The 72,089-nt window shown below is 33.1% G+C and overlaps 1 long non-coding RNA gene across 1 annotated transcript; it reads right to left on the minus strand.

The window, feature by feature from the left end:
* Positions 1–23,181: 23,181 nt before the first annotated feature.
* LOC309615499 lies at positions 23,182–43,512 on the minus strand. Its single transcript, XR_014236880.1, has 2 exons — positions 37,585–43,512; positions 23,182–37,246 (listed from the first exon to the last, which is right to left on the minus strand). It is a non-coding gene; the product is annotated as an uncharacterized lncRNA (long non-coding RNA).
* Between the last annotated feature and the right edge of the window lie 28,577 nt (positions 43,513–72,089).

The following is a 72,089-nucleotide window of genomic DNA, read 5'->3' on the forward strand; positions in this document are numbered from 1 at the left end:
TCTTCCAGGTCACTTCTCCATTCTTCTATCTCAGTTATTCTGCTATTGGTTCCTTCTAGTGTAGTTTTCATTTCAGTTATTGTATTGTTCATTTCTGTTTGTTTATTCTCTAATTCTTCTAGGTCTTTGTTAAACATTTCTTGCATCTTCTCGATCTTTGCCTGCATTGTTTTCCTGAGGTCCTGGATCATCTTCACTATCATTATTCTGAATTCTTTTTCTGGAAGGTTGCCTATCTCCACTTCATTTAGTTGTTTTTCTGGGGTTTTATCTTGTTCCTTCATCTGGTGTATAGCCCTCTGCCTTTTCATCTTGTCTATCTTTCTGTGAATGTGTTTTTTTTCCACAGGCTGCAGGATTGTATTTCTTCTTGCTTCTGCTGTCTGCCCTCTGGTGGGTGAGGCTATCTAAGAAACTTGTGCAAGTTTCCTGACAGGAGGGACTGGTGGTGGGTAGAGCTGGGTGTTGCTCTGGTGGGCAGAGCTCAGTAAAACTTTAATCCACTTGACTGCTGATGGGTGGGGCTGGGTTCCCTCCTTGTTGGTTGTTTGGCCTGAGGCTTCCCAACACTGGAGCCTACCCAGGCTCTTTGTGGGGCTAATGGCTGACTCTGGGAGGGCTCATGCCAAGGAGTACTTCCCAGAACTTCTGTTGCCAGTGTCCTTGTACTCACAGTGAGACACAGCCACCCCCCGCCTCTGCAGGAGACCCTCCAACACTAGCAGGTAGGTCTGGTTCAGTCTCCTATGGGATCACTGCTCCTTCCCCTGGGTCCCAATTCACACACTACTTTGTGTGTGCCCTCCAAGAGTGGAATCTCTGTTTCCCCCAGTCCTGTCGAAGTCCTGCAATCAAATCCTGCTAGCTTTCAAAGTCTGATTCTCTAGGAATTCCTCCTCCCGTTGCCGGACCCCCAGGTTGGGAAGCCTTACGTGGGGCTCAGAAACTTCACTCCAGTGGGTGGACTTCTGTGGTATAAATGTTCTCCAGTTTGTAAGTCACCCACCCAGCAGTTACGGGATTTGATTTTATTGTGATTCCCCCTCCTACCATCTCATTGTGGCTTCTCCTTTGTCTTTGGATGTGGGGTATCTTTTTTGGTGAATTCCAGTGTCTTCCTTTTGATGATTGTTCAGCAGTTAGTTGTGATTCCGGTGTTCTTGCAGGAGGGATTGAGAGCATGTCCTTCTACTCTGCCATCTTGAACCAATCTCTAAAAGGGCCTATCATAGTTTTAAAATAGAAATGAAAACAGAAGTTTAAAACAAGCTATTCCTAGCCCAAAATAAAATAGAACAACTGTAAAGACAGAAAGACAAAAATAATTTTTCAGAATCTCTCTACTTTTATCTTCTTTTATAAAAACTGTTACTCTTGTGATATTAATCAATTCAAATAAAAAGAAATGCATAAATATATTAAAAAATTTTTCCATTTCAATTTAACACTCAAGGGTTAAACAGGGATTCAGTAATTTTTCAGAAAATAGAACCTGTCACAACAAATGTACTTCAGTGAAGGTCTCCCCAGAGGAAGAGAGGCAAAGTAGTGGTGGAACTTTTCTCTTTCATTTTGGTGACAGTCCCATAGCTGATGTTCTGAGGGTTTGTTGTGTTTTTGTACAGTGTGGGCTTGCCAGATTTAGCAACTAAAAAAGCACAATGCCCAGTTAAATTTGGGTTTAAGATAAGCTGTGAGTTCATATTTAGGATAAGTATGTACCATGCAATATGGGGACATACTTATACTAAAAACATACTCATTTATCTGAAATTCAAATTTAACTATTTTTTTAGTTTATTTGGCAACATGAGTCCAGTCATTCTACATTCTGTCTGTTAAGATCTTTTCTAGTTTTCAGGGGATGCTTTTAAAATTTTTACTGACTTTCCAAGGTAGATAAGCCAAAGCCTTTAAAAGCAAATAAACAAAAATACTGGAGTATGTTTAGATGGCAGTAAATACAATTAAGTCACTTGGCCCGTGTTTTGGTTCTTGCTCTACTTTTCTCATTATATCACATCATATTTAGGGCACATAATATTCTACACTGACTTACAGTGTTTATCATTTAAGCTTGATGTTTTTCCTTAGAGAGAAGAAAGTCTGAAGTTGGAAAACAATTTCTTTCATATTTACCTTAACTTCTAATTTTATGTTTTGTCTTTTATTAGTGTAGAAATAGAAATATATAAATAAAAGGAACAATAAAATATAGTGTTAGGCTTTAAGGCATGTGTAAATTGCATAGTACTTTTCTGTTTGTTTTTTATCATTCCGCCTTTTTACCTATTTTATTTAATCAGGAGCCTAAGAACACAATATTTTTTTTACTGGGCAAAACGAGTAAATAATGGATATTTATTGCTTTTTGTTTAATTTCTGATGCAAGAAGAAAAAATTTTTCTTCAGTGTTTTCATTGACATTACGGTGCTTCATTCACCTTTGCTGAAGTTCGTAAAAGACCAAATTGCTAGTTAGGAGGGAGGAACTCCTGAAAGTGAGTCATGACATCTGTCACGTTCTCTTTTTTCTTCCTCAAAAAGAGGATACCTTCACTTATTCTACAAATATTTGTTGTCTATTGTGTGCAAAGTGTTATGTTTTTATATATTGCTGAAAGAGGTGATTCTGTAAGACATTATTTTTATTGCAAGAGGAAATTGTCTGAGAATTAGGCTGGAAACTTACCATAAATTGCCAGGGCAAAGAGCCCTAAGCCTTCTTTTAGTAGGAGAAAATAAAACCAGATCTATTTTATACAAGGTTCATAGCTTTCTCCCTCCACCCAGGAGTCTGTAACATCCCATATACTTAAGAACCCCAGCTACGAAATATCTCCAGATTCGAGGACTACCATTCCCACATAATTTTAGAAGTGCTGACATCCGTATCCTGACTGCCAGGCACCAAATAGCCTGTGTATTTATGCATTGACAATGCCATTTTCTCCTGTTGCCTCATTGGAGGAAGAAGCATAGAAAGGAGGGTTCCCTCTACCACTAAACTCACCCGTACCCTGATCTGAAACACATTTCCGTGGGGTGATGGGGAGCATGGGAACTCAATGGATTTCTACACTGATAAGCTTCATTTTTCCCTTTCTCCAATAAAACCTATTTCTTTATCTATTTTGATTTTGTGAAATCTATTTAAATTAATATGTGCCAGTGTCAGCCCTGAAAGCATCTACCTGTCATGAGAGGCTTTTGATGAAATATTCTTATTTCACTTATATAAATATTCAGTATATAATTAAACTACCTTTAGATTGTAGATATGCTACTTAAAACAACTTGCTTTTGATTTGATCTTTTATATTGATCTTTTTATTAAGGCTAATAAAATCTAAATCTTTCTAAAATAATAAAAGGCAAGATAATGTGAACATAAATATTGACAGAAACTAAGTTTATTGAATCACAATTGAACATATTTCATTATTCTACATATAGTTTTTAAACTTTTTATTGAAGTACAGTGCACATATATAAAAGTGTACAAATATAAATTTACAGGTCAAACTTTCATAACCTATTAGTTTATTAATAAATAGTGTGCTAAAATTTTAAAAAATGAATGGATACTGAATATTTCAAATGTTTTATGTTTATAAATATAAACATGATGTTTCTTCTTTATACTGTTAATGTCATGAATGAAATTGATTGAGACTTGAGTTTAAACTGTGATCACATTCCTTTTCGATGGATTCTGCTTACTTAAATTATAAAAGATTATATAACATTGGTGTCATTTCTTAATCAAATATTTGGTAGGATTCACTAGTGAAGTCGTTTGATCTTGGAATTTTCTTTGTGGAACGAAAGCATTGTTGAGTTTTAAGATTTCTTTTCATATTCTGGATGCATGGCTATAATTAATGGAAGTTATAAAAGAGGTCCTGATCTTATACTACTTAATAGAAAATGGGAGAAAAATAAATTTACTACCACAAAAGTAAATTAACTAAGTATTTTTTAGAATTATAAATCTTCTAAAGATCAAAAGCCTAGGTAAAATTTAGTTCAAGGTAGATTTTCTGAAAACAATTTGATATCAATAATTAATATAATTGATGGAATATAATGAGACATACTATAACAAGTTATAATTTCCAGCTGTGTATCATTAACACTGAGTGTAACATCTGTTTCCACTCATAACTAAAAATAAACCTCATTCATAAAGAGCAAAAGAAAATAATGTAGAAGTGAAAAACTATGTACTTTCTAAAAGAGATATAAAATACTTGCCAGCATTTATATTTAAGACTTAGTAATAAAATGGTGGTTACACTTTAAAAATGGGCCAACAAATTTATTCTATGCATTTATTAAAAACAGTACAATGCATTTTACGCTCTTTGACATAAAACTGCTGTCTCCAAGAAGTGTGCACTATGCCGGAGCAAAACAAAATTCATAATAGCATCCAATTATTAAGTCTCATCTATGCCAGTGAACTGAAAATATATAGGTATCTATGCTAATATTTGATCCTGAAATTTTATTCTTTATCCCCATTTTATAGTTGAAGACAGTTATTCAGAGAAAATTTTAAGCACACCTGGCTATTCATTGGCTGAACCATCATCACTGCATTGTATTAGTGTATCTGACCCTAAATTTAATGCTTTTCATTTAATTGTCTACCGTGAAATAATGTGATGAGAACTTAAGAAAATCCAGCTTATTAGTTTACTTTGAAGTTTTACGTAAGAGAAAGAGCTTCAGAGTCAAGCTGACCTAGGAAACCTGGATGATGTGAATCTTTTAGTGCTATTATAACCAAAAAAAAAGAGAAAAATTGGCCATAAAATAAGTATTCAAAAAAATTCTGGTCTCCATTACCCCTGTCTCAACCCCAAGTAAATACTAAGGAAAATTACCATTATATTTATATAAATGCATTGTGTCTGTAGTGGTTTTTCTCTGATGTATTTTAAAGAGCACTATAAAGATTCTTTACATTTCAAAAATCTTGACAAAAGTTTTTTGCTCTTTAAAGCTTCTTAATATAATAATGTATCCTAGAATATTGATTTATCTGATTATCTATTTGACAAGACACCCATTTTTTCTTATGTTTCTTTTATTTTACAAATTAAATTAACTTGTATGTATTGACTTTAATATTCATGTATCTGTATCAAAACTATTAGATTAACTCTTTTAGCAAGGAGCATATACTGCATTGTGTTTCTTCTCCTAACTGGATAGCTGTTTCAGAAACAGCACCTCCAAGAATTACTTTTGTTTTATTCCTCCTGGTAGAGTGGAATATTTACTTTTTCTTTTCACCAAAATATTAAACAAAAACATTAAGAATTTAGACAACGATATAACATATAAAATTGTGTTGTCTGCAGACTTTCATCTGAGAGGAAAATGTTATTTTATAGATTAATTTTCTTCATTTATTGCAGAGTTAGTTCCATATTCAACTGAATATATATGACCAAGAAATGAGCAACTATACTTGAGAATACAGAAATAAAAGTTTTAAGATCCACAGAAAAATGAGTAAACACCAGAAAATGTAGCACTATCTCTGCGTCTCAGAACTTCTATTCTCAATATCATTTAAAAATTTTTGAAACAATATAAATATCAATTTTCATTTCATGGCAATTATGCTAACTTTTTTCTTAATTATCAGGGTTTATGAACAGAAAATTTATTAAAATAAATATTCAATTTTAAAAAACATACCAAAAAGTGGAATCCAAAACAATGTGGAGAAACTATTCAAACTGAGTAAAGCCACACATATAAATATAGTTGAAATGGTAGTACCATAAAGTAGAAATTGTTTTAAAGATGATTGATAAAATCATGAATGTCATTTTCCTTGTCTTGGGATTTCAGAATTGCCTTAAACACTGAAGTCTGTATCTTCCATCAGTTATTTTCTCCTAATGAAAAGAGAAGCTTTGACCCTATTTTACCTTTGTATATTTGGTATACAAGTTTGAAGGAGAGGACAAGAAAAGTAATTTTAGTCTATATCTCTGTATACCAAAGGAAGCCCCAAGACCTGCTAAGGAAGATAGATTTTGAGCTGGATGAAGTGATAGGATGGGACTCTTTGTCTCCCTGAGGGAGCATTAAGTGTGTTCTATATTTGGGTAGGAAGATAAAATTACATTAGGTAAGGAGAAGGCAGTCTGTGACAGAGGGAACAAGGATAAAAGAAATTCATATGTTATGTAACAATTTATGAGAGTATCTTTTTTCTCAAATCCCTACCAAGAATTCAAGCTCTGAGTCACCTGACAACGCAGGTATCTGATCAAGGAAGGGCAGGGTTTCTAAAATACCAAGAACTCTGAGACTGAGACTTTTGTTGAGTAACTGATATCATGGGGACCCTAAGTAAAGAAAGATAAACCACGGCTATTATAGGAATAAGCAACATGGTATTTTTCCAAAAGAGACAGTAAAACACCACCAGCAACAGAAAATGATAGTAGGCCCCTGTATCATAATCAGTGTAGACATAAATCAAATGCAGAGGGAGTCGTCTGCAGTCAATTGCTTAGGACAAACATCAACCAAAAGAAAGAGTATAGAGTAAGACATCTGGCAAACGTTATTGATTCACATGAAGAATAGTTTACTAATTCCTCAGTAAAATGGAGAAGTGTTTGAGTACAATCCTTTCACTGTCTTGTAATTAGTCATATGTGGAAGCTAACTATCAAACAATGGGAGATAAATGATATGGTATTACATGATTATGTCATGAGAGACAAACGCTTGATATTATGAATTCAAAGGAAAGAGACATCTTTATAAGTTTTTAAGCATCAAAGAGAACTCAAGTTTAAAAAAAAAGAATCGTGGATACATGAACAAAAAGTATGTATTACAAGTATAAAATACTTTTAGGAAACAATGATTAGGTTTTTCTTAATAGCTATCAAGATTTAATATAATGACTCAGCAAAGATATTTCTTTTGACTTGTCTCTAGCACACAGAGTTTAGTATGGGACTTTTTGGTTCTCAGAATCAAAAAGACTGGATACAGACTGTTGTGAGTCTTAATAGAATTGACACTGGATACTTGGGTCTAATCAAGGGATCCTATTTCCAAAAGGATAGAATAGGGCTGGGTTGGTGTTTCAGTGTCAGCAATTTAGTAGTCTGACAGACTAACCTACGGAAAGAGTGGCTGAAGAAAGTGAATGCTTTAATGAAGTTCTTTACATGAAGACCTTTTATTTTAGCTTTCCGGGATAAACACTTTCTTGTTTTATAAGGCCTCTGTGGACTCCATCTAGAAGAGTAAAAACTAGTCATTCAGCCTTAAGCATTTAATGTCAAATTCTACCTCAAGAGCAGCATATGCTGCTGGGAATGCCCACTCAGCTAGGAACTATTGACCTAAAATTAGCCTTGACCTAAATAAAATATATGAGTCACTATTGAGAAACTGTGGGAAATTTCAATTCAGCCTTATTAAATTCATAAAATTTTCCCTATCAAGCTGCTACCCCCACTCAAAGATGGAAATAATCTACTGATTTTCTGTTTTTTCAGAGTCAATGGATATACTATGAGATTTAACATAAAACAAAATCTCAACTTGATTCAGACTTCCTCTACTCCGCTACTTTATGATATTCATTTATTTAGTACTCATTACAATAATGAATTCCTACTAGAAAAAATAATTAATTGTTTACTGAGTGTCAGCACTGTGAAGTGGGTAAGGATGCAGTGATTTCATGATCTGTTCTAGCAGTAGTTATTAAGTACCCACTCTAAACTCAGAACTGTTCAAGACCACAGTGATAATGCCATTTATTGACAAAACAGTCTTTCCTTATGTAATTTATGTTCTCTGTTCATCAAGAAATTAGTGGCATATTAAGGAAAAGTGACTGATAAAAATTAATACAAAGTAAAAATCCATAAAAGAAGTATTGCATATGTCCAAACAATAAGACATGAGACTACAAAACAGTTCTCTCTTTAACACATAAGTAAAGGCAACAAAAATGTTTTTTCTATCCTGAAAAAAAAGTAGATAAATGCATACTTTTAATACATGATTAATCCATTTATTACATGAACACACTTTAAATAGTACTATATAAAATAATATTTTACTATAAAGTTATGGTTTTTTTCTACTCATTTTATGAAGCAATTTTCTTAAACCTTTTATGTGAATCCGAGACATCACTGTCTAGTCATCATGGCAGCTGCTTTATGAGGCAACCAGCACAGTTTTCTAAAGCACATCATCTTCACTTCTGCCTATTTTCTGAAATACAGCATTTAAAAACACCTTGTATGATGCTGTCACTGGAAATTTTATCCCAAGTCATCACATTCAAAGGACCATTTTCTCTCTCATGATTTTTTTCAAATTTTCTTGCATTGTATGTTTTACCTGTATACCACTTTTATTTATGACTTTTCAAAAGTGATATTTAAATGGGTTATTTTTGTTCATATCCAACACCAGTAATAGTAAGGTCCTAAATTTATGAATAACTACTTATCTATCATAAAGTGACTTTTTTTTAATGAATGCTATTATGTGACCTATTAAAGCATCCAGAATCAGAAATGATGAAAGTTGTTTCAAAGAAATGTTTCTTCCTCAAATTTTTGTTCCCCAAAATAGCAATTGAATAAATAGTAAACTGGAAAAGTATGCTGTGGTATAATAAATTCAAATATAAGATGATTCCTTTTCTCCAAGGCATATTTTGGAGAAAAGTTTTACCATACTTTTACAGTCTGTATGGTACATGGTGATCAATCATCTCAGAAATAACTCTCAGTCTGACATGCTTTATAGAGGAGGTGATGCTTGACTTGGGTAGTGAAAAATTAATATGGAAATCCAAGCTGAGGAAAAATGAGCTTAGAGACATGATTGTGCACAATCAGACCACAAACTACAAATCGCTTTGTAAGGAGGGCGCATCAGGTTTCAGGGCAGGGGCTGCAGGGGAGAAGTGGAATGGAACAGGAGGAGGCAACTCAAAGAGGGCTTAATGTGTCCTGCAATGTAGCTTTCTCTTCATCCTCGCACAATAGGGAATCCCTGAAGGATTTTATCCTAAGAAGTAACATGACCTGACTGATGTGTGGGAAGGAGAAAGGAGATATTTAAAACTGGAGGCAGTGAATTAACTATGAGTAGTCCAAGCAAAAGATTATAAGGGGGTGAAATCAGTGTTTGACAGTAGATATAGGCAAGGGAGATGAGAGACTATGGATATTTGAAGGTATTCCATGGATATGGAGTAATATGATGCGTATCTGAGTAGGGGATATTGAAGTAAAACTCGAAGGAGTATCTTAACCTCTACTAACTTCGGGGTTTTTTGGTTGTTGTTGTTTTTGTGTTTTCCTTTGTCATCTGTAAAATGGTAATACTAAGTTTGACTTCACAATGTTTAGGGAAAATCAAATAAAACTGAGTCTGTGTATGTTGAAAATTGAACAAAAGGCCTGACACAAGGTAGTTATTCAATGAATGTTAATTTCCAAAAACATTTTACCTTTATTAAGGCCCTTTTTCTATTCTACTTTGCATCACTGTCATTTGACAAAATATTTCTCTCTATTCTGTTGTATACATGTTTAGAGGTTCACACTGACTAACTCAGTGCTTTGCAGGGTAAATATGCTAATATTGAATTGATGGATGCATTATGGGTTAATGTGCAATGAGATGTGTTGGAGCAAGAACAATTTATGTAAAGGAAATTACAACTGATGAAGTACAATAGTAATTTCCCAGTTTACCCTGATCAAACTTCAGGTTGGGGATGGGGTGTTATTAAGAAAAATGTGTAAGTGGACATAGCTTATTATGTGCTACATCTGCATGGAAGATGAAAATTGTGTTAAATATTTTTCCAAAATAGAAAAAAAGGTGTGAAAATATCTAGATACCATATTAAAATACTGTCTGTGATGTAGTTTCTCATATATATATACCCATACATGTAGATACATGGTTTAAAATATAGGTGCATGCAGTCATAATTCTAGGCCAGTGCACAATACTAAAAATTTTCTTAGTTATCGAAAATATCATTTCTACTTTCCCCTTCTAAAGTCTTTATTGTAAGTCTGACTATTACACTTTGTCATACTCTATTAGTAAACATGTTTGAACTACCAAAGTATTACCACTTTAGAAACCTGAAAGATAACAGAATTTATATTCATTATCTTACTGAAAGTGTTTCCCCTTTTATTTCTAAAACTACTACATTCATTTTTTTCTTCAGTAAACATTTATTGAACACCTATTTTATGCCAGTTGCTTTTTTTGCAAAATAATGTATGCAATAAGTACTTTATAAACATTTTCTCATCTGACTCCAAAACAGCATTATGGGATTCATGGTGTCTTTGCTAACACATGAGGAAGCTAAGAGAGAGTGATAAAAAAAAAACCATGAATAAAAGTCACAAAACTGCTATGAGGAGAAGCCCCACTAAGGCTACCTGTTGCACAGAGCCCTGCATGAGTCTAATCCATCTACCTGAATCCAAAGTCTGCATTCTTTTTTTTAACTTTTTAATTTTTTTTAATTTATTTTTTTAACATCTTTATTGGAGTATAATTGCTTTACAATGTTGTGTTAGTTGCTGCTGTATAACAAAGTGAATCAGCTATACGTATACATATATCCCCATATCCCCTCCCTCTTGCATTTCCCTCCCTCTTGCATTTCCCTCCAACCCTTCATATCCCACCCCTCTAGGTGGTCACACAGCACCGAGCTGATCTTCTTGTGCGATGCAGCTGCTTCCTCCTAGTTATCTGTTTTACGTTTGATAGTGTATATATGTCAATGCCACTCTCTCACTTCACCCCAGCTTATCCTTCCCCTTCCCCGTGTCCTCAAGTCCATTCTCTACATCTGCGTCTTTATTCCTGTCCTGCCCCCAGGTTCTTCAGACCATTTTTTTTTTAGAATCCATATATATGTGTTAGCATGCGGTATTTATTTTTCTCTTTCTGACTTACTTTGCTCTGTATGACAGACTCTAGGTCCATCCACCTCACTACAAATAACTCAATTTGTTTCTTTTTATGGCTGAGTAATATTCCATTGTATATATGTACCACATCTTCTTTATCCATTCATCTGTCGATGGACACTTAGGTTGCTTCCATGTTTTGGCTATTGTAAATAGAGCTGCAATGAACATTGTGGTACATGACTATTTTTGAATTATGGTTTTCTCAGGGTATAGGCCCAGTAGTGGGATTGCTGAGTTGTATGGTAGTTCTATTTTTAGTTTTTTAAGGAACCTCCATACTGTTCTCCATAGTGGCTGTATCAATTTACATTCCCACCAGCAGTGCTAGAGGGTTCCCTTTTCTCCACAAGCTCTCCAGCATTTATTGTTTGTAGATTTTTTGATGATGACCATTCTTACTTGTGTGAGGTGATACCTCATTGTAGTTTTGATTCACATTTCTCTAATGATTAGTGATGTTGAGCATCCTTTCATGTGTTTGTTGGCAATCTGTATATCTTCTTTGGAGAAATGTCTATTTAAGTCTTCTGCCCATTTCTGGATTGGGTTGTTTGTTTTATTGATATTGAGCTGCATGAGCTGCTTGTACATTTTGGAGATTAACCCTTTGTCAGTTGCTTCATTTGCAAATATTTTCTCCCATTCTGAGGGTTGTCTTTTGGTCTTGTTTATGGTTTCCTTTGCTGTGCAAAAGCTTTTAAATTTCATTAGGTCCCATTTGTTTATTTTTGTTTTTATTTCCATTTCTGTAGGAGGTGGGTCAAAAGGATCTTGCTGTGATTTATGTCATAGAGTGTTCTGCTTATGTTTTCCTTTAAGAGTTTTATAGTGTCTGGCTTTACATTTAGGTCTTTAATCCGTTTTGAGTTTATTTTTGTGTATGGTGTTAGGGAGTGTTCTAATTTCATTCTTTTACATGTAGCTGTCCAGTTTTCCCGTCTGCATTCTTAAAGAGCAATAAATAATATATTAATCCACACCCTCAAAAATGTAGTAGTAATTGTTGTCTATTTAACAATGATTAATATAGAATTAGCTTTTGTAATCTCTTTTATTGTAAGGAAAGTTGAAAATGAAGTACCATAGTTGTGTCAGAAAGGGGAAAAGTTTTTTCCCACTTTCCTTTCTTTGATTCTTTTGGCTGATTGAATAATTAAAATGGCATGAAACAGATTAATAGGAGAATATCAAATTTTAATTCATATGTACAAGAACCCCACATCTACGAGAGAGCCAAGGACTCCACACACATGAGAGGTTCAGACACGGAAAGGTAAAATGAGGTATATATGCATCCCTGAGCTAAGGAATGGCATAGGGGTCTGACGCTTCTAAGGACAGGAAGGTCCTTCATAGGACTATAGGCAGCCGATGTATAGCAGCTGTTTGGTAGTTAGATATTTGACCTGCCGTATAGATGGTGCTACTTAGATTAAATTTTTCTCTAGTGATAACTCTTTTTTCAGGAAAAATCTTCAATTTAAATTCTTCTAGGTAGTTAAGGGTGGGACAGTTTTTTCTCTTGAGCCCATAGGGTCTCAATTGCCTTCAGCTCAAAATAATCCACATGTCAAAGGGGCACGCACATCTTGGGGAGATGTATTCTGAATCCCTATAGTTATTTGCAAGTTAACTAATAAGTTCCCCTTTCCCATTTTTTAAATTAAACCACACTATTTCATTTGAAACCATGTGGAATTATAAATCTAAATAATTCATCATGATTTAACAATCTGTAAACTTTTAATGTCTTCTCATTTGAAATTTTAAAAGTTTATATGACTGAACTAAGGATTTTTTGTTTTGTTTTACCAATTTATGTTTTTTAACAGAGTCAGTTATTGTCTACGATCATTTGCTGACTTTAAAAAAATCCTTGTTTCAAAACTGCAGGAACACTGATTGTCACAATTAATATTTGTCCTACACTTTATCTTTGCATCTGTCCCCACTTTCTATACCACTGGAAGCAGATGTCAAAAACAAAGAAAACTGGTGGCAATCAAAGTTCTACCAATGTTCTATGCTTGACATCAAATGCCTGACATCTCTGAACATGACCTTGTCATCTATTCAACCACTTTAATTTTACCTCACCCAGAATTATAAAAGTTGTAGTAGGAGCAATGTAGCTGAACCAAGATTACTTTATCTTCTGTTAGCTGGGTCAAATTTATTATTAAATATAGCTAAATTATATTAGAATAATATTTAACTGTCTTCACCTCTCTAACTTTAAAATGAGGTTCCTTATAAGAGCCTTTATTGTAAGATAATTGAGAAACCTTTTAAAATTTATTATAAGAGTTGATGATTTTACATTATATAGTGTTCTCCAAAATGTAATGGCATTGCCAGAGAAGTGTAGTTTGTAAACTGGAGAACGGTATTAGGCATAATCTATGCATTTAGAAATATTTCTTAATTGCTTAATGTTTATCAAACTCTAGTAAATGATAAGATATAGTGCCAATCTTATTGTTATTTTTATTTATATATTTTTCTATTTATTGTCTGTATCCTCCACTCTATTATGCACTCCTTGAAGTCAGGGTCACTTTGGTTAATTAGTGTATTATCAAAGCCAAGAACTTACTATGTCTGGGGCATAATAGGTATTCAGTATTGTTAAATGTTTGATTTTTTTGAAGAATAGGGTTCAAAATGGCTGTGTCATCATGGTTTATCCTTCTTGACCACTGTATCAGAACTAAAGCTTTGTATAACTTAATATTTTGTATCACAATAAAATGACTACAATGGGTAATAAGAGTTGTTCACTAATAGGAAATGGACAATTGCTAGCCTTCAGGCTTTAAAAATACTAATTACATTTGCTATATAAGTAAGTACTGTTTCAAGTAGTTAAGTGTGAATGTTAATGTAAGGCAGAGAACTGAAAGTGTTGGGAAAAAATTAAAAGGAGTTCTCAAAATACTGATCCTAATTCCAAATTTATTAGTCAGTCTCTGAGAGTATGTAGCAAACTATGAAACCTGTGCATTCAAAATTGGGTCAATAACTATTTTGGTGTTTAATAAAGGCTGATGTTTGCTTTGAAGCATTATAACTGTAATGTGATACAATGTATAAAAATAGCAATGAGGTGTCTGAAATTTGGAAAAGAGAAATTAAAAGCAAAACAGCTTTTGAAAGCAAGAAAACAGCTATTCCATTTGTTAGGTAATAATTAAATTTGTGTATATCATTGAGTAGAGAAAGTTATTGGCATTATACTGAAATCAGCATATTTAATTTCCAACTCTAATCAAAGACATACAAAGACTGTAAATTCATAACACCCAGTAAGTGAAACTACTCTCATAGAAGTATTGGAGGGTTTTTTTTTTTGAGCCTTTTGTTCCCAAATTGAGGATTTTCCTGAATCTAATAACTAGTTACTTTCTAAATTTAAATTTCTTTAGAGAATTTTGAAAAAAGTAGAAATATGACCTATGAATAAGTAAATTTGATCATTCCCCTCATTACAAGTCTCAAAATTTCTCCATGTTCTACCAAGATATCGAGCAGCAATTCTACTACATGATTACTCATGTTTTAACATAATCTCCAAAAATATTAAGCTTGCTATTTTCATACCATACTGCTACACTATTTGCACATGTTCTTCTCCCCCACCTCCTTTTTGGGGGGAGGGAATTTCATAAACTATTTATTTGAATTTTGAATGCCTATGTAACAGTTTCACCCCGCTGCTATGCAGTAGGAAAAGCTTGCCTGAAATTCTACGTTGATGGAGCCCTCATCCTTCTCATGTGTTCACATTGCTCTTTGCAAATAGCTCTACTCTATGAGCTCATGGGACAAATGTGTGCTATGAATGCCTTTAATTGCCCCATCCTCACAGCCCCTTCTAAGAGATTGTCTACAGACAAGCCTTTTGAGGATTATGATTGTACTAGGTAATTGATCCTGGTGAATCAGTGGACTCAAGGAACCACTGACATATAATCTTACCTCTATCAGGAATATGGGTTTCAGTTACTTTATTATAGAGAAGAATATGAACATCATGTTAATGAGGCTAGATCTAACCAATTGCAATTTAAAGTAATAAGACAGCAAAGAAACCATGATAAAGGAGAGGAGACAATCTACAAAGATTTGAAAGAAAAGAGCACACCTTTGGAAAGCAAAGTTAAATGTGCTTGTAGCATGATATGTCTCCAGCTAAACTGGTAAATTCATGAAGACTATATCTTCATACATTTGCATTTTACCATTTAATATTGAGCCTGGATGAATACTAAATTCCCATTATATTTTAACATATATCTGGACTAAAAATCAAGGATGAAACTTTGATATAACTACGATCAATAATTCCCATTTACATATTGTAATAAATTAATTTTGTAAAATTCAAAATGATGTGGATCCTATTAATTTAGTCTTTATCAGATAATTTGATCATACACAAAAGATCCACTTAAAGAAATTTCAAGAAAAACAATGTAAGCTTACAATAGCTTAAATCATAGTGTCACTGCAAGGAAAAATGTTGAAGTCTGAGTGCCACTGGAAATTTCCTTTCAAGATATTCAAACTAACAGTCTTTGTTAGTATGAATTTTTGTATGCTTTGCTTTCTAATGCAAAAAAAGAAAGCTGCCAACACATTTTTTTCTCAGAAAGAAAACATCAGTGATTCTCTGAAATGTTAGGAAGCAAGCCCAAAGCTACTTGGCTTTACAATATTTTTCATATTTTTACATTTTGGTTTCAGGAAAATTGTCAGAAAGCATATTACAAGTACAGAACAAACAAACAGAAACAAAAAAAAACCCTGCATTCAAACAAGACAAACATCATAGTAGCAGAATAATTAAAATCAGAAAACCATGAAGGAAGAAAAATAGCAGTTTAAAATGTCAGCAACATATTGAAGATGAAAAGACATTCATTGAATCATAACTGACATAGCATCTACCAGTTGGGAGTTAGATGCCAATTAGAATGAACCAATTTCAATTACAGAAATCCAGAAAGATTCGGCAATTTCACACCTATTACCCTGAATTCAAAGGTATGGGACAGACTGAAAATATGTGTGTTTTTTGATAGTTTATGTAAGGAGAAAAATTTTTTTCCCTCAGGCTTTAGAATCAGATGTTTACTTTCCTTGCCTTGAAAGAACTTTGAATAGTAATTGGTATCAAGGCTGCAAAGAACAAAGAGCTGAATTTGGGGTCTTAGGATATGCAATTTGGGAGACACAGATTTGGGAAAAACTGGAAGAATGTTCTGGAGAAGAGAAAGAGTCAGGGGCTTATAAGGACAAATGCTAAAGGTTGTTAAAGTTATCTGGCAGAAACTGTGATTGACTCTGATGCAAGTCAGGAAATATTGTTCTTAAGGAATCACAAGTTATTTTAGAATAGGATGGGATAAGTATCTGGAGTTTCTGGAGCATTGGGCAGATGCTTTGAATGCCTGTGTTAAGATAATCAGTGGTCAAAAGGTCAGATTCCATTCAGGCTGAGGTATGCCTTAAGTCCCACTTCCTCAATGGCCTCTTCGGGTCCATTTTAGAGAGCTACTTAGCAATGCTGACTCCATTTTGTTTTTTCTTTCCCCGAACAAAAGCAAAACAAAAGAGGTTTTTGTTTGGCAAAACAAAACAATGGCACCAGGTAGAGATGATGATGCAAGTGAATGTCATTAACAAAAATAGTGAAAATAGGTAAATAGGGGAGGAAAAATAATTTTCCCTCTGCCTAGGTTCTTGGCTGAGACCCCTCTGTAATAAAAGACAGATTAACAGAAGGAAAACAAACAGAAGTTTAATAACACATATAACTACTGTATATGTGAGAGATACCCACGAAAACTGAGTAACTTCCCAAAATAGCCCAGGCTACCTTAAATCCCATCTCCAGTTAAAGGGAAAAGAAGATGTTGGCTGGTGCGGGGGGAAGCCAGTTATGGGAAGCTATCAGGAAAATCAGAAGGATAAGGTTGTTAGGCAGATTTAGGTCATAGCCTTCATTGATAAGAATTTCTAGAGACTTGGTCATTCTTCTCTTCTTGGTACAGGGAGAGAGATGCTCACAAATGCAGATTTCCCTTAAAAATGTGAATGTCTCTTGCAAAAGGGTAATTCATGCTCAGCTTTCAGAGCTTTTTGTCTGCTGTTTCTTAAAAATAATCAGTTTAAAATAATCATATTTTGGGGTGGCAAATTCAGTCGATAAAAATCGACATATTGAATTGCAATATCCAAAGCTGCTTTCTTCTGCACAGATCATGGATAATTACCACAATTATTATGATCTTACAATAATAGAGAAAAATTATTCTCTAAAAAGCAGCTGCCCAAGAAGTGAGAAACTGTGGGCTCATGAAAGCAGGTGACCTGACATAAGAGACAATGCTGTTTACTAGTCGAGGCTGGCTTTAAGTTTGTACAATCAATGCAGTTGCAAAAGGCCCTGAGCTCAAAGAGGTACTGTACTTGGTTACTGCACCATCTTGAAATTCTTGATAATTTTATTTTTTAACTTGTGTTTTGGAAGTGAAATCCAATGGGCCAATGCACAAGTGTACGCACAGAGGAGATAGGCCCTATATTCATATCTGATGTTCTTTCAACCTGTTTATATATAGCATTTTTGATGCTCCAAGAACACTAAATTCCAGAGGTCCCACAATGCACAATAATTCAGCAAGATATCTAGTGAGTACAAAATAGGCATGCTACATCTATGACTGAAAAAATGGACATGGGTAGCTCTCCAAGAGGTATATGTTCTGTTAAAACCAAAACTTGCTTCAGATGCAGAAAGAAAGCAATTGCATTCTAAGAAACACAAATCCACCAAGACTTTTCTTAGTCATGTTACTTCCCATGACAACCACTTAAACTGAAAATGCTTCTCACAGAAAGAGGCAAAGATAGGGCAACTCATATTCTTTTTCCTTTCAGTTCCTCTTTACTAATCAGTAAGCCAAAGTTACAGTGTTGGTAGAATGCACACATATGAATAAATTAAATAAAATGATTGAGTTAGTTTTTGCACAGTGCTTTCACTGTTTGTCTAAGAAAGAAATACATATGCGTGTACAAAGAATGAAATACAAGTTGTGTAATTTCAGTGATTCTGCAGATGAGTTAAATTCTCTTATATTTACATTTAAAATTGGCATGATATAAAGATGAACAGTAAACAAATTATTAAATTTAAAATGTTATTTTTTCTTTATTTAGAAGAAAATTAGATAGCAAATAAAAAACCCTGTGACAAGTCAAGAGAGAGACTCCAGAAGAATAGAAAAACTGTATATTATATTACTCTTACAGCATTTTAAATGCTTTACTGTCAAGGGAACCAACATTTTCATTTTTTCCTGGGAGCTGGAAATTTTGTAGCTGACACTTGCTGGAAAGTATTGTTGGGGAGGAAGAAATATTTCTTCTACACTTCTTGGTTCTTCTGGCTGGCTTAAGAATTAAATTGACATGAAATAGATTAACAGGAGAAAATCAAATTTAATTCTGTACATACAGGAATCCCATATAAATGAGAAGTTCAGAGACATAAAGGTAAAATTAGATATATAAACCATCCTGAGCTAAGGAATGGGATAGAGGCCTGGGGTTTTCAAGGACAGGAAGGTCATTCACAGTCTCTAAGAAGAAGAGCAGATGTCTGGCAATTAGATGTTTACCCTGTAATATAGATAAGGACACGTGGATAAAATTTATCTTTGGTAATAACTTTTCTGAAAAAAATTCCCCAATTTAAATTATTTTAAGTAGTTAAGGAAGGGGCAGTAGTTTCTCTTCAACCCACAGTGTCTCGATTGCCTTTAGCTCAAAATAATCTTCATTAAAAGTGGCACACTTTATTCTGAACCTCTGCAGTACAGTTGGATAAAGCAGTAGTAGAATTCTTAGTGTTTCCATTATATTCTTTGAGCCAATAGACCCTTCCTTTAGTAACTTTCCTATAATTACAAAAGTATGCATTAACTTGAAATACTAAGAAATAATAAATGAGTATCTTGTGAAAAAAGAGATGTTCAGTGTATCCTTCCTAAAACATCACCTGATGTTACCAGTATTTTATATTATTTTAGTTTTGACTTCATGGATATAGATATCTTCCTACAAATTATAAAATGTTTGCTAAAGACAAATGTATAATTCTGTTACTCAAGCATCGTGAAGATCCAGAGAAAGAGGTGCAATTTACTAAAGAACGAGGAATGCCATTGAACTCATGAAGAACTCATGAAGGTTGTTTAAAAATGTTATGAATATATGTTTAAAATGAATGTTCAAAATTAATCATTTTTAGAACTAATGCTCTTTTTCTATCCCCCTCTTCTTATCCCATGTAACCAGTCACATTCAGAAACACATGAGTAGTAAAAAAAAATTGGCCTTTATATACCAGAAATCACGTATACTTGGACACCCTTTTATTATATATGGAAAGTTACTCAGGGTTTTGCATAACTCTTTTAAAAAAAATGGGTGTTCACTCATGAGCAAGTTGTGTCTAGCATTAAATTCCTTTAGGAATGAATAAAATAAATTGGAAAAAATGGCAGCAGAAAAGAATGTGAACATGTTGCAAAAAATACAATAGGAGTGTCTCCATGAAGAAAAACAAAATAGTAAGAGGTATCTTTTTATGTATCCTTGTGATCCAGGCCAAAGGAAAGGCCAATTGATTTCATTAAAATAAAAATTCCCATTGGAAATATGTGATCCCATTAGAGAAGAAATGAATGGCTTCTATTCTCACTCTCCTGAAGGATCTTAGCAACGGCTTATGCTTCACTACTGGAACATCTTTAATTTTAAAAGGGCTTGGTTTAGAATAAAGTCATAATCTTATAACATAACTTAGATTTCTGATAATATTTAATAAAAAGAAGAAACATAAAAATATGTAAAAAGTTCCATGAAGATTATAAAGTATATGACAAAGATCTATATACTCTTCCTTAAAAAAGTTTTTTTTTTTTTCTTGCTTCCAAGTTTCCAGGATTTAATTCAAAGCTAAAGTAAAATATAGTCCAGCCTCGCTGGAACATGAAAAATGCTATTAGCCAAGAGATACAGAAAGAAATATTGCTATTAAGTTTATGCAGGATAAAACTAGTCAGGTGATTATGCTTATAACAGATAAATTGTGTCTCACTCTTTCTGCAAAATATTTAGGAAATCCAAGGAAAGAAAAAATATATATATCTGTGTGTGTGTGATAGATCTCTATTTTTTATAAAATTATGTTTAAAGTTTAAAAAAGTGATTTTTGAAATAGTTTAAAATAGAACTTGACAGTAAGCAAATTTGTTTTTGTCAAACTGATATATGAGACACGTTTCTAAGTAAAGTCAACTAAGCTAATATCAAGGTGCCATATCTAGTAAAGTTAATAAGGTTTGACTCTCCCAATGAGCTATATAAGATTTAGCAATTTCTAACTGAAAAGAAATAATCCTAATATATGTTTATAAATTCCCCCTGATAAAGTTTATCTTCTATAAATAGAAAAGAGTCACAAACTATTGACAATATACTCAGAAAATTTAGTAACAGACATGTCTCTTTATTAAATGCACAAATTCAAATACTCTTTCACAAACCCTTTTATATAATTACTCTATATATATTCTAGACATTGAATAACATTTAAACTTATTTTATTTATTTTTTACTACAATTTCACATTTTAGCTCTTTTATATCTAAACTAATAATCTTTCTAAAGCAGTGGATATGTGGATTATAAATGGCAGAAGTTTGTATATTTAAGGGTACAGCACTCTTGTTTTCATAATTCCGTTCTGAGAGGAGTTATGGTCTACATGGAGGCATCTGGAATAGGGAAAGAAAAGTGTTAAGTAGGGACATCCAGAAAGTTTTCCAACTCTGACATAGTTATTGCCTTATATTGTTATTTACTTTTAAAATAATTGGAATCTATTGACTATTAGATGTTTCAATACTAAGTGCAAAAAATAATGATTTGGTACCACTTTGAAAATCTCATACCACTTTTTTAATCAATATTCTGGGTAACTGAGAACTTGCTTTGGCTTATAGGAGTTCAGAAACTTAAGACTTGTAGGTAAATAAAAATCAATGTTCAGAACAATTTTATATGAAGAGATTTTAGTAATAAAAATGGATGTGTGTCTAATACTGTAGTATATTCAGAAAATAACCTTAGTTATAAGAATTATTTAGGAAATAACTAAATAATAAAATAATACCTCATGAACATTCTTAGGTTTACCATCAGTATTTAATTAACATTAAACTTAACATAATAATTAAATAGAGAAAATTATTTGCATCATTTACAAAAATATGCCCTATCAAAATTGCATTACTCTTTGAAAGTTGTGAGAGAAGTACAAATAACTAAATTGACTACTGTGAATTTAGAAGTTACTACAATTTTAAACATTTATTTAGTCAACGATGTGAATTCTGAAACTAATCATAACAAAGTATGCACCTTTACTGGGAAATAACCAAATGAGCTAAGAAAATTAGAAAACATTAATGAAAATATAATTTAAGTACTGGGATCTGGAAACCTGATTTTCATACCTTTCCTTCATAGTTTATGTAAAGTAACAGAACCTAATTTGTTTTTCAAAAACATCTATTATATAAGGTGAGACAGGAAAATGACATTTTCCAGGTGTCTTGCAAAAAAAAAAAAAAAAGCTTAAAATCACTAACTAGAAAAAGATTTACTAGAGGATGAATATCTAACCAGTTTTTCTGAGACAGACACACACACACACACACACACACACACACACACACACACACACACACACACAGAGACTATGATAAAATATAAGAACTTTGTAGATTGTGATAAAGCCCACATATAAGGTTGACATCATACTCCTCTATTTCATTATTTTACATGTTTTAAAGATTTGTGTGTGGGGAAGAGGCGAGGGAGTTATGTATTTGTAGGAAGCCACTCAAGCAAAATAATCAGGCTAACAAAAAGCAGGAACTTCACTTGGACCTGAACCAGAAATTTCTCTGGAACTCAAAGTTTTTTGAGCTCCTTAGCTTCCAGTGACTGTTTTGATTTCTTATCAAACAGACATAAGCCTTTCAAAATATTTTGTTCTGAATGGAGTTTGCTATGGGATTCCAAAACCTTTGTTCAATTTAGTTCATTAAAATTAATTTTTAAAACTTCCATTAATGCCTATAAAAATCATATTACTGTTGTTGCTGGTAAACTTCAACAACATACTTCAACACTAGGATAGACTGAAAACATGAGTTAAGGAAGGTTCAGAAAATGCACAGAGCAGATTAAATATCCACTTAGGTTGACTGTCCCTCAGATGCTAAATTCCTGCATGCAAATTCTCTGACACAGTTATTGGACTGTAATATTACTGACTTGACCACATATAGTAGTCCAGTCAATAATAAAATTAGTGCACATAATCTCATGTCAACTCTGTTAATTTGAATTGAAACTAAATGTACATTGGAAATGTTCTTCAACTGTAAATATATGAAATAGCTACGGTCATACAGTCACAGGAAGTGGTTTAAAAAAGCTACTGATGCCCGATTTTAGACTTGACATAATAGAAATGATGATGATGTATCATAACACACTAAATTTAATAAGATATTATGAGCACATAGTGAGTTTTAAGGGTAAGAGAGAGGGAGGAGAAGAAACAAAAACAAAAGTTCATATTTAGAAAACAACTGCTGGCTAATAAGTGTAGAAAATGTTGAATTAGAAAATCACCGTTTTGAAATCCCTTGCAATAAATTTAATTTTAGCCAGAATCATCAGTAGATGCTAAAACCTTTGGAAGAAATGTTGGAGGGAACGTTATTTACATGATTTTAAGTGTTTCACTCAAGAGATTACTTAGTAATACACAGGGGGAAAAAATGAACCTTCAGAATGAAGAGAAACCTATTATTCAACCTCTCATGATAAATTAGGTTGATGATAAATTCAACCAAATTTATCATCACCAATAATGATAAAACCTGCCATTGGTGCCTGATGAATTGTCCTTGCCACTCAAAACTCTTCAACTTGTATCTAGTCATGAGGAAACAATCTGACAAATCCTGACTATGGGATATACTTCAAGATACTTGGTCTGACTTTTGAATAAATTAGTGCTATTTAGAAATAGAAGGCTAGGGGAGTAATCTAGATCAAAAGACATTAAAGATGAATAACAGTGAATACAATGAACATATCTTATTTGGCTTATGCGTTAGAAAAGTAGGATGAGGAAGAAGTGGGGGAAGAGGAGGTGGAGAAGCAGCACTTGTTGCTATAAAAGGCATATTAAAGCTGCTTTGAATATATACTCTAAATTATTAATATATTCTAGTATCATTGTTAATTTTTTATAGAATTCCAGATAATTTTCTCAAATATGGTAATGCTACTGTACCTCTGCAGGAAGATAATCTTGTGGTTAGAAAATTCATACTGAGATATTTATGGTTTAAGTGTTATGAATTCTACAACTTCCTTTTAAATTATATATATGTACATAAATACATTATATAGGTAGTAGCTAAATTTTCAGAAAGTAACGGGTGTGTGTGTACGAAGACTATAATAAAATATTAAAATTTGGTAAATTTTGTTAAAACATATATATAAGGATGTTGTCATACTGTTCTTTTTAATTATTTGAATGTATGAAATATATTTAAAGTTGATAAAATTTAAAAATATAATTATAATAAAAATAAAATAAATTATAATAAAATATAATTATTTTATTATATGTATTTGAAATTGAGAACAAAATGTAACTGTTGTTTTTTAATCCATTCAACAGTTAGTTACATATCAGCAACTTTGCTACCAGAGTATTTAATCTCTGCTTCCTCTATATTTTGTGATATACTCACAAATATATAAAGTCCAATAATTGAGCACTTATATCCCTTTTTAAGTACATTTACTGTGTAACATTTCTGTAGACTTCTTTTAAACAAAGATTTAAAAGAGTTGAAGTAGTATATGTTAATCAGAGTTTTTGTATTTTTATAGTATTCAGTTAAACATGTAGTTATTTAATATTGTAGATAGCTGGTTCGACTTTCTTAATGACCATGTTTCTTTCTCTTCATCATTGAAAAGTAAAGAAAAAAAGTTGTTAAAATAATAGAGAAAGTAATAAAAGATGAAAATCAAAGAATATAGAAAAGAGTCTACAGACTCTTGACTATGTAGGGTAATATACACATTTTATTTATTATCATAATTGAATAGTGATATAGTCAAAGCCCCAAAAGAATGTAAAAAGCTAAGATATGAAAAGGCATTCAAGTGAATGGAATAAGTTATCAGTCAATAATGACAGATACATGTAGCTATTTCATTGTTTATATTCCATCTCTATGCCAAGGAAACAAACACATTTTGTCTTTGTGGGATTATGAGTTTCTTATCTGACACTGCTCCTAGAAAATTTCCTCTGAAGCAAGTCTATTCTTTTTAAAATTTCTGAACCTATTTGCTCTGTGACAGTCTCACAGTATATCATTATCAAGCCCATGCCTGGAAAAGCTAGTAGGCCTTCTCAGTGTTGACTTCCTATTTTAATGCACAGCATATTTTCACTCGTTAATCTTGTCTTTTCCACACCCTGTTCATGGTCCATTGTTGTAAATAACAATAGAATCTATTTTCTCAGCCATCACTGGATTAATATTTCAAAAGCTCCTCTTTGTCATGTCACAGTCCTGATTTCAACCTGCACCAACACCTTATTACCTACTGAATAAAAAACAATAGGTTTAAATTCTTAACCTGGTATTCCAAGGGCCTGCACTATTGACTTCTGTTTACAGATATACCTCATTTCTATGTGTGTTCACTAATACTAATCATTTGGCACATATGGTTTAATTTATTAATGCTGGTCTTATTCATACGCATATTATCAGGATGCTCATAATATTATATAACTATATAATATATATATATATATATAAGAATATATAACTATTCTTTAGTTTTATCAGAAAAAAAATACCCTTCAATTCTAACCTAAATTCTACCTTGCTTATGAAGTTAGGCATAATCACTCTCCTAAGCCTCTCCTTTCACTTTATAAATATCTCATTTATTGTACCAATTAAAATGTATTATACATATTCCTTCCTGACTATACATTTCCAGGAATAGTGACCATATCTTTCATTAAACATACGCTTTGTTATTTGCATGCTATTGGCACAAAATACATGCTAAAAAATGTTTTCTGGAAGACTGATCTTTTCTAATCTCCCGTTATACAGTATTTTAAAAGCAGGAAAAAATATTCATCATATGGTAATGGTATATATAGTCTAAACTCTTATACATCATTATAGTGCTTCAAATGAGTTGATTTTTGGTATAGCAACATGGCAGCTAAAATTTTTTTACTTTATAAAGCAGTATGGCTTTAATTATGTCAACTCTTACTTTTCTATTCAGGTTCAGAAGGGCTACCAACAAAAGAAATTTCCATCTGAACACTTTACTAATAACCCTGTCTATATTTATATTCAGACTGAACAATATCCTGCCTAGTAAGAATATATAAACAGCTACAATCATTCTGTAATGAAGAGAAGAATTTTCATTGTATGGTGATACAATCAAATAATCATCCATTTCTATAAATATGAAAGATGAATAATAATCCCATTTCAGGCATAGTCTAGGACTCAACTCCATCTTGGTTACATTTTTATGCAACAATGCTAGTCTCAGTATATAAATGCATGGAAAGATGTGGTTATAATCCAATCATTATTTAACTCCTATATATGTATCATAACAATACTTTTAAATTGTAACTTGTAGAGTCATGATCTAGATTATGTTAAAATCTAAGATATTTTCTAGTTCTAAATAGACTATTATTTATTAGAAAGAACAAAGGATGCTTCCTTTAGTGTGACAGTATTCAGTTAATCTGTAAGAATTAATGACCTGTCTCAAAGATGTAATTTAAGCTTTAAAATTATTTGGCTTAATTTACATCCACACATTCAATCATAGACTTTTTGCAAACTCTTTTTTTTTTTTTTAATTTATTTTTATATTTATTTTTGGCTGTGTTGGGTCTTCGTTTCTGTGCGAAGGCTTTCTCTAGTTGTGGCAAGTGGGGGCCACTCTTCATCGCAGTGCGCGGGCCTCTCACTATCGCGGCCTCTCTTGTTGCGGAGCACAGGCTCCAGACGCGCAGGCTCAGTAGTTGTGGCGCACGGGCTTAGCTGCTCCGCGGCATGTGGGATCTTCCCAGACCAGGGCTCGAACCTGTGTCCCCTGCATTGGCAGGCAGATTCTCAACCACTGCGCCACCAGGGAAGCCCTTTGCAAACTCTTATAATTGCACTGATACTTATTAGAGCATGTCTATTGCAAATTTCATCTTTCTTCTTATTACAGACAGTACTGAGTATCAAGAAAAATTTCACTTAAATGAATGAGTCAATGACTTGACTTTACATTTTAAGCTGTATAATTTTTCTGTTGTAATACTTAGTGACATCAGTGTTATAATTAGAGTAAGAATATTGATCATGAATGTACCTACACAAATGATCCTAACTGTGAAAACTGAATATTAAAACAACTTGCAATAATTATTTTTAATATAATATTTGAAAAAGTATACTTTTTCACTGTAGCTTTTCATTATGTTAATTATATATTTTTGCCTTTTTAAATTTTATTTTTTAAAGGATTTTTTTGTTAGAAAAACTTGTTCTTTCTGGCACTGGATTTATTTTAACAAAGAGCATTTAATATAGAAAATTGATTAAATAGGTGTAGAAGGACTTAGAGGATTATAAAGGAAAAAGGAGATACCAAAGCATCAGAGAAATAATAAGTGCAGGGAGTGTCTCTTACCCCTAGGCCTGGGGGAAAAAGAGATGTGTTTATCAGAATCTGAAGTTTAGAGGTAGGGCCCAAAGAAGTAGAACTCTGTAGAGGAGACATAGTCCAGCTGGAGGTGGTATCTTGGGAGCTCAGAGGAAGAGCCTGCAGAGCTGGAACTCAAGCAGTGAAGGAGAAGGGCACAGCTTGGCTGCTGCTGGTGCCTTAAAAGAAGCCAGTGAAGCTGGTTCTGTGAATATTGAAAGAATTTGGAAACTGGAACCAACCACCGCTAGAAGCAACTGCAGCTGCATGAAAGTAATGCTTACTATTCGGGTGATGTAGATAGGAGGACTAGGCACCTCTGGTGCTGTCTATTGGTAGAAACTTACCGAAAGCCGCTGGGAAGGGAAAGATGTAGTTTGTAGGGTCCCAGTCCCAGAATCATATAGTGTTGATTAGAAGGGCTATTTTGGAGCTTAGAGACAATAGTTTTACAACCATTATTTCTCAGTGTTGAGAAACATTGAATAGACAGCTAATTAGTTGCTATGTTTTCTATCATGGCAACTATCCAGACTATAGTCTCTTCATTATTTCTACTGTTATTTTAAAAAATCACTGATCACATGATGTTACTCCCTCCTAACCCTTAGTACGTGTTCCTTTAACATATGACAAATGTAAACTCCTTAGCAAGGGACTTATTAGACTGTCCCCTGCTTACTACCGTCTTTCTCTTGTACCTTTCTTACCTCAGTTACTGTGTACCAATTGTAGTATCTAAGCCTTCTTTGTTGCTTCAAATGTGAACATTTGCAAAATATTTATCAGGAAAGCTCCTATTCATATTTCCTTTTAGGTGAAATGTTACTTCTAAAGAGTGGCTTTTCCTGATCCCTCAATCCATATAAAATCCCCATTGAATTCTGTATATGAATACTCTCATACCCCTGCATATTATATATCATAATTTGTTATTATATATTGATACAGATTATTATATTATGATAAACTAAATTAAAAACTCCACAAGGGCATAAATTGCACCAGTTTTCTTCAGTACAGAATACTGACATCTAGAAGAGTGCCTGGTTTATAGTAGATGTTTCTTGTGTATTTTTCTAATAAAATTAATGAAATATTTACTTTTGTAATTGATAAAGTAAGTTCCAAAATATTTGGTGCTTTGTTTTTCTGTCACTTTTGAGATAACACTGGTCAGGTACTTTCTTCTTCCTGGCATTTTTCTTCAAAGTACATTTGAAAACTTTCTGGGGATGCAGTTCATTCAATAAAAATTTCTTGACATTTCTGTTTCAAATTCCATATTGTGAAGTCTCTCCCTCATGACTAGGGTTCTCTCTTTTAAAATCTCAATGAACTGAACATTCACAAAATGTAAAATATAAATTGTTAATGAGCATAAGAGAAAAATTAACATCATTCTTTTATAACTGTCTTATATTAAAGATTCATTACATATTCACATTGATTTTTCTCTATTTAACCTGAAATAAGTCTTTTAACAAAATAATGTTATAAAATGTTAAATATTTCTTTACAGTTTTATCTTTAAAAGAGGCATAAAACACTAAATTAATGCTTAGAGAACCAGCATTACAATTTTGACAGCTTTATTTATTAAATATGAATTTAAAATGTTAACATTTGATTGTTAAATAAGTGATATATAGAGTTATTAATACATATTGTAGAACTTTCACATACCAAAGACCAAATACATTGATCATGAAGATTTTAAAGAGTAAAGTTTCTCACTAAAAATAAGGCAGCACAGACGTATCAAAATCAGATAGAAAGTTCTAAAAAGACTTAAAGGTATCCTTCCCACAAAGAATACTCTTTTGGAATCACTGATGAAGAGTAACACAGATTGAAGGACTAACAAAGGGTATATCTATAATAGCAAACCTATCCAACAAAGTATGTAGCAAAATAATGGACTTGACTCCCTCTCTGTGTCCAGGAATATTCTGACATTGTAACCTATCTGTTTACATACAAAACAGTAGTAGTTTTATCCTGCTATTACAATAGTCGGTCAATGCAGTCAGTTGCAGAAACAAGCATTCTTTCCCCACTGCAGGGCTGACAGAAGCAAGCCCCTCATGAAATCAGTGATGCAATCTTTAGGCAGTTTTGTGGTAGCCTCAGTGAAACACAGCTTATACTTACCACTGAAACAGTCTCCAAGGTAGCTTCCTGTCATAGGCAGGTTAACACTGTGGAATGAATGTACTGCCTCAGATCCTTACCTGTTTTACAATTTTGCTAAATTGAAAGTCAAGAGTGGAGCAGTTTCTCAAAAAGTTAAACATAGAATTACCATATTGTCCAGCAATTCCCTTCTCAGGTATTTACCCAAGAGAATAGAAAACCTATGTCCACAAACAAATTAACTTGTTCACTAATATTTGTAGTTGCATTATTCATAATAGCCAAAAAGAGAAAACAACCTAAATGTTCATCAAATGATGAATGAACACAATGGGATATCCCCTTGAAATGGATTATTATTCAACAATCAAAAGGGTTGAAGTACTGGTACACAATACAACATGAACTGACCTCAAAACAAGCCAGACATGAAAAGCCACATATTGTACAATTCCATTTACATGAAATATTCTAATAGGCCAATTTGTAGAGACGGAAAGCAAATTATCTTGCCAGAAACTGAAGGGAAGGAGAGCTAGAGAATGCCTGCTAACGGATATAGGTTTTCATTTTGGGGTGATGACAACGTTCTGAAATTAGAAAGTGTTGATAGTTGGCCAACTTTGTGAGTTTTCTACAACTCACTGAATTTTGCATTGTAAAAGGGTGAATTGTATGGTGTGTGACATATTTCAATAATAAAAATTGTATGAGAGGAAGAAGAGCGGAGGCAAGGCTTCAAATTAGAAGGAAATTAAAATTGTTTCTGTGAAAGATGAGAAGGGCCTGAACTACTATGGGGTGGAGGGGCTGGGTTAGATAGATGTTGAAAGGATTGAGATGTATTTTAAAACAAATATTTCTAGTTGATGTATTGCTATTAATTAGGAATTCCAATTCTTACTATTTATACTTTCAGATTGTTTTCAAGCTTACTATACCATTTTTCCTTCCAGTAGACTATACATTCCACTACGAATTAGTCACCAATTGTTTCCTTTGCTGTTTCTTCTGACTGTAATACCTTCAAACCTATCTCTTAGTATTTTAAGACATAAATTAAATTCAAACTTCTTGAAATATTCCTTTAATATAGACCTCCTCTTCTTCCATCTAGAGGAGACCTCTTCTTTCTCTGCCCTCTCAGATTTTCTCAGGTACCTATTATCTGGGAGGAAGAAATTTTCCTCTACCTTTTTAAGTTCTTCTGGCTGGTCTAAGAATTAAAATTGACATGAGACAGATGTCAATATGTCAGGAAAAAAAAAACAGGAAAAAAAATCAGACAACAGTTTAACAACATGTAGACATGGGAGAGACCCAGAAAAATGGTAAACCAAAATGGCCAAAACCCTCACCTTAAATACTATCTTCAGCTAAAGACAAAACAGGATATTAGGGGTAGTGATCTGGGACTTCAAAAGGGAAGAAAGCAATTCCCATGGAGATGGAAAACCAAATGTTTGGTAAATAACTGTTTGCTGGGTCATGCAGAGACAATGGGACAGTGTGGACTCAGATCTCTAGACCCTGCAGAATTTCCCCCACCACCAGGCTAGAATAAAAACTAACCTATATTCTTTGCCAATATCTCTGGTGATAATTCTGATCTGGGAACAGGCCCTCTATCTAAATTGTTTTGGGCAGTTAGAAGGAAGGTCAAAGTTTCTTCTTGAAACTTTCGGGCCTTGATTGTTACAGTTCGAATAATCCACATGGCAGAGAGACATTTTGGGGTGACAAGTTTTGCTTCTCTACACTATGTCATGTCACTACCTCCCTTGAATTTAAGAATGTATGCACTTGGCTTAACCCAACCACATATTATAAACATGTTGGAGCAGAGACTACACATTTTTAAACACCTTCATTCTTAACTCAACAGGACATTCTGGATACATATTTTGAAATTTTATATTGATAAGTAAAGCTGGAGGCGATGAAGAATATTTTCTTCTCTTTATAGTCTATGTTCTTAATATACTGCAACAGCATACCACCGATCCTCATTTTTTTGTGGGTTCTGCATTTAAACCACTTGCTTGCTAAAGTTCATTTGTAACCTCTAGCATACTCAGGGTGATTCAGTGGTTACCTGAGGTCAAGTGTAGTTTCAAAACACTGGAGCCACCCAGTGGCCACCTTCCCAGCAGAGGCCAAATAAGGAGGAGCTCCCCCTTCTTGTTGTAGCTGGGATGCTGTAAACAACTGTACTTTTCACGGTCTATTTAGTATACCACGTTTTTCTCATTTTGTGGGTTTTGTTGGTGATTCGCTGCTTAAAATGACCCCCAAGCATAGTGTGAAGAGCTGGTGTTCTTAAGAAGGCTGTTATGGATCATATGGAAACATATGTTAGACAAACTTCATTCATGCGTGAGTTATAGTGCTGTTGGTTGTGAGTTCAGGTTATATGAATTGACATTATATATTATATAAGCCATCATTAAACAGAAATACACATTTTAAAAGGTTATATAACAGACAGGAAAAAAAAAAAAAGTTGTATATTTATTGGTCTATGAAAATGTGACCAGAAGCTGGGAGGAGCCTAACTTTATTTCTCCTGTGAGCAATGGTTCAATATTTGCTAATTCAGTATTAGTGGTGACTTTATAAATATACTACAGTGAATAACAATAATTGTCAGTATAAATAATAGATTTGGGGAGACAGTTATCTCTGTGGGTCTCTTATGTTTTTGTACATCTTCTATGCAGAGGTACTGACTTCCTTTTATTCCAGACTTTCTCTTCAAGGATGTTTGTATAACAAACAGCCTTGGAAGACAGAAATAAGGTCTCTTATCTGACCAAAGGGTATGTGTACTTACTGCCAGATGTGGGTTGTCTAAACTCAATTTTCCTTTCTTTAACATAACTACTATTTCTGCAGTCATCCATCTGGACCCATCTGTGTCACCCCATGAGACTTGGGGGCATTTTTGATGCAGATTCTGTTAGCTATGTCTTGTGAGTAAAGTTTATTGGGTCTGGCCCAAGAGGTGCACGTCTTCTGCCAGCGTCCATAAAACTGTGACAGATCAGTTTTTTTGCTTGAAAATTGGGTAGAATCTCAAACTTTTCCTAGTTCTTGACAAAAGTGGCAAACATTATTATACACACACACACAAACACACACAGACACTACATCTCCTTTTAGCTAAAAATCAGAATATGACACAGTGTCTAATGCTTGAATATAAATCATACATTACGTCTTCCTTATATATTTCTTCCATTTTAATTTAAATATCACTTAATCACCTCTCTTTGTTTGAATTCAGTTTACTTTTTAAAAAAAAAATTAATCAGCTCTTTTGAATTATGCTCTGGAGCAGCCTCTTCCAGTTTTGGAGAGCCAATTGGGCATATCTCTAGCCACCTCTGCATTTAGTGACATCACACTGGTAGCTTGAAATCAGCCATGGTGGTAGTAGTTACTGGAAGCACTGCAAATCAGAGAGGTTTTGTTTTGTTCGTTTTGTTTTTTGTCTTTCCAGAGAGCTGTTTTAAGGGCATACCATTGTTACTTTTCCTTGAAATATACTACAAATTTAGAAGAAAAACAAAACTTCAAACTTTAATTAGGTAAATTTTATTTACATGTATTTAGTTTTATGAATTTTGGATAATAAATTATGCATTTTTAAAATTTCAGTCCTCTTTGAAGACGGCAACTGTTATTTGGAAAAAAAACCCATTTCATTCAAAATTCACATAATCAAATAAATGTGACATTTAAATAATTGAAATTCCTTATGAATTTTTATGTTTGTAGCATTTAACTTCTGAAGCTTTATAGTTTAAAACTATATTATGTGATATCCTGTGTATTTGTATTTGAAAAATATATATATATATAATACTCACTGCAGACAGCAAATGTTGTTTTTTTTCCTTGTATGTAACAAAGTCTACTTGCATTTCTTTTTTTGCTTCTTTATATTTTCCTTTAATACTTTATAAAGTACAAAAAAAAGTTTAAATGCCATTAGTCAATAAATTATCTTTACTTTAAAAACACTAGAAACTCACTACATCATTTTAGTAAAGAAACTTTAATAAATCCTTTAAAATTTACATAAAAAGGATAAAATGTGTAACAGAATGAATTCTAAAACATTTGCCAATTATATTTTCTGAATGTTTTTCATCTTATGCAGTTACTTAGCATATTTAATGCAAAGAATATGTTATTTTATATCCTAGAAGCAGATGTATATTTTTGAAAATGAAAATATAACATATTAATACCAGTAGTGAGCTAGTCATTTGAGAAAGAATGCCTTATTATGCTTAAAGCAGATAAAGTCACTTTCTTTCATAAAGTCAATGCCTTTGGAAGGTGGCCAAGAGTATGACAGCTCTAGAAATGAATATTCGAACCTCTGACAGACTCCATAGTGTCTCAATTCGCTAAATAGAACTTCCTGCCCCGAAATGTTTGAACTAGGAGACATTGATACCCAAAGATAGCTCGTATGTAGATGTATGCTCACTAAAGTTTAGAATAACTGACAAAACAGAAGAGATTAGTTGTTCCACTGAACACAGGTACTTTATAATTAGGCACAAGAGATGACTATAGTTCTAAACCTTAGACTCCCAAAATAAGATGGACCAACATTCAAATTGCCTTTGACTTGTTAAAGGAAAAATGTCCTTCCCAAGATGAAAGATAAAAGAAAGTTCTCATCTATAATATCAGTGGACACTGCTTTAAAAAACTGATTTTCAAACACAGTCTTTATTCAGAGTATCATGTCAACTAATATAAAATTAATTTATTAGGTCCTATAGAAGAGATTATTGACTTTTTAATTATTGACATTTTAAACTTTTTCTTTACAAATTCATTTCTTTACAAATTCATTTGGAGGTATGTTTATTCAGGAGATTCTTTCCAGAAAGGTAAATACATTCCAGCTGGTACAGATGCATCACTGAATATATGTTCTCTCACTGCCGAGTCCCTCTAGATTATGGCTTCATTTCCTGTCTTGCTCCCCTTATCAGTAAAGCCCTGTGGACCACTGCAATAAAACGTCTTCACAAAAATGGCTAATCTCTAATTGAGACTGATTTCTTGCATTAGTCTAAAAGTTTGAGCAGAAAATAAATGATAGCTATGAAAGGCTTTTTTAATTCTGTAATATAGAAAATGCAAGATTAGTGAAGCACGAGGGTTAACTTATCCTAAAAAGGGTCACTGATTCATTTTTATTTCTTATATACTTGCTTTTGGAGGTAATACAGTCTCTCAATAAATAATAAAGTTAATAATTTAGTAAGAACCCGCCATTTGCACTAGGAGAAAAAATCCAATTCATTCCAGAGTGAAGCCACATTTAGGAAAGGTCAGCTCAGAAGACAGGTAAAACACCTTCCTCATTCCTTGGTTCTTATACTGAATTAGTCTGCTGCCTCCAGGGCAGTATATAAAATGCTACTGGGCCAGTTTTCTTCAGTATCTTTCTATTTGTGCTAATAATTTCAACTTTTAACTGTATTCTAATACATGCTATCACTGGTGCATCTCTCTTTCTCCTTCTGGAGTTGCAGTCATAGCAATTCTTGGAATATAAGTAACATGTCATAAATACGTTTGCCTAGCCCACTCACATATTGCTGACATTTTAAAAATTCATATATAAATGATTATTTAAATGTTTAGTATAAGTATATTCTGTTATAATAGTTAATATTTTTTTAGTCGCAAATAGCCAAAAACTACTTCAAAGAGGCTAAAGCATTTTATAGAAATTATAAGACTTTCTTTCTAGACATAGAAGCAGGGCATGCATCAGACACTGGAACATAGAACAGGAGAGTCAACGGGAATACAGAATTCTGACTCATTTCCTGTACCTCTATCTCTCATTTTCTCTGTCCTTATTTCCTTTCCTTCATTCTTTCTATCCTCCGTTTCTTCTCCTTATGAAACAGTCCTCTAAACATATGGTTCTAACGTATTAAGAATGTATGATCAAGAACAAAATTTTAACTGAGATAGTGTAAAATTGGAGACAAATTTTAAGCCAAAAACCTATAGGAATATATATTACTTCATATAAACATTAAAACAAGTTATTTTCTTAATCACAGAAAATTTCATTTAGAAATAGTTATTTCTTTTCAGTTATTTCTTTTGCAGAAGTCATATTTTTGTTGATTTTATGTAATGTATAAAACTGACATCTAAAAGTTCTACTTTATCACTCATCAATTCTGTTTCTTAATGTCTAAAAATCAGAAATTGCCTAGTGTAGGTCAGTTGACTAGAGTAATGACGGAATGTGTGCTTTTCTCGTAATAAAAGCATGGTTTTGATATCTTCATGGACCTTTTAGCTCCTGATACAATACCAAAAAAAGATAATGCTATATTTCTTTATCATGGGGGACATTAAACTAAGAAAATTTGCATGGGCCCACACTATAAAGTAAAACTTAAAATTAAAACATTTTTATAAATTAGATTAGTACATTTTTTATATGTAACATATTAGAAAACCTGTTTTATATTAGCCATCTAACATATTATAGGAAACAAATTATCCAGTTGTAATTGGCACTTTCATTTGGATACCGCTTGAAAAATGCATAATATTCTTTTCTCATAATGAGCTAAATCTTAGACATTTTCATGAGTGCCACCAATGTGGCAAGTTTTCATGAGAAAGTCAATGATCTGAAGTGTCAATTCTTTAAAAATATGGCTAAAACAAAATAACACGTCAGCCAGCCATTGATTAATATAAATCATTTAAAAGAATAGAAGAAACAAGTACATCACAGTTAAATTCTAAATTAGCAAAAATGTTCCTTCCTGATTTATATATTTTTAACTACTGTTAATTTTCATATAGAATTTCTCTCTTTGCTACATTTATTGAGAAGTGCCTAAGCTTAAAACTAAAGTTATAAAAGTTAAAAAAAAAAAAACAGTTTATTTTCTCATTAAAACCCTAAAAATATTTTCTTTGTATTCCAATGAAAGTATTTCACATAGGAGGTTAAGGAATCGATAGTGCATCTACAGTGGAAGATGTTCCTGGTAAGTGATTGAAAATTGGAAAACCAAAAGCCAAAGTGAAATCCAACACAAATTTTTAATAAAGGCACTGTTTTTATGCAAACCCTATCACTCAGGATCTTACTGTGTTCTCACTGATACACACAAATAGCCAACAGGTAAATGGTGATCAAACACAACTTTCTTATTGGGCCAGGCAATTGTGCAATAAATGGGAATTATTAAAGCTAAAGTGGGCAATACAGTATGCTGTCTTTCTAACCACAGCTGATTGAAAACAACTAAGTAGCTCTACAGAAAGGACAGCATCCTTCATGGCCCTGCAAAAAGTGAGTCCTGCCAGATTTGCTTCTTGCAAATATGAGTCCCAGACATTTAGGTAAAGAGATAACTGAGGAAGGCAAAAAAGGCTCTGCAATGCATAAACAATTTCATTTAACACAGTACCATACCCACTGGGAAACGTGTGAATGTTTATTGGACATGATGACTCAGGATTTTGCTCATCACATTGGCTTGTTCCTTAAGGAGCAGTCAGGCTCAGAAGGAGTTGCAAGTCCCTCCCCAGCACTTTCATAGAAAGCGGAATGCCTGTACATCCCACCTCTATAAGTGGAGTCAAAGAATCCCTTTTACACACATTTTTAAAAATTCCTATAAGCTATCCTTAACTCTTACTTTTTTTTCATAAAATATAGTGCCTTAATTACTACATATGACTCTGTATAGAGAGAAACTATTATCTTAAGTACAATCCCCCCCGCCAAAAACAAAAAAAACCTGTTAGAAGAAGAGAAACTTTTACAGACCTGCCTAGAAGGCACTGATATGTCTACTGGAAAGCACAATCATTAGAGTTGTTGCCTTTTGCTGCAGTTAATCCTAGAACTTGAGGTGTGCTGCTGTTGCCATCAGTGAGTGTCCTCATCATGACATTTTCCTCTTGGTGGCAGTTACTGACTATGAAAGTGGTGGTAGGATTATGGATCTGGCAGCAAAAGTAGCAGCAACACTCTTGGCAACCTGGTTGTGCACCCTTGTGTTTAATTCTTTGTTTTGTTTTATATTTTGAATCAACCCTGAAAGGTCAAAGTAGCACTCATTTTCAACCTTCTAGATTATTCTTTTTTTTTTTTTTAAAGCTTTTTTTTTTTTAATTTTTATTTATTTATATTTATTTTTGGCTGTGTTGGGTCTTCGTTTCTGTGCGAGGGCTTTCTCTAGTTGCCGCAAGCGGGGGCCACTCTTCATCGCGGTGCGCGGGCCTCTCACCATCGTGGCCTCTCTTGTTGCGGAGCACAAGCTCCAAACGCGCAGGCTCAGTAATTGTGGCTCACGGGCCTAGTTGCTCTAGCGGCATGTGGGATCTTCCCAGACCAGGGCTCGAACCCGTGTCCACTGCATTGGCAGGCAGATTCTCAACCACTGCGCCACCAGGGAAGCCCGACCTTCTAGATTATTCTGAAAGTCAATTTCTAGAATAAAATTCCTTTGTACTTTGTTTAGTTAAAATAAATCAATAAAAATGAGCACCCAGCATAGTTACAGGAGATAACTATTGATAAACTGGGAACCTAATGTTGATTATGTGGTCTGCTTGGATGTGAAGTTTTGATAATCTAATCAGAATTAGAAAATGGGACACTGGGATCCCATGGAATGTGTGGTGATGCACTTTTAGGTGTGCTGCTGGAACCTATTACTGAATAAGATGTAAGACTGCCAAAAGCCTCCTAGCTTTCAATCAACAGTAGATGAGGTTCTCTAGTTGGTCTCTGCTGCAGGGCAAGGAGCATTGCAACTTTGCCTTTGTGACTGCTGGGATTATCTTCCCACAGATCAAGATAATATATGGGGAATGTGTCAGCACCAATAGGAGAAAAGCAGTGCACGCACCTAGGTTTTTGGAGCAAATCCATATACACTTCAGACAACAATTCCCACAGAAATAGATCTTGGCTTGCTAACGAGACCTAACAGAGTTTGAATACTTGAACTTGGGACATTCAATGACTATGGCTACTAAAATATTTGTCATAAATTGGGTGTTATCTCATTTACCTGTTCATAATTTTTCTGGGGCAGCAACACTTATCAAGTGAAAGTTGGAAAAGTGAAGATCAACGTCAACAGGCTCTGAATGAATAAATAATTGTGTGAGCGGGTGACTCATCTCCCAATGTATCTCCTCTTGACTGAACCGCCACCTTTTCCTCTACTCACATGAATGGCCTGTGGGTTATTCACCATATCCAGAGTATTGAATAGCAAAACATTTAGCCTGACTTAAAGGTAATTCTGCATGCTATATTGACACTAGGCAGTAATGGGCTATAGATTGTGGTGCAAGGCAGGGTGGCCAAGGCCCTGAGAATGAGCTTCTATGCCTAAATGCCATCCATATAATAATAGTGGATATTCAGTTACGTTGGACTGTGTCCATAATGGTGTATATGACAATTTACCTTCCCCGAAATAAACACTTATCCTGGGGATGGATTTACTCTCTGCCCACTGTACCTTTGTCAGTAGTACCATTCATGAAATTCCAGAATATCTTCTTAATTACCATCATATGCCATACAATCTTGTTTCTGAACAATAAACTCATTTTACAGAAAAGGAAACCAGACAATGGGATGATCTCATGGGATTATTTGATCTTATCATGCTTCTCATGGTAAAGTAGCAATAAGTCTTCAAATGAATGGATGGATTCTGGAAGACTCAGGGAGCCAGCTGGGGGTTAAACCTTGCAACTTTGAGATGCTATACCATGAAATTTGGTATATGCATTGATATAATAAGCATTGCTTAGTGCTGTTTCTCCCATTTCCAGAATATACAGGTCCAGAAACTATAGAGTAAAAGTGGGAGTGTTATCTCCCATAACTACAAACTTGCAAAATCTTTACTTTCATCCTCTTCATCTTTAGCCTCTGCTAATTTATACTCAATTTCTAAAGGAGAAATGTCTCTACTTGGGGACTTATCCACATTTCCAATAAACTGGACATTTCCAGACTACAACCTGGCCATTTTTGGGCTTCTTGAAACCCAGAACACACAAGAAATTAAAAAATATATATATTGTGTGAACTGGATGATGATTATAAAAGGAAAAAAGGGATGCTGCAACACAATGTTGGCAAAAAGGTATATGTGTGCATTGACCCTCGGGACAGTTGTCACAGTGATAGGACTGGAACAACATAGGACTGGAGGAAGGACATGGTGGTTCAGATATTTCAGGAAAAAGGTCGGTGTCATACCTTAGTAAAGAACCTCATCCAGAGGAGGTGCTGAATATGAGCAAAGAAGACATGAAATGGATAATGAGAATGAAAAATACAGCTACAATACATGCAAAGTGATAATAACAAAACTAAAAATAATCAAATTATGAATCATAGTAGATGACTTTAACACACCTCTATTTCAACAGCCAAAGAACAAGTATATGAAAATCAGTCTATAGTTGATATGCATTAATAAATTAACAAATTGACATACATGAAACATTATACTCAACAATTGCAGAGTACATGTTCTTTTCAAGAACACATGCAATATTTATAAAATTCCAGGTCATACATAATCTCAAACAATTTCAAAAAGATTGAAATTTTTGAGCATATTCTCTGACCATAGTAACAACATTGAATAAATAATAAAAAATAAAACTAGAATAATGCCAACAATTTGAAAATTAACACAGTTCTAAACAACCCAGTGTTTAAGAGAAGATTATACTAGAAACAAGAAAATATTTTAACTGAGAGGTAAGGAAGATTTGATATATCAAGTCTTGTCAGATATAGTTAAAGCAATGTTTAGGAAAAAAATGTGTAGCCTTAAATGAACATATTAAAAGGAAGACTGACTAAATTTCAATGATTTAAGCTTCCATCATTACAAGCAAGAAAATGAAAAGCAAATCAAACCTAAGGATGTTAAAGAAGAAATATAATAAGGATAACAGAATAATCCAATGATATGGAGAACATGTGCAATAAAGAAAGCCAAATTTAAATGTTGCTATTTTGAAAGATTAACAACTAGATGCTGGGAAAAAAAAAGAGAAAAAACACAAATAACCATTATTAGACAAGAATACATCAATATAGACCATACAGGCATCAAAAGTGTTAGTGAGAGAATACTGTAAAATTGTATTAAACCAGTAAATTTGATATGTTGTATAAAATAAACCAATGCTTAAAATTATACGTGTCTTCATATTCATATTCATGGGTTCTTTCCTTGGTTGTGTCAAGTCTACTGCTGAGCTTATGGAAAGCATTCAAGTCTACTGCTGAGCTTACAGAAAGCATTCTTCTTTTTTGTCACTGTGTTCTTATTTTGAAAAATTATTTTCTTAAATTCTTTCTTAAACTTTCCATCTCTCTCTTTGCATCACTTATCTACTCTTGCACACTGTCTACATTTTCCATCAGAGCCCTGAATTACAGTAATCATAGCTGTTTAAACTTCTCTAATAATTCTAACATCTTTGTCATGTCTGAGTGTTTCTGATAATTTGTGCTTTCAAACTGTGTGTTTTGTTTTTATTTATTTATTTATTTTTTCTTTTTGTGACATAATTTTTGTTGTAAGGTAGACATGTTGTATTGACTACAAGGAATTAAGGTAAATATGCTTTTGGTGTGAGGATTTATATTAATCTGGATGGGAGTTCAACTGTGTTTAATGTTTTTCTCTCTGCTCTTGACTTTGGACTTCTCATAATTACTTTTCCTTAGAAGATGGCTGTCTTGAAACTCAGCTATAAACCATTGTTCTTATACTGGTGCCCTGTTGGTGTGGGGGAAATGTTGGAGGGAATGGAGCAGTCTATAATCTTCCAATTAAATTTTATAACTGACAATATATTATACTAAATAAACCACATTATTATTATTATTTTGTTGGAAAAAGATGCACAAAATTTAACCATTAAAATAGGGCAGTTTTCAAAACTCACATGTTTCTCTAGCCTAGACAAGCACTGTTGAATTTTTTAAAAGAAGTGCTCATGGTAGTCGGGAAGAATCAGGCAAGACTTTCCAGTGTTACAGGATTTGAAGGATGAACTAATGTAAAACAAGTAAAAGGAGGGTATTCTGCATGGTCTGGAAAGGAAATGTGTAAGGAATATTGGTTGAACTGTATCTAGTGGGTTCATCTTGGTATATAGGACTCATAAAGGAGAAAACGTAAATGCTCTTTAAAAATATGACATTGGCCAGTTGGTGGGAGGTTCAAACACAGGTTAAAGAAATCACACTCTATTTTTCAGGAAGTACTTATCTTTGAAAATATTTGGGTAAGTGAGTGCCAACATGAAAGGTGTGTGTAAAGCAAAATGAACATGTTTGCTTCAAAAGATGTGTTTCTTTGATATTTTCAGACAAGAATACTGGCCTCAGGAAAATCTCATCATGGCAATCGATCTGAAAATGTTAACACATGAAATCTCCCTCAGAAATGTTTAGTTTGCTGTTTGACACACAGGCCTGTTCTTCCTCTCTGTAAGCTTTGCATTTTAGTTTTTTGGTTAAAAATACATGACCAGCTGTTCCACATTTTCTTTCACAGACCTCTACTTTGATATACCATCTAGTGGGGTCCCCAGATTTTTTTCTTGTCCCAAATTTTATTATTCTGATTGCTTAAAGCTTTTACATTCTCCCACACAAGAACTGCCTTGGTTTCATTCTTCCTCCCATTGTATTGCTCAAGTCCCATAACTAATTCCTGTTTCCTTCTCTCTACATTCATTAAGGACTCCCCACTCCAGATCTTTTCCGTAATTATAAGGCAGCATAGTGGACAAACTATTTTCTGACTCGGTGATTGTATCACAGTGTTTCTTTAGCTTTCCAGAACTGCGCTGTGATTATATCTTAAAGGCAATTTCACAAAAATTTCAGTAAGTTTTATTACATTTCTCTCCTTGACCATCTAACACTATATTGGTAGGTAAAAAATACAGTTGGCTGGAGGTTTACAATCGGAAAAATATGTGACTTCTAATTGGAGAAATATCTATGTATCTATTATTATTATTCTATCACCAACCCAAGAGCACATAGTGGAGTAAACTCTTTGGTAATATACTGTTTAGAAATTTCTATATTTTTAGACACTAAAAGAATAGAAAAACAAACAAAACAAAACAACAACAAAACACTTCCTTTTTGTGAGGACTTACATACAGCATAAAATTGGTATTTAAACAGATACATTGTTTGTGAAATAGTAGGTTTTAATTAAAGCTTCCTAGTAAGTAATGTCACAGCACAGTATAAAAATTTGTCTTCCAAGGTTAAATTAACTTGTTTTATAAACCTTGCATGATTTCTGCAATACTAATTAAAGTATAATGAAGTAACATCATCAAAATATGACCAATGTTCTCATTTTAAAAACAACTTACAGAAGTTCCATTTCATGAATGACATTAGCAAATTATTGTCTGTAGAATTAACGTAGTATATACGCATTAGGACTTAATGAGAAATATTTACATGAGATTTCAACATTGCTTTTTGTTAAAATCATATTTAAATTCTGATCAATTTGGACTATGGCTGTTATCTATTTTTTCCCTAAAAATAGCTGCAATAAGAGAACAGTTTTTTTGATCTCCTAGGGAATCAGTTTACATCCACTTATATAAAATACTGAATTCTGTGCAAAGATCCAATCATTACTCACCTACTCTGCTTGAGGGGAAGGAAGCTGCCTTAAGCTAGCTGACTCCAGATTCGAAAACACTGAGCTATAATTTTAAAATTGAAAAAAAAAATGATAAATGACCCATGATTCTGGAATAAAATATAAAGCATCTAATCTTTTAAGTGTTACTAGTAGAGTTTGTTTCTTTTTTCATTATGTTTTTGTCCACCAAAATATCAAGAATAACCTCATTGCTCAAAAAAAACTACTCTCCCACAGTTAGTAAATGTTGCCATTATTATTTCCTTCCAAGATACTCACGTTTTCTTGAAAAGCTTGATAAATTGTATCTATCTTTTAAAAAAGAAAAAAAATAAGCTGGTGTCAGTTTTTTTAGTTGTGATGAGCTTTAGTATAGTTCACTCTTGTGAGACTCATTTAAAGCAGGGGTCCCCAGTCCCCGGGCCGAGGACCGGTGCTGGTCTCGGCCTGTTAGGAACCAGGCTGCACAGCAGGAGGTGAGTGTCGGACAAGCCAGCGAAGCTCCATCTGCTGCTGAACTCGCCACCACTAGCACTACTGCCTGAACGACCCTCCACCCCCATGGAAAAACTGTCTTCCACGAAGCCAGTACCTGGTGCCAAAAAGGTTGGAAGTATTTAAGCTGGGAGTGATCACAATTCCATATAACATGTACATTTAATTAAGTAAGGAAAATGTACATGTGTGGCATGCAGATTTGCTATATAATTTGAAATGGAATCTTTCTGTTCCATATATGTATTAATTAGGTAAAGAAAAGAGAATCAGAAACATCTTTTCTAAAGTGTATCTCATGAAAAAGTTCCAAAAGTTGCTTTTCAAAACAAGGTTCATGGATCATTATCTTGAGAAATGTTATACTTCATTATCCTCTATGAGAGTCAGAGTCACTTTAGAACACATAAGACTTTGGAAAATGTTCTTTAGCTTTTTAACTATGAATTTTTCAAATTTTTTCACCATGAAATAAGTTTCACAAAATATCTCAAACATCTTAGGCACTGTTGCTCGCACGGAGATCTACTCTGTGGCCATAGTGTCTAATGAATGTGTAGTAATGTCAGGGTAGCAATAGAATTCCCTTATTATACGTATGAGAAAAAATAACTACCAAAAATTAAAATGGCTTATTTGAGCTTAGACGCATAATCACCACAAAGATTCTGCTTCTGGTTCAAATTCCACTGCTAGTTCAGGAAAATGAGTTTTATATTACTTGTTTAAAATGATAGTGAAAATCACTCTACCTATTTTGCATTCATTTGCTCAACTAATTTGCTACTTTATAGATTATGTTATTAATGAGTACTTAGACATGATCCTTACACATTCTGTAGATATCTAACTTATTTTTAAACAACAAAAAAGCAAATATGTAAATTTAATATTGAAAGATAGAGATAACTTGATATAGACTTTTTACAAATCTTTGTTTAGCCTCAGAATGAACATGATGGCATTCTCATGTTAAGTGTTTAACAAACGTTGACTAGGTCACCAAATGGATTTTTAACTCATTCTACCTTAATACATTATCATTTTGACTCAGTACTGCATACCTCAACTACCCAGAAATTCTTAAAACAAGGCTCATAACTTCAAAGCATGATTTTGTTTAGATTTCTGGATCCTATCTGGAGAGAGAATGCTCTGAAATTCAATTTTATGCATTTTAATACAGGGATATTAATATCTCCCTTGCAGTTTGTAATGAGGCTTAAATCAAGTAATGTATGTGAAACACTAGGTTTATGCACCAGAAATGGTGTCTATTATCATAATAATGAAATTTCAGAACTAAAATACTTTTATTGCCACCTAATTCAGTCCTTTCATTTTACAGATGTGGAAACCATATTAAGAAGGCAGGGTGGTTAAGGTTGCAAAGCAAATGCATGATTTGCTTTCCTGATTTTCAGTTCTTTGTGATTTCTGCGCGGTTGTGCCATTTGTTTGCTCATAGTTCTTAATCCTCCTTCCACATACCCTTTGAATCTCTATGGAAAACTCATGGAGATCAAATAAGAGAAAGATCTCAAATGATGGAATTGTAGATACAACAAGATATATATTTGGCTATCCCATAACTCTCTAAACATCTCAAAATTAAAAATTGCGTGAGCTATTCAAAAGTTCAGCAGTGCAAATATATAATTACTTTCTATAAACTGGAATAATCTAATTAAGCATTCTCCATTATCTTTCTACAACAACACACCCATGATACAAAGTCTTTTAAGGTAGTGATTTGTGCGTGTGTGTCGGGGTGGGGGAGGGAATGGGGAACAATGATGTTTGGGATAATGGAGGAAAGAAAGAGTATATACTTATTGCTCTATCAGGTTCAGAGGAGACGAAAGCATGCAGTTTTAATTAGTCATATGGGGCTCTGCCTGCTTTCCCTCTTGGATATGGTGATAGTTGTTTTGCTTTTTTATAATTAGGTCAAGGAAATCATTATATCAATGAACATGCATGATGCTAAGAAGAGAAAAAAAATTCTTAACTTATACTTTCTTTAGGTGACCCCTGCTAGTCTTTAAATAATTTTATAAATTAATTTAAATTTACCTATGGATATTTAGCTATACCACTTTGTATTATTTATTTTAGTGGTTGCTCAAGAAATTACAATATACATTCTTAACTTTTCCCAATCTATAATACTTATAGCTATTTTATACTACTTTACATAAAATGCAGAAAACCTGCAATCATTTTAAGTCCATTAAACTGCTACCTTTATGCTACAGTTGTCATTTTGAATTTTATTATTATTAACCTACAAAACATTACCTTTTCTTTTAAATGGTCATATATATTTTAACAAAATTAAATGTAAGACAAAATAGTCTTTACCTAAATATTTACCACTTATCACCTGTTCAATTTTTCTTTAAAATCTAAATTTTCATCTGCTATCATTCAGCTTGATAAAGCTTTATTCAACATATTTTATAGTGTAGGTCTACTGGTGACAGATTATCTTACGGTTTTTTGTTTTGTTTGCTTTTTGTTTGTTTGTTTGTTTTAGCTGAAAAGACCTTATTTACCTTGTATTTTTTAGGATGTTTTTACTGTGTATAGCATTCAGGGTTAACAGTAGGTTTTTACCTTCAGGACTTTAAAAGTGTTTCAAGTTTTCTGGCTGCCAAAGTTTCTGATGAGAAATCCATGGTAATAAAAATCACTGTTCTTCTGTTGAAAACACCAAGTTTTTTTATCACTTTCGGGATAATCTCATTATTTTCTTTTTAGCAATTTGCCTATAGTGTTCCTAACCATGGTTTATTTTGTATTTTTTCTGTTAGAAATTAACTGAAATTCTTAAATCTGTAAAATTTTCTTATGCCACGTTGGGGGATGTTCAGCTATTATTTCTTTTAATTTTTTTTTTTGTCCTTGTTTCCCCTTAACTCTCTCTGGATTTCCAATTACATATATATTAGATTTTTGCTATTGTTAAAATGTCCCTAAGTCTCAGGCCCATTTTTTTTTCAATCTTTTTTTTTCTGTTATTCACATTGAGTAATTTCTCTTGAGCTATCTCAAGTTCACTGACACTTTGATCTTTCATCATCATTCTGCTATGAAGCCATCTGATAATTAAATATGTGTTTTTTGTTCTAGATTTTTCATCTTTTTGTTTTTTTAGATTTGAGCTATCATATATAATATGTGATATATTTAATATCAAATATATATAATATTTGATATTTCTTCTTTTAGATATTAGATTTCTATTTGTTCTTCCTTATGGGTGTAGTTCCGTTTACCCCACTGTGCTTGGTTATAATAACTGCTTTAAAGTCCAAATTTAATAATTCTGACATCTAGGTCACATTGTGGTTGTCTTATATTGATTGTCTTTTCATTTGAGAATGGGTCACTTTTTTTTCTCATATTTTGTATGCTGAGTAATTTTTGTTTGCATTCTAAACATTGTAATTGTTCTGTTGTAGAGGATATGGGTTCTGTATTACTCCTCTAAATGTTCTTGATGTTTTTATGTGGTGATTGCAAATTTCAGAAGTCTAAGAATTTATGAGGAGTTTGAGGTATGAGCAGCTTGGGGTTCTATTTTTATTCTGATTACCTTAGCTTTAAAGTGCATTTTTGAGGCTGAGTTTGATATGGAGATTAACCTGGCATTTTTATTCTGGACTATAAGATAATTTACCTGCTTTGTGATTGAAAAATATAAAATTTTCAATTTATTCAATTTTGAGCCGATTTCTTTAGCAGGCAAGATATTATATATCTCTAACATGTAATGAGGATTCGATAAATTTTCTCTTCATCATCAATTTTTATTCCCTAGGAGAAAAGCCTAAGTTATTTTAACAGAAAGTTATGTAGTCTTAATTAGAGTATACTCAGTGCTGCTTATGTTTCATAGCAGGGCTAGGTAGATCCTGGAAATATAAAGCATGTTAGGATACATTCACTGACAACCAGGGAGTTTAGAAGAGACACATGAAAATTCATTAAAGCTATTCAGTTGAATGGGCTACAACAGACAAGTGGGAGGCTGTGACTAAACTATATTCATGACCAGTACAATTTGTTTCCACTAAATAAAATAAGTATTACTTATTTGGGCAGTAAAGATATCTAATGTCTAGTAAACGTATCTTTAGTCATATCCCTTACGCTCTTGGTGAAAATTAAGTCATATCACAGGTAGTAGTATATCAGTGGAGAAAGGCTTGAGCTTCTGTCAGAATATCAAGATTCTAATCCTTTCTTACCTGAATTTTGGCTTTATGATTTGGGGAAAGCTACTTGATATTTCTGTGCTTCTGCTATTCTCATTAACACTACTTAGGATAATAAAGTACGACTAGTTTGCCATCTAACGTTCCTGGAAAAAAGTTCTTCAGTATACATTAACTATTAATATGTATATTCATAGCTTGATTTTGTGAAGTACTCATTTAGTTTAGTGTACCTCTTATGAAAAACTAAAGTTTAATAATAATGGAAGTTTATTAATATTGTTCTACAGTTTCTTTGAATTTTGCAATGTATTATAAAGGTAAATTGAAAATGATTTTACAAGGTTTTCAATAACAACATCAATATTTAAGTGTATCCTCCTATATTTTGACCCTCTTTACTTCTTTCATTTGTAAATTTAGAAATTATTGATTAATAGAAAGTATTGCTTAAAATTACAAGATCTAGATTATGTCCCTTTACTCTATTGAGTGTACAATGAATATGAAATAATTGTTATGAAAATGTCCATCATAGTAACCATACAAAAATATTATTTTAATTGTTGGATTTTTTAAAAGAAACATATACATAGATGACATGTATGGTAATGTTTTAAAGACAATGATATTTTGCTTTTTGTCTAAATTTGTATTTTTTATGTGTCTATGGTGTGAGTATCTTTCAATAATTTATTATTGCCTAGGCAATTCAGCTGCATGTGAAAATGGATCAGATATATGAATTTTCTAAAATTTAAGTTTGGTCTTTTTTCCCTTCAAATGTGTTTCTTATAATGCAGATTTAATCAAAGTATACAAATGCCTTCGTACCCAATTTTAAAGAAAATAGATTTGGGGCTAATGGGTTATAGTAAAATTTCAACAATATGTCCTAACGAGATGAAATATAAATAAAATATAAAATCCACCCAAATTGGTTTCTCTGCCTCTCTTTACTATTCTAAATAATTTCAGTGACAACTGGTCAGCCAAACTCGTAATCTTGGTAACCAGTTTTAAATTTTCCTTTCTCTTTACTTCCCACAATAAGTCCTATAATTCTACTTCAAAAAAATAGTTCATATATTCAAATAGGATATACATAAACAAATTATTGCAGTAGACTCTCTTAGGTATTATAACTTAAATACGTGTTTGTAGGTATATATAATATACATAATGTTATGTATATATATTACATATATATCTTATATATACCTACACACACATATAAAGATATAGTGACACACTACGGTTGATGTAAAGATACAATAATAAGCAAAGGTAAAATGATCAATTAGAAATGGAAGTATGATCAAAGATGGCAGAACAGAGGGATGATTAGTAGAGGCATCCTAGATATAGAAGTTCATTCCAGTTTGAGGGGATACCAGCATGTTAAAAGGCCTGGGGTCATGAAATAGCATGTTTCCTTTACTTACTTCTATACAGTTTGCTATGACAAGCAGAAGGGTTAACAACAGGCTAGGATTTTGAAATGATAGGAAGGAGAAAGTCCTATTGGTCCTGTAAAGGTGTATGAGATAAAGAGTTACTGAAAGGTCAGGACAATTAAGTAATATGCTTCTATCAGATTCTTAAATTATAATGATCAGAGAGTATATGGCAGGATAGAAGGAATTTTTTTTATAATAGCAAGAAGACAGGTTAGAAGAGACTATTGCTTTAGCCTGAATGGGAAAAGATGTATTTACACAGTAACAGTGTCGATTCAGAAAAGGTAACAAGTGTGAGAACAATTAGGTTGTAGCATTGACAGAATATAATCAGTAAATTAAACGCAGTGTGGAAGTTAAATGAAAGGCCATGTTTAACATCAGAATTCTTTTCACTGTGTTATTAATAAAAAGTATAGGAGAATAACAAGATGGTGTTGAGGAAAACATGAGTGTATATTTTTTATTAGATTAAGTTGAGGAGCTATGTCAGTCAGTATAGTGTAAGTGTAAAGTGCAGAGTTTATGGTAAAATAGTTATTGGATTGATTTTAAAAAGTCAAAAATCTTCCACTGTGTCCTTTTGGACAAGTTACTGGATTTTTTCTCTGTGCCAAAGTTCCAACCAATGTAAAATGGGACAATAATATTACCTACTAATTAGATGGTTGTGAGGGTTAATCATATATTATAAAAAAGGTGGTATTTAGAATAGCACTAGGCCCATAGGAAACATTGTTCAGTGTTGAATATTATTATTCTCTGTCAAAGGTAAATTCTAATAACCACCTCACTGAGTGCATAATGTTTTGAAGCTGCCATATTCCCCAACATATATTTTGTACAAATGGTATCTGTAATTCATTACTATTAGTGGCAAAATAATTAGATGGAGATGTAGTTTTCTATGCATCTGTAAGAAGATCCATGCTGGAGTACAGATTTGATATCCTATAGGTGGTTGTTAGAGAGAAACGTGCCTGGATTAAATCACTCTGAATAAGAAAAGATGTAGATCAAAGGTAGAGTCCTGAATAAACACCAAATTTTCAAAGAAAACACAGAGCGAATGTATTTGGTGAAGATAACTAGCTATTGGAAAGTTTGCGTAGTACATATCCGATATGTTACTTATGCTGTGGGGCTGGGGCATAGACATTTTGCAGTGAAATACAGGGCTGGACCCTGGTATGGGGGAGGGGAGGACAACTCACAACAGCTCACACAGTTTTTTATGATTACGTTGGTCACAAACTAGCAATTTCAGAGCTTATTGAATTTTAGATTTGTGGAGAAAAGCTTGAAAACTTGATACTACACTTAGGATGGAATTGCTATAAACATGGTGGGAAAACTGATACAAGTTTTGCCCACTTATAAGTCAATTAAAAATGTTTGGATGATACCCAGAAAAACAGATCAAGACCACAGTGAAAAGGGTGTATTTAGGGAAACTTTGGTAGAAGAAAGCTTGTTGAAGAAGAAAGTATTTTGACTGTGGTGGCAGAAAGCATGAGTAGAGACAAAGACTGAGTCTTGTACAGGGAAGTGAAGATGGAGCTGTAACAGACTGGTGCTAGAGATTGTTCTAAATTTACAAAAATAATGGTTAATAAAAAATAGCTAAAAACCATACCCTGAAACCACTCTTCTAGATAAAAGAGAAAAAAATACAGTGTTCTTAAAAGGATCATAAGAAAGAATATCAGAAAAAAGCACTTGGCTCTGAGAGGCTAGCTTTCTGTCTTCCTCTTTACTTTGAATCGCATAATCCTGTAGTAGTAAATTTGAAAGCCAGAACTTTTTTTTCAAAGTACTATCAGTAGGAAATGTCTGTATTCAAAATGTCAAGGTTAAAAAGTGAAACTTTTATAACCTTTGATTTTGTAACAGCTTAAGAATTGTCCAGTGTCTGTTTATTTTCAGGAAAGACAGGGAGGTGTAACTGAGATCTTACTTCATTTAATCCTTGGTTCCAAATAGTCATTTGACTGCCAAGAAAATGAGCTCATTTTTCTTCCTCATGACTTGTGCTTTCCTCTACTTTTCTCTGGGAACATTCTAAAGGAAGGAACCTTTTTTTTTTTTTTTTTTTTTTGCTAATAGGAATCGGTGCATATTTTGCCTGTACCAATAAAGCAAATGTTAAGAGAGAAAACTTTGAGTTTAGTAGTAATAGAAAATAATTACTAAAAATTTCTAGAGGTTTTCTGTGGACTCACAGAAAGTCCTTTCTTATGGAGACTTTGGCAGTTTATATAGGATCAGCACTTTTTATTTATTTATTTGCTATGAAGTGGTTGCCATGTACAGTTATAATTGCAAAGCAAAACAGAAATCATTCCTCTGAACATCCAAATAAGACAGGTAATGAGTAAACAAAAGATGATTCACAGGATTTCACTCCATCTTATAGAAATAGTGTTTATTTTAGGCAAAGATTATAGAAATTAAATTTAGTATAAATTTGAGGAAAATATTTAGAGCTTAGGTTAGAATAAAAATCATGTGCCCAAGATTTAGGTCCATATTATCTCAGGGTACACAAAGATGATAAAAATTATTTACTTACTATTCCAGTGCATGTGTCCTAATACTTTCCCTCTAAATTTGAAGATAATTTTTAAACACTATATTTAATATATTTGATTTTGTTGCTCAGTGTATCTTCCACTTGTGAATGTATGTGTGTGTGTATAATGTACTCTCTTGTTTTTTAAAGATTAACAAAACGGTAATAATTCTTAAGAAATGGTTTATTTGGAGGTTGGTTTTTATTTTTTATTTGTTTTAAATTTTGAAGCTATGCACATTTACATCAGGGAATATCCCATTGATGATTTTTCTGAAGGAAGCTACATTGCGATACAGATTAGGTCCAATATTTCATGTTATTGAACGAAAATCCTGGATGGATGTATACCTGGAATGATTGCCATGAAAAATGTTAGAAATTAAGTGACTACTCATTGAAGGTTTTTATTTTCAAAATTATGCAGTTTTCTGAATGGATCTTTATATTCTCAGAATATGACTATCACTATAATTAGTTATATGGAACAACAAACATTATGAAAAGCCTAACTGTCACACCATTTATAAAGCAAACATGAAAGTGATGTGAGGTATGTCAACATACAAAGAACAGATGGTGACTGAGTGCCAAAATTTGAACTGATCTTTTTCAGTTGATTATGCATAATTTAATACATCAGTCAATGGAGGCCTTCAATAGAAAATAGAAAACTTGTGGGAGGTAATTGGAAACGAACTTTTAGAGCCAATATTTACAATAAGTTGACTACAGCACATTAGGCAAAAAATACTATGGAATGGCTTTTCTGTATTTTGATTTACAGTTTGAATTTCTGAATTTTTTTTTCTTTTCCAAAGTGACCTAGAATTCAAAGAATATTAGATGATTTTTATTCCTTTTGATGAAAGTTAGCTTTTTGAGATTAAAGTATTTCTATAGTAATCAAATACATAGATATACATTTTAAACAGTCAAAAGCATAACTGAGGTTTTCAAAAAGGATACAGAATCTTTATTGGTGAAAATATTGATAGGTATGTTTGAAGTGAAAACTTGGGGGAAGCTGTAGACACGGATGATCATTTCTTTATGAATAATTATTTTTTGTTTCAAGTAATGCAGTGCAAATGATTTTAAAGTTAAGTAAGTGAGATCTGTGGATATTATAGCAAATGTAGTGGTTTTTTAAAGATCGAATTTAGAAAAGTACTTTAGATTTTTTAAAATTAAACTTATCCGCTCTATGTATTGCTTTGTCATACTGGTAGATATTTGCTACATAGCTTTAATCCTTTAACTAGGTTAATTCTACTATAAAGATAGTGTGATAAAATAGTGATATATAAGTTTATCACTTATCAACTGCTTTTGAAGATTTTTTTGTGCATTCTTTTTTTATTGTGTAACATATAGGTACACAGCGTTATAGTTCAACCCATGTATACAATGCAGAGTGCTCATCTGTTTTTGAAGATTTTGAAACAGGAAAGAACAAGAGACTGCAATTTGAGCACTTCACTTAGTAAGCCAGTTAAGCAGTTATCCCATTATTACTTTAAAATATTGAATTAAAAATTTAAAACTATAGAAAAAATGCTCTATTAGCCCTATTAGATGAAGCAATTAGCTAAACGCAGCACAACGTTGCAGTGTGAGGAGCTTGCATATATGCAGGAAAAACCTAGAAAGAAGAAACTATTGAAAGCAGGGAACATTTGAATCCCTCCCCCATCCCAGATCTCCTCTAAGTGTTTGTAGCTGCCCCAGAATGTGATAGCTCTGTCATTGCTCAAGAGTACCTGGAAACCTCACTGAATATCAAAGGGTTGTAAATAACAGTACAAAACAATGATAAATTTCCTTTGCTCTGGCCCATGCATGTTATGTATTAGCTGCTCGTCATCTTTCTAATGTCTACTATGTTAATTAAAGGAAAGACCTTCAATTAGTGCCTATAACATGTAAATAAAAATAATTAGCCTCCTCTGCTCCCTCAAATCCATACAGATGCTAAATATAAAAATGGACAACAGTAATGAAGAGTATGAGTTCACATGGACAACCTTTAGAAGTGGGAGATATTGAAATTTGGGGATTCATTGTAGAAAATGATTTGAACCATATGAAATTCAGATGCAAACACTGCACACGATATAATAAGGTTTTACCCTTATTTCAACAAAAACATAAAATAAAATACGTCATTTCATATTTATTGTAAACCATTACATTAAAAGATTCAAAAGTGATAAAGTCAAATCAGAGATTGAAAAGCCAGAGACAAAGAGTATGGGACTTTCACCATCTTATATATTCTTTCCGCTTTTCTGTAGCTTCAGAACTGCTGTTAGAAAAGAGAACAAATGCTAGGCTAGCTAAGCAGAGAGAACGGCAGAGGATAGCAAAGAATTAGCCTGCCTTCCTCTTCTTTCCTGTTTTCATGTTTTCCTATTTTGTCACTAAGCCAGAAGAAAAGCCAGAACAGAAGGCTCAGTGTGGGTTGTGCTTTGGAAATTTTGATGGAAAACATATAAAGTACATGTTCTTATGAGTTTTCAGAAAAATTAATCCTTTATTATAGTCATCTAAGGGTGGCACAAATAATTAAAACAAACTGACAACACTGAGTCTTCTAGGGTGTATTTGAAATCATGGACAATCAACATTTAAAAAACATCTTAATCTCTTTGGAGTAGCATAGTACATATTTTCCTATTTAGGGTTAAATATATCATATGATAGAAAATAATTTACTGGTGATATATGTTTAGTTAAATATGTATTGACTATCTATATATCCTCTTAAAACTTCAAAACTGTCCTATAAAAATTGCTGAGAAAACCTTATAATTAAGAAAATTGCTTAAATGTGTTTTAGTTATTGATTCACATATATCCCAGACTATTTTTCTTTCTTCACTCAGTTAGCTAGTACAGTCTCAGGAAGATTCAGTTGTGAATTTCAAGTAAAAATATTTATGATTAGTTTGCTTTTGTAGATGTATAATTTGGTTGTGACATATTGTTGTACTAACTGTATATCTGTGTGGGCCCCTTGTTCCAGGAGATTGAAAGGTGTTATAAGAAAGCTCTACACTCTCAATAATTTTTTTTCTGCTCTCCAATATTAAAGGGAAAATGTTTAAAAATAATAAAAATTTGACTGTAATTATTTCTGTTGAATAATAAGTATCATAGGATGATAGTACTAGGATAATAATTGGGTGGGAATGTTTTCTCAATGAGATGATTCTCTTCAGTGAGTACACAAGCCACATATCCTTGTTATATCAAAAGGTATTTATATCATACTTGCCTTGATTATATATATTTTCTCAAACTTAAAATGCCTGATTAAAGGAAGCTTGCTATTGCAAACATTAAAGTCACATAAAATCTGGCTTCTCCCTTAGGGGAAGCTATTTAGTACTTGGTATTGCAATTTCCATGGCTGCCTTGTCTGCTCTTTCTGTGGACCACACCTATAAGGGAAAAGTATGTCTTAACCATAGGTCACATTTTGTGTGTGACATATATCCTAGGCTCCCTAAAAACCTCAAAAATGTATTCCACAAATCGCACTGCTTTTTGATAATTGCTATTAATCTGTCTTTTAAGAAGTTACTAAAATCATTGCCATTTTTCATAGGGGGAAACTGAGGTTTAGAAGTCAAATAATTTGTCAGGTGATACACAACTAGCAAGCTGTTCACTTCGAATTTGAATCAGACTTCTAAATTCAGAGCCTTTTTTCATTATATTAATATATTGTTTCATTATGTCATATCTTATTAAGACTATTTTGTTAGTTAGAAAATTAGAGAATTAAATGAGAAAAACCTAATAGAAAATAAGGTTTCTACTTGAGTAAGTGATAAAAAAGATGTTTGAAATGATAATACATTTTTTGAGCTGAGGAGAATTTTGAGATAATAAGATTCAATTTCTTTGATTAAGAAAGAGAAACTTATAACAAGAGAGTATGTATGACTTTCTCACAATCACACAATAACACATGTACTAGAACTGATAAATAAATTAGAACTGATATCAACTGATCTCTATCAGCCATGGAATAAAGAGAAACTATTCTCTTCTTAGATGTATAGCCACTCAGTATTTTACCTTCTCTGTTGGAGCATTGGTAACGCTTGTTGTGAAAATGCCATAAACACTGCTTTGAATCTGGCTTCTAATAATGTATTATAAAGATATTTAATAAAAGTGAAAGGGTACAAGAGGATAAGAATCAAGAATGACACAATATATGCAGATAGAGACCCAAAGACCAACTTCTTCTCCTCCATAATTTTATGGCAAGCTTGGTATGTTGTAGAATATGGTCACACCGCCTAATGGTCCATAGATTTATTTGTATGTACTTCTCATTGTGACTACTTTCTTCGCTGGAAAGTGAAAGTAGAGCTGACACTCATTTCCTAATGAAGCCCTTTCTGTATCCTTCATATGCAGAGGAGTACATTAAAATGAATTCCTCATATTTTACAAAATAAGAATTGGACATGGCAAATGATCAAATGAAAAATAAAGTCCTTCAAATGTGAGAAAATAATGTAGGATAGAGATTGGTAAGTTTTATCAGCAGAAACACATTATTTTTAAGATCTTATACAAGAAGGGATCAATCAGATCAAAAAAGAATATAGGAGAGAACATGCTTAGCTAGTGATGGATTCTAGATTAAGTTTACACATTCTGTGTTTTCACTTAGGAGAATTAAAGAACCTTCTCAGAATGGTGTAGAGCAGTGTAAGTCCCTTATACCATTCTTCAGGCTCTCTCTTCCTCTTAAGTAACAAACTGGAGGCTGCATGGTGGCTGGTGAAGCTTTCTGGAGTCACTGATTTTCTGTATGCGTCAGAATAGCTCTTAAATATTGCAGGATCCTTGGACAGATGTACATAAGCAAGAAACAGACTTCTGTCTTGTTAAGTGGATAAGAACAGGGTTCTGTGTTACTACGTCATTGTTTACCACATGCTAACACAGTGCTAACACAGTGAACTTAGCCAAACCTTTTAACTGCCTAACAAAAGTTAATGAAAATCACTAAGATGCTAACCTAGACATGGACAAGTGTCTGTAGTGTCTTTCAGAAGGGGTTAGCTTCATGGTTGAAAATAGGAGTAAACTCAAGCACTGCATAGGTTTACTGCTGCCTTACCTGGTACTAGATTATACTTCCCATGTAGGCCAAAGCAGAAACTGAGTTTCATTGATGTTGCAACACTCTGAATAGAGTAACAAGAGTTCTGAGTCCAATTCCCAATACCCAGAAGGAGCTGATCTTAAGCTGATCCCTGTATCTTCCAGTGAAAATCGAAATCACTGCCTAGATTAAGAAGGATACCCAGAAGATCCACAGTTAATTACTTAAGGCAGGATTTTACAAAAACATTCCAAGAAAAAAAAATATTCTGTAAGATGCCTCCAATAATACATTTATGGGGAAATACATATGGAAGACCCTGCATGGTATCATAGATATTCAGGAAGTACATTAGCACATTAAAGACTCTTAGAAGTTCTGAATTTAAGAAACCTGTGTAACTCTGCTAAATATGACAGGGTTTTTTTTTCCCCTAAACTTATTTGTTCATTAAATTCTTTGTTCCTTTAATCCTAGTTAATGAGTTTCTGGCATTTTCAGAACAACTTTTAGGAATAAAACTAAAAAAAAAGAGAAATCCCTGAGTGATGCAATTGTAACCATGGCTGAAGAACAACATTGTGAAAAAGGAAATATACCAAAAAGAACAGGGAATTCCCTGGCAGTCCAGTAGTTTGGACTTGGCGCTTTCAGTGCCTTGGGACCAGGTTCAATCCCTGGTCGGGGAACTAAGATCCCATAAACTGCGAGGCCTGGCCAAAAAATAAATAAATAAAAGTAAAAATAAAAAATAAAATAAAATAAAAAGAAGAACAGAAGCCAGAACAGCAGAGTTATGTTGTACCAATCACCAAGTTGTATGAGCCCAGCATAGACAATTGACCTAACTCTGGCAGCAGTGACAATCTAAGTAGTCAATGTTCGATCTCATCATGGCCTAAATACCAGTATTCTACCTTCAGACACAGCAAATGACATGAAATCTCTGGTCATTGCAAGACTTTGGGTCACTTTTAGAATTTAAGTTTTTTATTTTGTCTAATATGAATATCTCATGCTGATTTCTTTGTCTTTTATTAAAACTTCCATTTGAAATATTAAGGTCAACTTGCTTTCAAGTAGGAAATAGGCATGAACCATTTTGACAATGCACAGGTTATTTATGGGGTCTCAAGACAATAGCAAGATAAATTTCCTGAAAGGTAATATGGATATTTAGCGGCATGAGGAGTCTTCAACTAAAGATTAAAATGTATATGCCAAAAAGGGAGAAAAACAGTGCAGTGAGAGAACTAATCATAAGTCCCTCTAGGTTTAGTTGCTGATTGTGTTTCCAAAAAATGTTATTCTTTCTAAGAGGACAACATGCATCTAAACTTCAAATGCTACAAGGTGTTTTCTGAGTTATTTATAGACAATGAAATGCTTTCTCAAAAAGGAGAGGCCTACAGCATAGACAAGATACTTGGGAAGGCTCAGAGGAAAATGATGATATAGTCTTTCTGCCAATAATAATGATAGCAGCAGTTATCATTATTAAAGATAACTATTAAAATATAAAAAAGGTTATTTTCTATTTTAATCACCCAAATAGATAGTGATAAAAAAGGTTGGAATAAAATGCCAAAATATAAATAATGATTGTCAGAAAGAAAATTTTGAGTGATTTATTATCTGAATTTTTGCATTCTCTTTTATCCCCCTTTTTTATAGGTATGCATTTATTATTTTACCAATCATATAAAGTAGAACAAAAGTTTTTATAAAATTAATTTAAAGAAAAAAAGACACTAGGACTGTAAAAATACAAAGTGCTTTGACAAGATTAGACACCAATAATGTCAGAACAGATGGATCTAGACAATGTCATCATGTTATTTATTGTTTGGGAATAAACACATGTTATTTATCATCTGGGAATAAACGGTGAGATATACAGCTATGCCTGTGGAATCAGACCTTGACAATCTGTACTCATTTACCTTCCCCTTCATTTGTCTGTTTATTTTCAGGTTACCAAATAATCAGTTTCAAACTTAGTCACTACTGATGACCAGGCCACCCGCTATGTCCTTGACTAGTTTATAATGCTTTCAGTGCTTTATAAACCTCTTTCCTTCAGCTGCCTATGTTATTGCCAAATTCCTAAGACATTTCCTCAAGAATCCCCGTGCAGTGATGTGCACCAGTAAACGCACAACCTTAGGAATGCTTTATGTTAGCAGTCTGCCTTGAAGGTATTCTATGTCATGTATTATCCACTATCAGGAAGATCCAGTCAAGATGGGGAGCTGAAAATTCTCAGCTAAAATTGATCATGAAAGTGTATTAGTTGAGCAAAATGCCAATCAAATGATGTGCTCAGAGATGAAGCAGAGAGGCTAATGAGGCAAATGAGCACATCTTTGGCACGCTAACAAACAGCATATTGTCCCGTGGCTTCCAGCTAATATTTTCTACTTAAAATCAAATTCTCAAACAATTCTTCAGTTGTGATACACTGAGAGCCCAGTGGCAGCGGAGTCACACTCATTACAATCCAGCTTTATGGGGCTAGTCTGCAAGACAGGGTGACTGACAGGAAGCCAAACCACATACCGGCTGATGAGTTGAAGCAGAGTGATCACAAACAAGTCAGGTAGAGAAAGCATCACAAGACCCCATTATTTGGCAAGTTGAAGCACTGTGAAACATTGCTGATGGCTGAGAAGTGACAGCAGGGAAAGAGAAACAAACCGAAAAAAACTACAGTAGCACATAAGGTACTGAATAGGGAAAGCTCGATTTGTGCAAAAATGTCATGTAGTCCTTGGGGCAGAAGCAAAACTCTGCACAATGACAGGTCCTGCAAGCAGTGGTCATAGCTGGAGACTAACAAACAGTTCGTAAATATTCTCCATGGATTGCAGTGCAAGTAAGAAGTTTGCCTTCATCCAAGCACTTGGGGAACCACTGACTTTGAATCTTTTGAAAGATAACCCTCCAATAATGTTATTATCTTTTGCTGAGGCACATAGCTTAGCAGTGAATTACAGAGTAATCACTTAAATTGTAAATTACAGTTTAGTTAGTATAATAACTAAATTGCAATTACACACATTAGTGAGATTTAACACCTTTAATTGTTGAAATATGTAAATAGAATTCATTCATCTTCTGTCCAGGTGTACTGCTATGAGACTTCTCAGAACATAAAATTTCATAGCTGTAAAATTGTTGAAAGTAAAATGAAAAAAGGAGAAAAGAACTTTTCACATACCTGTGGTGACACCACTCCTCTGTTTTTCCTTCACTGAGATCCACACACAGATTCAGAAACAACACATCTCTGTCCCTGGAAACATTTTAACTATTTTCTCCAAGTTGCTGCAATGGCCAGGAGGACACCCTTGATTCACTGACACATTTAGGAAGCAGAATGGACAGGGCTTACTATATAGCAGGAGCTAGGGCAGGGAGAAAAGGAAGAGTTTAGAAAAACTTTAAGATTTGGTGCTTGGGCAGATGTTTAGATGGTGAATCCACATATAGGTGCAGGGTGACTGTAATATACCATTTCAAACCGACCGTAACAGTAGTCTCTTCCTCCCCAACCCTAGCCTGCTACTGCCTTGAACATGAATACTGCATATTCAAAACAATATTTGCTAGAACTCTGTAGGACCTGTAACGGCTATAGGATGCTACTTTGTGTTGCATAAAAATCTCTTTCAGCAGTCTGAAATGATTGTGAAAACCCAGGTTATACAAATTTAAGTACTTTATATAGGATATCTCAAAGACTTTCTATGTTAATGTGCACTATGTATTGCCAAGGAATGAATATGGGATACAACACCTTGATGTGTCCAAAACTTATTTGATTGCAGAACTCTCCTATGGTACTTTTTACAAACTAAAATTTCAGTGAAACAGGCTTCAGTCAATCACTTCCTGTTTTATAATTTAGAATTTGCACAGATCTGAATATGTGTGTCTCTCTTTTTCTAGACTACATGTTCTTCGAGGAGATGAGTGGGATACTGCCCATGTCTATATTACTGGGGTATAGCACAATTCTTCCTCATAGCAGGAACTCAGTAAATGTTTATCAAATGATGATAATTGTGTTGCAGTAATTCTAAAGCTACTGTCAAATATTACAGAATAGATGTAATGCTAATTTTTGCCAATCTCTGTTGATTTGGGCATAATTTGATAAACCTTGGAAACAATAGCATCAGAGGCAATTAGTAGAAGGTTATGTACCTCCTAGAAGCCTTGATTATTGTGCTTTCCTCTACACACACCACTTAAGAAAATGTGTCTAGATTTGCTATATCTAAATATGGTTGATCATACATTGTCAAAAGACGCATGCTCTCCTGCATAGGGTTGCTAAATAAATCACAGAATGTCCAGTGTGGTAGATACCCATGGAGTGACCTCAAATGAGACAAATTCTTATGTAATCCCCTCCTCTTGAATGTGGACCAAACCTGTGACATGTTTCTACCCAATAGAATATGGTGAAGGTGATGGGCTATCATTCTGCTACACTATAGGACTTGTGACCTAAAGAAGTTATAGGATGATATATGAATATTTTTTAAGATGCTAAATGTGTGATAATTTGCTACATAGCATGGAACATTGATATACCCATTTAAATTTAATTTTCAGAAAAAGTGAATTTAAAAAAAAGTGTAAGTATGCCCACATAATATTTGGGAGATACTTATATTAAAATAAATATTTGTTTCTTTGAAATTTTAATTCACTGGGTTTGCTAAATCTATTTATTTATTTATTGCTAAATCTGACAACCCTACTCCTTGGAAGTTTTTCTCACAATCTTTACCTGTTCCCTAAACCTCTAGGTGAGTCACTAGTACTTTCCGTATAAAAGTTTAGCTTGAAAAGTGTGGTAAGTCTCACAAAAATGATTCTGAGAGGAAAATTGGGGCCACAAAATAAGGAATGTTTAAATTTGTATAGCGTAGAAAGCCTGTTTTGCTTAATAACTTCTATCGTAACCTTACCCACACATACAAATAATTCAAAGAATGTTGTCACCTTTAAGCACACACACACAGGCACATGCACTGACAACCAATAAAACATATTCCTGAAGCCACATGCTATTCAATAGCTTAGTTTTATCTGTTTAAAGAATGGTTTATTGAACTTTCCTTTTAACCAAAACCAGAACAATCAAAATATTTTAAAAGTCTATTTATGTTTAATTTCTAGGTTTCTCTTCACCTCACAAGAATCTAGATAAACTAGTTGTAATCAACACCAGATTTTTGGATGTAATCCTAACTTCTCTAAATATACCATTTCAGATCTTTAGAAGTTGTTAGAATTTTCCTAAATTGAGGCTATTGTGTTTAAATTTAGATGGCCTTTAAATAATATAGTTTTAAATGAAAAGAGCCTAGGTTTTGATATAAGCAAGATTCTGGTTTTAATCTCCATTTGACCATTTATTAACTCTTTGCCTCTGGGTAAGACATTCAGCATTTCTGAGATCTCAAATTTCTCATCTGACATGTACCTGACAGGGTTAAATTATACTTAGTGACAATTATAATTTAATTATAGGCATCTTAAACATATTGATTTATTTTTTACATCAACCGCTTTTTACAAATGAGGAAAATGAGTCTCCATGTTATTAATTAACTTACACAAAATCATACAATAAATATGTCCACATCTGGGTTACAATTCAATCTCATGTTCTACAGCTTTTGCTAAATAAAGTTTACTTTCCATATATTCACTTCAAGAGTTTACATCAACTGTCTTTCAGTAGAACTCTCATTATTAGAAAGAAAGAACCAAATGGAGCAAAGCATGGTAGCCATGAAAAATGTTCATGATCTTGTATTTTGTGTCATACGCTTTCACGTGTATCATCTATTCTTACTTTCACAAAATGCTGAGTCAAGTGGGGAAGATATTATTAGCTTTATTTTCAGAAGAAATTGAAACTTGGAAAGGTTAAGTAACGTGTGAGTTCAACTGGTTCTTAAACCTACAGCCCTATACAAATTCTTCTTTCTGCTTTATTTCATCTCAATTACATATGTTTAAAGCATCTCAATTGAGGGACCTTATCATTATAAATTTCCTTTCTTTGTATGCGGCAACTTAAGAGGAAGAAAGTAAAGACAAAGATTACACACACAAATTCTGGCCCATAAAGTTTTACTGATGAATAAGAATTCATGGACAGAGTAGAAAGGGCTAGCTTTGCTTCTCTACATCCTTACCCCAAATAACACAGCAACTATCATTTTTCCTCTTCTCCTCTGCATTCAGGCATTGAGAGGGGAAGGAGCTTCAAGAAAAAAGTAGCTTATCTCCTGTACTTCACCAGGGAATGAGTTCTGATCTTGGTTTGTTTTGTTCTTTCCTTCTTTGTAGCATGACTAAGAGATCTTAGATATCCGCTGTCACAGAGGAAGTGAAAAGGGAGCCAGGGAAGGACTTTCATTTTAGGAACATCAAGTCATCATCTCAATGTGAAGGTTTGACTCCAAAGAAGCAGTACCTTTTTTGTTTTCAGGTATGTGAGAGCAAATCTTTATCCATATTCTCACTCATAGGGATTCCTGTTCATATCCCACACTTACTATTTTCAAAAAGTATGATAAAATTAGCTTATTCTTACAGACAGAGTTTGCTTATTTTCCAGATCAGACTACAGTTCACATCAGTTTAGAGGATTGGATCACCTCTTCCTTAATAAGGGTTTATTGAAAATCTCTAATCTATTTGGGTAGCTCACTCTTTGATGTGTAAATTGTTCCGAAGTCACTAAGACTGAAAAGAGGTTTGCTTTACCAAGTTTAACCTTTCCATTCATACACAGTAATGAATGCACATGGACTCTCATTTAAATGTCATTGTCACTCGGATGTTCCCATGAGATAGGCAAAAGTAGCTCACAATAAGTGAAACCACTTCAGCCAATAAATAACTGTAAAGCCATGTTACTTTGGAAAGTGAGTTTTTGCTTGGCTTTTGTTTTTGTTTTTATGCTTCGGGATTTTTTGTTTGTTTGTTTGTATTATATCCTTTAATCATATACATCTGAAAAAAAGGAGGTATAGATTTCAAATGTCATAAAATTAATTTAAAATGCAAAACAACAAAACTTCTGCCCAAATCATTATTGTGATTAATTTAAACATAAGAATTGCTTCATTTAAATTTTGGTTAATTCAATACAATAGTTTATCAGACGTGTCTTGATTTTGGACCTGCCCAGAAATAATTAGAAAGGATTTTAAAATGGTTAACAAAGCTGAATATAAAAATATTAACAAATTTTTTATTATGAGTCATTACATTTCAACATTCAGCTTTTAAAAAATGTTATTAATAATCATTAGTTTCTGGAGAGATGACCTAAACTGGGCAACACGAAATTTACTGGCTTTTAGTTCACATGAGTTTCAATGTCTTTTTTATTTTTAATATCCATCTTCATTGAGTTTTAAGTCATATTTCCTTTAGTACTTAAGACTTCCTTCAAACTTTTATATAATTCAATTACAAGGAGTAATGATATTATATTCCACAGTGGGACAAACAACCATGTTTAAAGGTTATTTATTTTTTTTCATAAGGAGCAAGGGTACTATAGAATGGGAGTTTATTATTAATATAATTGCTTAAATAAATTATTCCTCAGGTCAAGTTATTCTGTTTTACAAGTGGAATGTAAACCTTGCATGATAATCACGTATTTTGCCAGTGCAAGAGTCAGAGTCATCTTCCAATCACAATGGCTATGAATATTTCAATTTTTTTAATTGTGAAGATTTGTCAAATATAGGTAGTTTAACTTTTTTATTTCGGATTTTATTAAAAATATGATTTAAAAATTCTACTAAAAGGTTAAATCAAGCATAATTCAGCTCACTTACTTCTCTAGGAAATAAGCAAGTGACCCTAAATCTTCCGAGAAAAGCTGTTTCCCTTTATTTTAGTCCCTTTTGAAAAGGACATGTTATTTTGTTACATGCTGCTTATTATGAGCCAGTAATTTTAGAAATATTAACATGTTTAATCCAAGTAACAATGCTGAGTAGGTACCATGAGTAACCTATCTTGCAACTAAGGAAATTGCATCACAGAAAGATTAGATGACTTGCCCTCAAGAGATGAACATGAAACTTTAAGACAGAGCCCGATGGGGTGTTAATTGGGAATGGAGATTAAAGAAGTTTATTCTCTAGAATATTCTACTCCAGTATTTCTGAAATTTCATTCTAGATCTATTACTAAGAGGTTACAACATGCCTGTGTGAGTACATGCACACACACACACACACACACACACACACACACCCTTTGATTTAATCATTTGGAAAACACTCTTTGGGGTATGTCCCTATTATTTGACCAGGGCTCTATTTCTTTCACATAACACCAAGTAATGTTTAAGGAGACACTGATATTCACATCAGTGGAGTGTAGCTGAGGCAATACCACTTAGCACCATTGTCCTAGTATCCCTGTAGCACACAGTGGTCTTCCAGTTTGTAAATGGGAACCCAAGTGTCAGGCTACATCTGGACTTATGGATAGCAAATTTATACTAGGTGGGATTAAAACTCTTCTTTCCCTGCTTCTGAAACGACCTTGCTTAGCACCCTTCTATGGGGAATTAAGCTGATACCATTCTAAATATTCTCTCAGCAATTTTCTGCAGCTGTACCATTGGATTTTCAGTTTGTCCAAATAAACAGAATCAAAATATTACTTTTTGAAATTTAATTTGTTCTTCAATCAGCAAAGATACAGAAATGTCAAAAGGGGTCATTTAAAAATAAAAAATTCTGTTTATTCTGGAACACATCTGTAAAACACAACGATACTATCAGGGATGAAGGGCTTCCCCAGAACAGAGGCAATTGCCTTATATGGTACAGAAGTGAGTGTCAACCTGACTTCTATAATTGGACTACCTTTCATCATATTTTGATAATGTGCGCAAAACTCTCTTCATTTATGCTGCATATGTTTTGTCTACTAAGTATAAAATATTGTTCACCAGTCAAGAGTAAATAAAGTTTCAGTATTTTCTTTGTGTGTAATGGAGATGTTTGCTTCAGAATTTATCATGTGATATTTACATATAAGAGATGACTTTGCAAGACTAGCAGAATTTGTCATAAAACCATCGTAACCGTCACAACAGCAATAATGCAGAATTGCATTTTTGTAACTAACTAGCCTGAATGTGGGTAGCACACTACATTTTATTAGTGATGACACTCCTTAACAGTTCATTTTATCTAATGAGACCATCTGCCAATTCCTTGCTAAGCATTCACTACTGCACTAAGTGTTAAAAAATAGTACTTAAAATGCCATTTCCTTTCTGCTGTGCACAGCTTGTTCCATTAAAGCTGGGGAATTTCAGAGGTTTGACCTATTTCAGAAAATTATTCTCTATCTTAAGCTCTTTGATTGTACCCCTCTTTAGATTCACATCAGACTGATTCTGGATAGAGTTTAGTGATCTTTGACATCAACAGAATAATCTTTGGTGTGATGAAATAAAGTTCTATTGACTAAATTACAGGCAATTATATTTAGACCTTTGACCTAATTAATGACCTTGAGATCAAGCAAGGCAATCAAGTCAATAGAACTTCCTTTTGATCATATCATGCATTTCTCTATGAACTGAAAATTTTACAGTGGACTAATTGGTGGTATATTGACTTATTCCCAAAATTGAGATGTAAAAGTACATTAAAATATTTTACAAATATTTTATCATTAAAAAGAACAGAATAAAAAGTGCAACATATAAGTTATATGAGATGAATTTTATGTAAAGTCATTAAAATAACCACATATCTTTGTATTAGGAGGTGAGAGAATTTAGTTTGCTGTTTTCATCTTTGTTAGGTTTCAAATTCCTTCTAACTCCTGGCTAATTTATGTCCTTAAACAAGACAAGAAATTTTAATATGTATTATAGAAATCATACTTTCTCTAAAGTTGTCATTATTTTAGAGTAAATTTTATAAGTCATTTGCAGAAGGTTTGGAGCAAAACTTGTTTTTTTCCTCAGTGCTATTCTCCTTTTTTACCAACTCGAGACGAGAGGACAAAATTAGAGTTTAGGTCAAAGTAACAGATTACCAAACAAAAAACATCTTATTTACCATAGGAGAAAAACCAAGCTAAAATAAAACAGGCCAATAATTTGAAATGAAGCTATCATTGTGACTGTGAAGATATTAGCACCAAATTAATGTACATTTTTTAAATGTTTGTCTGTTTTTTGGTATGGTGAAAAGTCTTTTCTACACCAGAATAGAATTTCTGTCCAACTCTTTATTTGTTCCATTCATGGTAATTACTACTGAAAAGTATTTCATTCATTCAAGCAACCAAATCTGTAAGCAGTGAGCAATAAAGGTTGCCAAGGATTTTAGGCTAAGATCCAATATATATTTAACTGGAATTTTTAGAAACTCCTGGAAACTAGGCCATTCTCATGTCATGTATATTAACAATTGTTTCCCGTTGAGGATCCTAAAATAAGATTGTTCCCATGAGTTACACTTAAAAATGTTTCCCACATGCAAGGTTTATATAACTTTTCAAACAATAACAACAAAAGAAGAAAAGAAACATAAATAGCATCATTCAGAAAGGAACTTTGATAAATGTGGATGTGTTGATGATTGTGTTCATTTCTGATATAGGCAACTTAGATAAAAAACTTAGAAATATTAGCAATAAGATTTGGAATCAGAGTCTCTTAGTAATCTATTTTTCACAAAAGAGTTTGCAAGTAACCACAATCATGTAATATTTAATATATTGACTCTATAGCTCTTTAGGAACAGTCTTTGCTAGTTTAGCTTCACTATAGATTTATCTAAATTGTTTCTTACTATTGTCCAACATAAAATTGGTTAGTATAGTTTCTATTGTTATATTATTTTTATATTTAGCTATATATTTTGTTTATATTTACATACATAGTTATTATTTTATTAGTTTTATAATTTTGTTTTTATAAGGTCTATGGTTTTGTGCAATTTAGATCTCCTTTTTAAAATGTTTTCTTTTTTGTGTGTGTTTATGTTTCTACTTTTTAAGTTAGAGCTTTAATTTAACTCCTCCAATTTCTGTATCACATACATCTATATCAATATCTATGCTATCTGGAGACTGTCATGTAATTTATTTATTTTACCTGTTAACTAAAACATTGTATTTTTATCTAAGTCTTTCTTACATATGTGATGCTTTTAAACCCAAAGAATTAACTCAAGTACAAAGTCAATTACCAAAAAAAAAAAAAAAAAAATTTAAGACTTCAGATTTGTGAGAATGGGACTTTTTGAAAACATTAATATTTATAAATAATTATGTGCTGGGCACTATATAATTATTACTATTTATTGTTAATTAATTTTTCAAAAATAATTATTGAGTCCCCTCATTTTTTGAATAGTAAGTATACTTAGCAGTACACAAATATACAAAACCTATGGGCTCATAGGATTCATATTCAAATGAGGAATTTTGAAAAATCACTTACACTCACTAAGCCTCCGTTTCCAAACTTTAAGATAACAATTCATATCAGTTCACGGGGTTGTACTATATATTCACGTGTATAATATATACACGCCTTTTTTTTAATGTTTGTTTTCATGCAACAGATTTTATTGAACACATACAATTTGCATGGCGCTCTTGTAGGTGCTAGCAATAGAACAGTAAGAGAAACACAATGATAGGTGCTATAATAGAAGGAAAGATTCATTAAAAGGAGGGCAAAGAGCAGGAACAACTAATTTCATCCCATCTGAAGGATGGGATGCAGGTAATGCCGTGGGAGCTTTTCCACAAGAGTTGATATCTGAACTGACAGCTGAAACATGACCAATAGGAGTCAGCCAGGTAAGTGAGATGAGGTAAAGAAGGAGGCAGCTTCCAGGTAGTTACCTCATTTACGGTGAAAAATAGCCCAATGACTTTTAGGTTAATTTCTCTCTTTGTTATCAGACCACATTTTGTCGTGTGAGAAATCGAAAGCTCAAAGAATATAAAATACATACTGGTTCACCTAGCTATTGAGAGAGCCTGAATTGAACCTGCTCTGACTCTAAAGTGGAAAATATTCCTTCCATTATGCCACCGTGATGGAACGTATAATAGAGACTAAATACATATTCGATATTTTACTTGAAAAACTTAGAATAATGAACCAACTCTAGAACACTGAAACTTCTTAGACATATTTAATTTAAAATGTTGTGCATGACAATCAAATTAATATTTCTATATGTGAAGTGATAGACAGGACTATTTAAAGGTTTATGTATTTTACAGTATTCACCCAGAAACAGCGTATCACTTAATCCTATCTGATCAATGAAATTATATAAATATGAGGTCCATGCAGACATACAGCAGGCCAGCTAACTAAGCAAATGCATACAGATTTCTCCAAGAAGAAACCATTTTTGTTGCTATTTTTTCTACCCTAGAAGAAACCTTTAGCTTTCTTGTCTTTGAAAAGTTAAGACCCGTAAAAGAATTATAATATGACTGATGATCAGGAATGCCTCCAAAATCCACAGAATATGTCAATACATGTCCATACAAACAATATACCAGTGCAATTTTCAAAGAAGAAGGTTTCTGTTTTGCCTTAAGCTGTTGTTCTATGATAACAGAGAAAGTAAACAAAAATGTTAGTAAAATATCAAGTAGTAAAACCTTATTCTGAATATAGTAATGCTGAACTTTTTTATTGGACATTCAGCTTTAGTCTTTGAAAATATTTTATTAAATGTTTTATTATTATTTTATTTAAATGTTTGTCTTTAAAATATATGCTTGTAATCCATAATATATTAAACTGCAAGATTACATGGAACAATTTTCATATAAATAAATTAATGGCTAAATTAAACTTTGCCTTAGGCCTGAAATAAACTTTTCATTACACCACATGTAAAAAAAAAAAAAAAAGAAAAAGAGAGAGAAAGGAAAACACCACTCATTTTTTTCCAAGAGCATTTGTTTTGCTCTCTTTGTTTATTTTGCTGTTGATAAAGGGACCACATCTGATTATTAAGATAGATCATCTGAAAGGACTTTTAAAATTTTTGCTATAAAGGATACCAGTTTTCGAATGAGTATGATAAATTTTAACGTCTCCTCTATTTCCCAGCAATATCTAATTCACTTCTTATTTCTCTACAATTCTACGATTGTAATCCCTAGCCAGAATGTCTGTGTTAGACTACAAAATATGGTTTTGCAGAATAAGAACAGAAAAGACTATAGAACTCCAATTCTAATTAATATTAAAAATCATATATACATTTTTCATGAAATAATTTGTCTGCGTGTGGGTTAGGGTACTTGAACATATTATTCTACGTGGAAAGATTGATTTAAAGTAGTCATAGAATAACATGACTCTGCGGAGTGAGAACAGTAAATAATTATCAGCAATTATGTTCCTAAAATGTCACCAATTTCCAGATAACCTAAATTCTATTGTGATGGGCAGAATTCTAAGGTGGACCCCAAGATTCCTGCCTTTTGGTATACTACTCACCCTGTATAATCCTTCCTCTTTAGTGTGAGTAGGACATATGAGTATGATGGGATGCCACTCTTTTTTTTTTTATTTCAAAATTTTTTAAATATCACAATTCTAATAATTAAAGATTAAAAATGACAAAATTAAATAGGAAATTATTTTGAATCTTAAATAGTAGTCCACATTTACTTAGAGGAGGATGAGGAGGTAGTTTGAATTTTTTTTTCCCACCCCCCACAGCTTTCCCCACTTGGTGTTCATACGTTTGTTCTCTACATCTGTGTCTCAACTTCTACCCTGCAAACCGGTTCACCTGTACCATTTTTCTAGGTTCCACATACATGCGTTAATATACAATATTTGTTTTTCTCTTTCTAACTTACTTCACTCTTTATGACAGTCTCTAGATCCATCCACATCACAACAAATGACCCAATTTCGTTCCTTTTTATGGCTGAGTAAAATTCCATTGTATATATGTACATCTTCTTTATCTAGTCGTCTGTCGACGGGCATTTAGGTTGCTTCCATGACCTGGCTATTGTAAATAGTGCTGCATTGAACATTGGGGTGCATGTGTCTTTTTGAATGATGGTTTTCTCTGGGTATATGCCCAGTAGTGGGATTGCTGGGTCATATGGTAATTCTATTTTTAGTTTTTTAAGGAATCTCCATACTGTTCTCCACAGTGGCTGTATCAATTTACATTCTCACCAACAGTGCAAGAGGGTTCCCTTTTCTCCACACCCTCTCCAGCATTTGTTGTTTGTAGATTTTCTGATGATGCCCATTCTAACTGGTGTGAGGTTGTACCTCACTGTAGTTTTGATTTGCATTTCTCTAATAATTAGTGATGTTGAGCATCTTTTCATGTGCTACTTGGCCATCTGTATGTCTTCTTTGGAGAAATGTCTATTTAGGTCTTCTGCCCATTTTTGGATTGGGTTGTTTGTTTTTTATGATATTGAGCTGCATGAGCTGTTTATATATTTTGGAGATTAATCTTTTGTCTGTTGATTCGTTTGCAAATATTTTCTCCCATTCTGAGGATTGTCTTTTCATCTTGTTTATGGTTTCCTTTGCTGTGCAAAAGCTTTGAAGTTTCATTAGGTCCCATTTGTTTATTTTTGTTTTTATTTCCATTACTCTAGGAGGTGGATCAAAAAAGATCTTGCTGTGATTTATGTCAAAGAGTGTTCTTCCTATGTTTTCCTCTAAGAGTTTTATAGTGTCCAGTCTTACATTTAGGTCTTGAATCCATTTTGAGTTTATTTTTGTGTATGGTGTTAGGGAGTGTTCTAATTTCATTCTTTTACATGTAGCTGTCCAGTTTTCCCAGCACCACTTATTGAAGAGACTGTCTTTTCTCCATTGTTTATCCTTGCCTCCTTTGTCATAGATTAGTTGACCATAGGTGTGTGGGTTTATCTCTGGGCTTTCTATCTTGTTCCATTGATCTAGGTTTCTGTTTTTGTGCCAGTACCATATTGTCTTGATTACTGTAGCTTTGTAGTATAGTCTGAAGTCAGGGAGTCTGATCCCGCCAGCTCCGTTTTTTTGCCTCAAGACTGCTTTTGCTATTTGGGGTCTTTTGTGTCTCCATACAAATTTTAAGATTTTTTGTTCTAGTTCTGTAAAAAATGCCATTGGTAATTTGATAGGGAATGCATTGAACCTGTAGATTGCTTTGGGTAGTATAGTCATTTGCACAATATTGATTCTTCCAATCCAAGAACACGGTATCTCTCTCCATCTGTTGGTATCATCTTTCATTTCTTTCATCAGTGTCTTATA

This window comes from Balaenoptera borealis, assembly GCF_965194805.1.
Source record: "Balaenoptera borealis genome assembly, chromosome: 18".
Classification (NCBI taxonomy): Eukaryota; Metazoa; Chordata; class Mammalia; order Artiodactyla; family Balaenopteridae; genus Balaenoptera; species Balaenoptera borealis.